Source organism: Glycine soja, chromosome 10 (assembly GCF_004193775.1).
Source record: "Glycine soja cultivar W05 chromosome 10, ASM419377v2, whole genome shotgun sequence".
In the NCBI taxonomy this organism is placed as follows: domain Eukaryota; kingdom Viridiplantae; phylum Streptophyta; class Magnoliopsida; order Fabales; family Fabaceae; genus Glycine; species Glycine soja.
The window spans coordinates 32,579,562-32,651,650 of record NC_041011.1 but is presented as its reverse complement, the minus strand read 5'-3'; the positions used below and the strand labels follow the sequence as shown (position 1 = coordinate 32,651,650).

Here is a 72,089-nt window from a genome sequence, read left to right as displayed (position 1 = left end):
TCCGCTGAAGTCTTCTCCTTTCTCAGCGAATCTCCCGGTCAGAACATCCTCCTCGAAAGTGGGGCCCGCTTCGTTGGTCTCTTCCACGACCACCTTCACCTTCCCCTTGGCACCCGTGGGTCATACTGACGAGTTAGGCGCTGCGAAGATGCGACTGCTATGAGTCATACCACTTAGGCTGGTGATGTTGGTAACTTTGGCAGAAAGTAAGTCAATGTTGGTGGCCTCCTCTTTCTTTTCGCTTGGCTTCTGAGGGGCGTATCTCCATGGGACTGCCTTGTCTCTTCAGTAGGGGAAGGGGCAGGTTTGCTACCTTGGATAGGTCGAGAATCTCGGGGTCTCTAGGAGGCCACACCCCTGGTGAAGTGTATCACCAAAGGCTTGGGTTTAGCGGGGCTTTCTTTGTCCGCTGACTGCATGCATACGTGTTGTTCTCCCTTGTTCCCTTCACCAATCTCAAACCAGCCTTGGTCCATCAGTTGTTGCACCAGCTCCTCTGCCGTTGAACATGTTTCCATGTGATGCATCAAATAGTAGACCCCTTTGTGCCCATCAAAGGAAACCATGCCCGCCTCCTGCAAAGCGTCAAAGATAAACCTTCTTAAGGTTACCACGTCCTTCATTTGCTTGGGCCTTTACTGCCCGCACGCCTCTATTGCATTTACCGTCGGTCCCCCATGATTTGCGAGCAGATTTGTTTTCACATTTGGGCCATCTTCTTGGAATGTTAGCCATCCTGCGTCAATCAAGCTTTGGACTTTATGCTTAAGGGCCACTCACTGCTTGATCGAATACCCCGGAGTACCTCTGTGAGACGCGTAAGTCGTGTCGGGGTTGTACCACCTCGGGAAAGAAGACTGGTAGATTATTCTGGGGGTTACCACCGCCAACTGGTTAGTGATTAGGGATGGCAACAAGTCCCCGTATGACATCGAAATTGGGGCAAACTCTGGAAGCTTCTTTACTGGAGGGTTTCTCCCCGTATTGGAATTTATGCCAAGATTTGCATTGCCGATGGGACAAGGTTGCATTGGAGCCAGGGCTTGAGCGGGAGCTCTTAGTCACTTTTGGAGAACATTGTGGGGTAAGGTTGGAACAAAGCTACTCTTTTCCACCATATGTCATCCTCAAACTGCTGGCCAAACTGAGGTAGTAAACCAAACTTTGTCTTCTCTTCTTAGAGCTGTGATTAAAAAGAATATAAAGAGTTGGGAAGAATTTCTGACTCATGTTGAATTTGCATACAATAGGGTTGTACATAGCACTACACAACACTCTCCATTCGAAGTAGTGTATGGTTTTAATCCCTTGACTCCTCTTAATTTGTTACCATTGCCTAACATTTCTGATTTTTAGCATAAGGATGCACAGGCTAAAGTTGAGTATGTGAAAAGATTGCATGAGCAGGTGAAGGGTCAAATTTCATAGAAGAATGAAAGTTGTGCCAAGCAAGTCAACAAGAACAGGAAGGAAGTGGTACTTGAACCAGGTGATTGGGTTTGGATACACATGAGGAAGGAGAGGTTCCCTAAACAAAGGAAGTCCAAACTTCAACCTAGAGGAGATGGATCTTTCCAAGTACTAGAGAGGATCAATGACAATTCTTACAAGATTGATATTCCAGGTGAATATGGAGTAAGTTCTTCATTTAATGTTGCTTACTTGACTCCATTTGTTGCAGGTGATGATTTAGAACATTTGAAGGCAAATTCTTTCCAAGAAGGAGGGAATGATAAGAATCTTGAAACTGCCCAAATACAGGGACCTATGACCAGGAGTAGGACCAAACAGCCAGTGGATACCCTCCAACAAATGGTAGCAGACATACTTAACAAGGCCCAAGTGGAGAAGGATGAAGGCCCAGAAGTAGAGGCATTACTAAGCATATTAATCGTTGCTAAAGGCCCATACTAATATGAAGACCCATGCCAAATATGTTCTATTTTTTATTTATAATTTTTTCGTTGTAATTTTGGCCCAAATTGATTTAAAGGCCCATGTCTATTTCTATTTTTTTTTCGTTGAGATACGTTATATGTAGGGATTTCGTTTTCAATAGAAGCACTTTTGCATTTGATAAAAATTTTGTGAGAACTTCTCTTTGGGTTCCTCGCTGAACCAATCTCGGACTTATCAAGGTAATCCTTGTGGCGTCTACCCTGACTTATCTTCCCTCTCTGGAAGTGGTCTCATCCAAAACTCTTTAGCTTGTATCAAGCGATATGCTTCTAGTAAGCGATCCGCTATGATACCAGATGACGTGATCCTTACTAGGAGTAGATCGCTTGATACAAGCTACAGAGTTTTGGATGACGCACTTTCGGAGAGGGAAGATAAGTCAGGGTAGACACCACAAGGATTATCTTGATAAGTCTGAGATTGGTTCAACGAAGAACCCAAAGAGAAGTTCTCGCAAAATTTTTATCAAATGCAAAAGTGCCTTATGTATTTGGGGTAATATGTTGTAAACCTATTGTAAATATTATTTGGTCCTTCCTCGGAATGAAAGTAGCCAAGACACCATAGTTTGAAAGGAGACACATGATGGGTTGCTTCGACAACAACAGTTAAAGTTGCTCTCAAAATCCTCCCTGTGTTCCTCGTTCCAAGCAATATGGAAATGGTTGGGCTAGTAGCACATTAGGAGATTGTTATGATATATGGAAGAATGTTTTGATAACTAATATGAAAAGGTGGAAGAGAGGCCTGAGTGAAAGACATATTAGCCGAAAAAATCATTTATATGTATAATAAATGAATGTATAATAAACAATAAAAAATATACATATTCAAATGTTCAAAAATGAAATGATTAAATGTATGTTGGGTAAAATATTTTAGTCAATTTCTAATTTTTTTTACTAGCTAAAAAATTTGTTTCACTGTTCGGTAAACAAAATTTGTTTAGTAGATTTTGAATAGCTTTTGACATTTTATGAAACATGAATTTTTAAAACGTTAACTTCTACCTCTTTATATATATTTTTATCCTTAATATATTTATCAAATTTATTGATTGTCCTTTTTAGATAAATTACAATTTTATTAATTTTCTATCATTTTATACTTTTTAGCTACTTTAACAACTAATTTGACTAAACATTTATAATTTAATAAGTAAATTTTTTTTTAATTTTCAGCTAACTTTTCAGCTAATTTAGCCAAATACAACTTATAATTCATTATCATTTTTTGAATACCTAGTAATAATAATAAGAAAAATATTTTATAACATGTGCATTAAAAATCCACTCAATCAAATGTTGTAGCAATTAATATAATTTATTCTAATAAAAAAGTAATTTATATAACTTATTGAATAAATAAAAACTAAAACAGTAAATGCAATAAATGAATTCATGCTAACAAATAAATGTACAAATTGAAAATTTAAAAAATGAAACCATTAAAATTCATTCTTCTAATAATGATAAATGCATAATAATATTTTTTAAAAAGATAATAAAAATAAAATAAATATTTTATAATATGTATATTAAAAACCTATTCTCTATTAATTTTCTAGTAATTAATATATTTATTAAATAAATAAAAATAATGTAGTTTAAAAAATGGTCTACTGTCTAACCTATCCTTAATGATGTAGACAGTAAAAAGAAACACCCTAAGGTAAACTTAGAATACATTATATCTATATAATATATAAATTTTTTCACTAATGATAATATAGCAAAGTAGGAGGAAAATCTCTATAAAGAAGATAAAATATATTTTTAAACTATATTTTTTTATCATCCTAAGATTAGAAATGTATGTTTTTCATTATTATAAAATTATTATAGAATTTTTAATACGTTTTTCATCCTAAAATAATTAAAATGTGTTACTTTTTTTATTCAAAGAAATGTTTGTATTTAAACTTATAATTATAATTTTTTACATCAATTATGTATATAATTGATATAAATAAAATATTTTTTATATTAATTATGCATGAAATTAATATAAAAAAGTTATACATGTAAAGTTAGATAATCAAATTTTATTTTAGACTAAAAATAATATATTTTAATTTTATAACAACGAAAAATATATTTTAATTTTAACATAGACAAAAAAACACATTTTTTATTTTATGAGAAAAACATATTTAAAGTGAAAAAAATAGTGGAAAAATGAAAGTGATGGGTTGTTTTGTTTGGGTTATCTTTGTGGGTGAATATATTTTTTGTTTGGACCGTGAATTCTGAAATTAAATAGTGGTAATTAAAACGGTGGTATATATAACACCGAACAGGGTTCGGACGTGGATGGTTCAAGAAGCAGGCGACAACCTAGGCTAAGTGTCTCTCTGCAATGCAAACCCAATAACCCTTTCCTTCCTGACACTTCATTATTTTATTCCATTTATTTATACTTTTCATGAAGGTTTAAGGTAATTTTCACAGAGAGAAAGAGAGAGTAGAGATGGAAGGAGAAGGAGGAAGCGCAACCAGAAAGAGAGGGAAAGATGGTGAGACTGAGACGACGACACGTTACAAAGGAATCAGAATGAGAAAGTGGGGCAAGTGGGTCGCTGAGATTCGAGAACCCAACAAGCGTTCCAGGATTTGGCTCGGTTCTTACTCCACGCCCGTCGCGGCGGCGCGTGCTTATGACACCGCCGTTTTCTATCTCCGGGGGCCCTCCGCGCGCCTCAACTTCCCGGAGCTTCTCGCCGCGGAGGGCCCCGCCGCCTCCGACGCCGTCATGTCCGCGGCCTCCATCCGGAAGAAGGCCACCGAGGTTGGCGCCCGAGTCGACGCACTTCACCGCCAGGACCCCCACGCGCCGCCTGCCGGAGAATTCGCCGACCGAGTCGACCTTAATAAGATACCCGAACCCGAGAATTCCGATTGTGACTACTGGGGCGGGGATTAGAAGTGTTGTTGGGTTGGGGCGGTTGCTAACGTGCGCCGTGTGTGGAGGTTACAAAGTGGAGCATGGTGATGATGATCGTGACATGAGGCCCGTTTCTGTTGTGTAACTTTTTTTTGGTTTACTCTTTTAATTTGGATTTCACAGAGGAATTTTGGTGCTGTCTAATTTTTAAATGTAAATTACTTGATCATCGCCCACCTCTTCCTTGTCGCTTTTAATTTTAAATTTAAATGTCTACTCTTTCTGAGATAGAGTTCGGTGGTAAACTGGTAATTGGGAATTTTTCGAAAAGTACAAATTATAATCTTTTAGAAATTGATGACAGATAATAGAGTTTATAACAATTCGTACCGTAGAATCGAAGTTAGTGATACAAAATTTACAATAATTTATAATTTTGTTCAACCAATTGATGACAGACATTACACTCACACTATATGATAAACTTTGATATTATGACCTTGTTTTTAAACGATAAGAAAACCTTGTTTTTAAAAATTATTTTTTTAATTGGAAGAAAAAGGGTTAGAGGGGGCAGCAATGGCCTAAGGTGCTAAGGAGTTGGGTGGAAAGAGAGAGTGAGCCATGTTAACCACTCAAGTAATTGTAATATTATAATATTATAGCTACTAAAGAGTAAAAAATTGGAAGTTAGGTGATTTTATGAGTTGTATTTGTGAAGAGAAGGGACCATTGGGGAGGGATGATGCTGTGGTCACTACTCTGTTTCGATGATAACGATGGGTGATGGATGGGGTCGGTTAATCGGTTCTGTCGTCTCAGATTTTTGTCTATTTGGAGTCAAATCTCAGACGACAATTGTATCCAACAAATGGAAAATAGAAAAAACAGAAAATATGAAAAGCAACCGAAAATGTAAGAAAGAAAGAGATATGTCTCCAATGTGAAACCAAAATTGTAGCTCCTCACGCCTCCAAAGAAGATTACTGTTCCTCAATTAAACTATTAACAAATATCTCCCCCAAATGTTGTGTTTTATTTGTTTTGTGATCCGCTGTAGATTATATTTATATATATATATATATATATATATATATATATATATATATAAATAAGATTGTAGGTTAAAGTATAAGTAACTTAATAAGAGTTTAGTTCTGAAATAATAATTTGTAAATATTTTGGTTTTGATTTTTGTTTTATCATGAGTGAGATTATGATTATGGATGTTTTTCAATTTATTGGATAAGATATTAATGGCAACATGTAATTGTTATCGACTTAAATTTTTTTTACATATAATAAAGATCAATCATAAATTATCTTATTAAATAAATTATTTTCACATGTAAAAATAATATAATCTTAGTGTTAAGTGCACCAATCCTTTTAGATTTTTTTGGTTTTGATTTGATACGTTAATTGTGAGTTTGAATATGAGCTCTGTTCCATATTTCGTTTGCATCTATAAAAAATTTTAAGGTATTGACGTGAATTAGTCCATGATTAGAAGGAGATGCATCATGCTAGACAGGGAGAGTGATCAATACATTCATACATGTTTTGTTTTGCGTCTCGAAACAAATCCCACATCTGGTCACGAGTTACAAATAAAAGATTCTGCGTGACGTGAAAATGTACAAAAACTAAAAGTTAAAAACGTGTCCAAACTCCAAACCCACTAGAAAAAAGCTAAAGCCAGAGGCACCTCCTTAACTTAGATATATAGATTTGTCAAGTGAGTGTATAAGCCAACATAGAGAATAAAAAAATGAAGACGTATGAAAAGAGCATGACCTCTGTATAGAAGACAAACTTATTATTGTTGGGGGACTATTTGAAATGGTGTTGGAGAGGCATTTATTGCTTGATTTTCACGTCCAATTTTTATTTTGATGCAAAAGTTAATACTAGTTATTTCACAAAATTCATCAAATTTTATCCAAACATGCTAGAGACATTCTTGATTAGCTCGCTCTTTTCAAGAGGTTTGTTTTTTCATACGAAAAGAAGGCGCACTAAAATAACGTGGAGACTGAAAAACAAAACCTATATTGCTGATCGCTAGGCATGGTGAGTCTTTGGTATTTTCTAAAAGCAATTCTATTAACAAGTAAAAATAAAGATAATCTCGTAAAAATGTCCTTATAACATAATTTGAACATAATTGCATTTTATAATGACCAAACCTGTTTTAGAATCAGTTCTTTTAACTATTTCTTTTGCACCGTTGACAAATCATTTTACAACGAAAAGCATGGTGACAAGGTCCTTTATCCTTGTCTCAACTTGGAAAAAAAAGGAAAAATATAAACAGGTCGAAAAGTTATGAATCTTATTACGCGCAAGGTTTTTAATTGTGATTACAAGGAGTTGTGTTATCCTTAAAAGCTTTAATATTACAAGAAATTACCGATAAATAAAGCCAACGTGATTCCGTTGCAATACAGTTGTAGAAACCTCAAATGTTGCGATCGCAATTGCAGTTAATGTAAAATGATGTGAAAATAGAGTTTTTATGGTTCTCCCTATAATTTAGGAGATTTTGATATTATTAATTTTTTAATTAATCAAATCACATACCATCTTTTCATTAATTATTATTTTTTAATTTATAAAATTATTCCTCGATTCTTATTTTTTAAAATTTTAAATTATAACTTTTTAAAATTAAAAATATGATTAAAGATAATTTTAGAAGTATAAAACTTAAAATCTTTTTAATTAATTTCAACACTTTTTTATAAAAAAATCTTTTAGGTTTAGGATTTTAATTTTTTATTTATTTTTTCTTAAGCATAAATTTTATAAAAAAATGTTCAAAGTAACTAAAAAGATTTTAGGATTCAGATTTGTAAAGTCATCTTTAATCATATTTTTCAATTTAAAATATTAAATTTTAAAACATAATAATTAACGACTAATTTGAAGAAAAATAATTAATAAAAAATAGCATGTAATTTAATTGATTAAAAAATTACTAGTATCAAAACTTCCAAATTATTGGTGGCTCTGATTTGCTTCGACATCAACAATGCTATTTGTCACGATTAATTCGTGAAAAATAACAGGAAATGAGTACATTGAGGTGCACCTGATTCATAATGTGCCGCTTTCACACTTTAAATTAAAAATAAGGTAAGATAAGAACAGAACAAACCATATTCATGCTGTTAAAATTGTGAGTTACTTTCAGCTTCTACAATTGCTGCAACATGCAAATTCAATGTAGGTTTGGATTAAGGTTTATAAACTTAAATTTGAGTTACATTTATGTTTGCAAAAACAACCCGGATCTTGCTTCATGAAACTGAATTATTATACAAAATTTTAACGTGTAAACGTATTTTTTTTAGAATAACCAAACATGTCCCGTAACTAAGTTTAGTTACCAAGCATCTAAACTGAAAACCAACAATAGCATCACACATTATTTTATACATTATTAGTGCAAAAGGGCCCTCACTCTGTCAGTCTGTCCGCAGCTTGCAAATTTCAAACATTCACATCATTACTTCTCACGGAGAGGAATTATCATATACAAATATAGCAAAATTTAAGATCTACCGCATTCTTTTCCAGTCATGGCATCGGATTCTATACTTAGTAATGGCCCTTGATTTTTTCTAATAATAACAAATATTTGTGTTACAGTAAAGTAATTATTTATGGATTTAGAATTACCATGAGGCGGTTGGGACCCCGTTGCACTTTTCTTATATATTAGTAGTACATGCATAAGAGGAAAAAAAATTATCTCTTTATTAAGCCAAATAATCCCTTCGTGAAATCTAATTACAAAGCTTTGATGAAAAATTCTTTTATGAACACAGTCGGTCGATCTAACTAGGGTGAAAATGAGTCAAGTCAAACCAAACTTTACTAGGCTTGAGTTCGGCTTGAGTTGAATACGTAAGGCTTGAGCATGACTCATTACCTGTCATAGACTTTTTTTTAAGGCTCGGCTCGACTTATATAAAAGCCTGACTTGGACCATGAGCCTATTTAAAAGTTTGCTTAAATACGTCTTTGATTAATTAATTATTTTAAAATCTAGTGAAATACTAACTAAAAAAAACTTATAAAATTTCATATAAGTAATGTACAAATCCAAAAATAATTGATAAACAAAATCATATTGAATTCAAGTCGTTAAAGCACAAAGTATATCAAAAGAAAATAAAAAGAGCATAATATTAAAAAATGTATGGATTAGAGATGATTTACACTAATATAGCCAAACAAAAATTATTATTAGTTAAATTAACAATTTTTAATCCAATTTTTGAATATATAAGTATATTAAATATTTTTTAAAAAATATATTACAATAATTTCATCTTAGTCTACTCAAGCCATATGTTATATACTATTGATCGAGGCCATACCCGAATCAAATAAACATTAAAAATGCAGTATCTAAGAAGTGATCATAGGTCGTCTCCCAACGAGCAATGATCAACCAAACGTTCATAATAGATAGTAATAATAGATAGTAATAAAACAGTAACGAATTGGGGGTTGTTTGTTTTTGTAAATTAAACAACAAACAAATTTGAATTAGAAAATAACAGAATTAAAACATGTTTCCCCTTAATTCACAAGCAAGTCTCTTATCTTAGGTTACGAGAATTTATCCTTAATCAGTTCAACCACTTAATCCAATCCTAAATTAAATTACTAAGCGAAAATTAAGATAAGGTTGTTATTATGTGATTAAACAACACATACACCAATTAATCATGAACGAAACTGATCATTAAGCATGAACGTAAATTAAGCGCAGAAACAATTAATCAAGCACTAAGCATGTATGGATTAATAGCAACAAATACAAAGTAATTGGTGAAGAGAAAAAACTGATCAGTATTCAATAGTAATAACAAAACCTCAAAGAGAACTGTGTTTGATCCTCAAGAGAAAACAATGTTGGAGACTTAACCTTCCATTAATCAGTAGAAACGAAACTGTAGATTGAAGCCGAAACAAAATTACAGAAAATGAATTTTATTTTATGTGAAAAGTGTGCATGAACAGTAATAAAAACTGGAATTCTAAAATCCTAGAATTATTCTCCTCTCCGAAAAAAAACTCCCTAAACTAAAACCTTGGTGTTGTTATATAGGTCATCAGTCCCAAAGCTCACTAATCTATTTTAAGTCCAAGATCATAAACGAAATAAAATAAAATCTGGACAAGATAAGATAAGATTGGATGAAATAAAATCGAGACGAAATAAAATCTAGATGGAATAAAATTGGGATAAAATAAAATCTAGATAGAATAAAATCTGAATAAGATAAGATTTGATAAAATAAAGTTATTATTATTATTATTATTATTATTATTATTATTGTTGTTGTTGTTGTTGTTGTTGTTGTTGTTGTTGTTGTTATTAATATTGTTAGTTAAACAAGCCGGCTTGTCAAGCTTAACAAGCTTTTTTTATAGTTTGAGCTTGACCTTTTTATCTAAAGAGGCTTCTTAAAAAGCTTGAGTTTGACCTTTATGGTAAACAAACCAAGTCGAGCCGAGCCTTACATAGACCGAGCCAAAGACCCTCGATAAGCTGCTCGACTCATTTCCACCCCTAGACGTAACCAATCAAAAGTTCAAGATGTATTGGAATAATAATAAAGTCATCACTGAAGTTTGTGCTATTATTTGAGTAATACACACCAAATTAATCAATTCAATTATAAGCATTAGTCAATTTAATCAAATTCAATAAAATTATTAAAAAATTATCTAAATTTTAAATATTCAAAATATATTAAATAAAATAATATTAAAAAATATATAAAATATTTTAGATAAATAAAAAAAAACTTCGTACCCCATTGCCCAGAGGCTCTTCGCTATGCGAAGGTATGGGGGAGGGATGTTGTACGCAGCCTTACCCTTGCATATGCAAATAGGCTGTTTCCGGATTCGAACCCATGACCAACAATAAATAATATTAAAAAAATATATAACATATTAAATAAAAGTGTATACAAATATATAGAAGATATTAAATAAAATTAATAACAAGTAAATATAAAAATATTTATTTAATAATTAATTAAATAAAATTATTTACAATTTTTTTAAAAATATTGAAATTAAAACAAAAAAGTACAAGTAAATAAAAAAAATCCTAAGACCAAAAACGTAAAAAAAAAAAAGAAAAAGAAGGTTACGACTTCAAAAAGTCATAAAATATATATAAAAAAATAAACTTATAACTTTAAAATCGTAAAGTAAAAAAAACATATACAACTTTAAAGTCATAAATAAAAAAAATTAAACTAAAGTTCATTTAAAAATAAAAGAAAAAGAATAATAATATATTTTCTAACTCAGAAATCGTAACATCGATTAACCTTATTTTATTTTTGATAATAATTTAAAATCGACCCTCATATAAAAAAACGTACAAAATTTGCTTCCATTTAATAAAAAAAAAACCCATTTTGGTCTTTGTTTTCGTAGATACTAAAATGATAATTTTTGTAATATCGTAGACTAAATTAACATGTGTTCATAATTTTAGAGAATAACTCTCTATTACTCATTGTTTCAATATTATTGTGGTTGTATCTGTAGAGCACTGTACCCATGCAAGAATTACTTACCCTTGAATAGTCTTCTATGTACTTTCATGTTTTCAGTTTTCGCTAGCTCGTTTAAGTGCGGCCGGCCCTCACAACATTTCCTCATTTGATGATCCCAACTAGCAAATCACTAACAAATCAGGTCTAGAAAACCTGAAGACGGAAAAATGACCAAATTTAAAAGAATGGAGAAGTCTCTTACCAGCTAGGACATGTTTAAGTAAACTTGTTTAGAAGCAGAAGAAAAAATAAAATGAAACATATCCAAACAAGATACCCGAACATATCCAAACAAATCCTTATAATTACCCTTGACATCTACAATTGGTAGTCGTCGAAATTTTGTTTCCAGTAATAACCTATAAGTAATATATTTTTTTGGTAGACAAAAAATATTATATATAATAATAAGAGTGTAACAGGTAATGTTAGGTACAAGAAATACCCTATATAACAGTTACAATGCCCACCAAAGTAAACTATAATGCAAAGTAAAATCTTCAATGGTTAGGCTTTATTTATGACATGAAGCCATAAATAGAATATAACCGCTGCAGTTCCTTCACGCACCTCAAAATCACCATTCCTCACTCACGGTCTATTCATATAAGCAATAATAGTGCCAACAATTCACCAATTATGTGTTGGAATTGTAGGGGATTTTTATAAAATACCAATAACTACCAGAAACACATTGTCATACCCTAATTTCGTCCGGGGATTATTATTTGATGATATGCAACCTTTGATTGGCCGCTTCGAGATACTTGGCACCCTTTGTTGCACAATATGTGAAGTCCCGAGACGTGCCGGAAATCAAAAAGAAGCAGGCTTACGCGATCCGTGAAATTCCGTAATGTGACGGAAATCAAAAGGAGGTGTTTTTGCGCAATCCGTGAGTTTCCGTAACTTCTTCGAAAGCTAAAAAAGAGTAAGTACATAATCCGTAAGGATTCGTAACCTTGCGGAAGGAAAATAAGTATCGTTACGAAATTCGTAAAGTTTCGTAACGTTACGGAAAAAAGAATTACCAAAAAAGTAAAGGGGGTGCATTTAGTAAAAGGGGCGGTACAAATAGCAATCAGGCCCACTTGGGCTTTCCAGTTTCTTCCTCCAGAAGGCAGTTGCTTCTGGAGGAAGCAACCTTGCTCGCCTGGGCGAGCTGGGTGGCAAGCTCCTCCCCTATTTTGCTATAAATAGGGGGAGGAGTGAAGAATAGAGTTCAGCCTTCTTGGCACTTCTTATTCTCTCGAAATTGCTGAGGAAAATTGTTTCCGTGAAGAAAATCCAAGCCGAGGCGCTTCCGTAACGTTTCCGTGAGTAATTACGCGAAGATTTTCAACCGTTTTTCGACATTCATCGTTCGTTCTTCGTTTTCTTCAGTCTTCAACTGGTAAGTATCTCAAACCGAGCTTTTCAATTCATTCTATGTACCCGTGGTGGTCCATATTTTGTTTCATGTACTTTTATTCTCGTTTTCATTCGCTTTCTATACCCCCTTTTGACGTGCTTCAGTCATTCATTTAAGTCGTTTCTCGCCTAATCTAAAAATAAAATAAATTTCCACCGATCATTTGAATTGTATCATCCGTTAATTTCTGTTAAAATGAATTCTGACCGTTCGGTCGTGCCGTAACCACGTTGGAAATAAAAAAAGAGGTAAAATAATAAATATAATAATCAAAGAGTGAATAGGCAATTTAGTCCCTGAGATTGTAACCACTTTGCATATTAGTCCCTGACTTAAATTTTAATTCATAATAGTCCCTAACTTTACATAAGTTTTGCAAAATAGTCCTTGTCGTTAAATTCTCAAGTGACGGCGTTAGTGAGGTGTATAGGTGGCAATTCAGTGCCACGTAGATTGTCCAACGTGGCACTGAGGTCTGCATCTATAAATTCTCTCTCACACGCAAGGTTGCTTCTTCTTCCCCAAAAAAATTAGGGTTTACGAAGCTGCTGGTTGCTTCTTCTTCTTCTTCTTCCCACGCTGAGTTGCTTCTTCTTCTTCTACTCTGAGGCTCAGTCGCTGCTGCTTGTTCACTTGATTTGTCCATGTCTGCAAGTGGCAGTTGTTGTGCATTTTCTGGTAGTTTCATTCGGCAATGCCACCATGGAAGACGTGCAGCTATTCGAATTGCAAGACCAAGGAGGAACCCAGGAAGGTTATTCTATACTTGTGCATTACCCCAAACAGACCCAAATAACTGTCAATTTTTTCAATGGGTTGAAGAAGAAAACCAACTTTCTAATTCGTCTTCTGTCTCAAGAGAAACAATGGTAGTGGCTGATTTGAGGCTACAAATTGAAGCTTTGCAGAAGAAAATGAGAAATTTAACAAACATTGTGTTGTTAGGTTTTTCATTTTTAATTGTAATGTTAGTTTTAGGGGGAATGTATTTTAGGTAAAATGTGTAATAGCAGCTTTTGATATTGTAATTGTTGTTTTGCTGAAGAATTTGTAGTAGGAAGTAGCTTTTGTAGTGTAATAGCAGCTTTTGTTGCTACTGTCAATTGTTGTTTTGCTGAAGAATTTGTAGTAGGAAATAGCTTTTGTAGTGTAATAGCAGCTTTTGTTGCTACTGTCAATTACCCATTTCAATTAAATATAATTTGTTGGTGAAATTTGTTGATGAAATTTGCAGTTTATTAAATATAATTTAATAAAAGAAAGAGAATTAGGTAATAAGAAGCAGCTCATAATGTATATTGGAATGGATTGTACTACTCCAACTCCAAATCCAACACAGTGTATATAATTTATAAAAGAAAGAGAAGAAATATGATATCATTTCGAAGGGACAACTTGAAATAAAAGAAAGAGAATTAGGTGATGGCACAAGAAAGAGAAGTTTATTAAATATAATTTGTTGTTATATAACTTTTTGAAGTTATTGAAGTAGCACTAAACTAGGTGGTCCTACTCCAACTCCAAATCCAACACAGTGTATAATTTATAAAAGAAAGAGAAGAAACATGACATTAAATCAATTTCACATAATATTTGACATCCCAAAGAATGGTAGTTAGAAGCAATTGTTCAGTAGGCCATAATGTTTACATCATTTCACATGTCAGTGAAGCTTTCAAAATATACAACTATACATCCTAATATCAAAATGCAACAAAAAATGCTTTTTCAGTTTTCTTCATCAGCAACCTTCAAACTCAGCAACCTTCAAAATGCAACAAAAAATGGGTCTTCAGAAACCTTCAGCTACGTTCAAAATGCAACAAAAAATGCTTCTTCAGTTTTCTGCATCATCTTTATCAGCAACCTTCCTTTGTTTGGCTCTTGTTATGGTTAGCTTATTCCTTGCTATTGGTGGAACAATAGTTGCAGGGACCTACATGCAAATGCCAAACATGAATAATTGTAATATATAAAAATGGAGTGCTGCAACAAATTAGGTTGAGATAAAACTACTTTGTTGTGACAAATATTTACCATCAACTCCATGTCACTATCTTGTGACAAATGAGGCTGAGATAAATTAATCTCCACCGGATCTTGTTGAACATGAGCAGCAGCTTCTTCAGCCTCATTCAAAGCTTGTTCATCTTGAGATAATAGGTGGTCATCCTCATTTGAAGTTGATGGTGCAACATATTTCTTTGGCCTAACAGGAACTCCAATATTTTTACAGCTTCTAATGTTATGATTGGTTTGGCCACACCTTCCACATGTAAACTCAGCCAATTTCCTCTTTAGCTTATGTCCTGTGACATTGTCCTCATCTACAGATCTCCTTCTATTTTTCTTTGGCCTTCCTCTTTGGACCCTTTTATGTGGTGGAACAGGGTGTGTATACTGTGTCTGGGCCCAATATTGTGGTCCTTGGACTGGTTCAATAAAATGCTGGTATGTCTTATTATAAGCTTCTATTGACAGCCACTCATGACACATGTCCTCAGGCTTCCCTCCTTTGTGAGTTATTGTTGCAATGGCATGTCGGCATGGCATCCCTACATCAAAGTTGTAAAATCAGCACACATGTAGGTTAAGAATGAAAAAAAAACTATAAAGAACACAACCTGTTAGTTGCCATACTCCACAAGTGCATGTCCATTCACCTAAATTGACCTCAACCTTATTCCCCCACATGTGGACCTCATATCTCAGGCCCATGTTATCACCACACCAAATGGGAGTCCATTGATTAGCAAAATGGAATTCTTTTTCTAGTCTTTTATACTGCACTAGACATAATGGTCCAGGTTTTCCAGAAAGTTTAACCTTGTGGGCAGCCATGGTTCTCATGATATAACTTCTAATTTCTTCAAGCATTGTGATAATAGGCTTGCATCTATACTGCAGAATTCTGGAATTGAATACCTCACAAGTGTTGTTGCATATATTGTACACCTTGGGTATTGTACTGAAGTGAGCTTTTGTCCGTGCTTGTTTGGGCCATTTATTCAAATACTCCCAAGCCTGGCAGTTGATTGTCTTCAAATGGGCCATATGGCCTTCAAACTCAGCAACAGTAGTGGATTTTGCACATTGCCACACAATTCCTTTAAGTTCCTTGCTTTTCCATTGCTTTGTAAAATTTTTCCAAAGATGCAAGACACAAAATCTATGAGGTGCACCAGGCATGACTTCCTGTAAAGCTGGAATAAGTCCCTGAAAAATTGCAGCAAAGTAGTAAATACTTCTGGACTAGTCCCTAACTTATGTCATTAACTTCAATTAAATACCTAACTTATGATAACAATTGCAAATCACACCATGCCATACCTTTTGCATGTCTGACATGAAATTCCACCCATTCTGTATGTAATCCCCAAGATCTTCATGCAACAAAGTTAAAAACCATTTCCAATTGTCTTTTGTTCTCAATGTCCACAACAACATAAGCAATAACATATATGTGGTTATTGCCATCAAGCCCAACAGCAGAGAGCAAGTTTCCTCCAAATGCACTCTTTAGGAAACATCCATCTAGACCTATGAATGGTCTACATCCAGCAACAAACCCCTTCTTACAGCCAGCAAGACAAATATATAGCCTCTGAAATTGTGGTGGACCTTCTGGACTTGGCACTGTGCTGATCTTAGCTGTTGATCCAGGATTGCTCCTCAACAATTCATGTGCATAATCAAATACTTTGGCATATTGTTTCCTCTCATTCCTTCCACTAATTGCTTTGCTTCTTTCATGGCTCTCCACATCTTTGTAACTTCAATGTGCACTCCAAACTCTTGCTTGAAATATTCCAAAGCTTCAACACATTTAAGGGTTGGCTGCAATCTGAGTTTGCCCTCAAGTTTACTGACCACCCACTGTCTATTTGCTTGTTTGTTGTTCACTTCTCTGCAGCAATTATGGTTATGCTTAAATGTCTTTATCTGAAAAGAGTTTCTAACTTCATTCTTTGCACAGTAGATTTCCCAATCACAAAATGCTTCTTGCATTTTGCTCTAGCCCTCTATTTATCATTCTTCTTCCACTTGAACTCCCTGCCCATCAATATGCTATACTCCCTCAAGGCAGATTTAAATTCATCTAGAGTACCAAACTCCATCCCTAATTCCAACTTCTGTTCACCAGCTCCACTACTTTGACTATATTGAGGATAAACTTCAACATCCTCATCTTCATCATCACTACTAATGGGGATATTAAGCTCCTCTGAATGATAACCATCTGTCTCAACTTCAGCTTCAACTTCATTCAACATACAAGAGAAATTTATAAACCACTCAGCATCTGTCTCATCACTGTCAACTTCCTTTTCCTCCTCACTATCAGCAACATCTCTCTCTTCACCATCAGCATCTCTCTCCTCACCAGCTTCAAGCATCCCTCTGCTCACTACCATCTCTTTGCTCACCAGCATCAGTATCCCTTTGCTCACTACCATCTCTTTGCTCACCAGCATCAATATCCCTCTGCTCACCACCATCCCTCTGCTTACCAGCATCCATCTGCTCACCAGCATCTCTCTGCTCTCCAGCACCAACATCTGCATCAATGGTGATAAAGTAAAAATTAATCATATTAATTAATTATGGTAACCATGTCGGACCAAGTACAGATGAATTAAAACTTACCTTCCTCATGGCAGCAACAGGTACATCATCTAAATCATCCTCATTCTCAACAGCTTTTCGAATTGGATCACATTCCAAGTACAACATTTGTGGGACTTCTTCTAAAATTGGATCTACTTCATGATGAAAATAAACATTTATCTCATTCTCATTTTCAAAAGCATCCCTAACTAAGTGTAATATATCTCCATCAGTTGTACAACTCCTTAACCCATGATTAAAATCTAAGTCCTTATCAATCAACCAAAAACATTCTCCTATATTACTATACTTCTTACAAGCTTCACCAGATCATATAAGATAAATGCATTCAGGCAATCTGCAGATATATCCTCCCAAACGTCAAATTCTCCGCCTATATATTCAACCTTTCCATCACTGGCACGTGGAGTGAATCTTCCTCCATGGTGCAATACTAAAGTTATATTGTCATTCATTCTACACAATCAGAAACCGCAAACATGGTCAGATATTAGGAAATAAAAAAACCTACCTCAAAAAGCGCGAAGACATTGACATTGTCAAAAACCGCGAAGATACAATCAAAAACCAAAAACATTGTCATCTATAAAAACAGAGCATCATAAACGAAAATAATAAACGATCATAAACCTCCCTACGAAGCGCGAAGACAATGCCACAGATGAAACCCCTCGAACATGTAAAACCCCAAATCAAACCACCAAAACAATGCAAACGAATTGAATGAAACCACCAACCTGACAAAAAGCGCGAACCCTCAATCACGAGAATGGGAGGGAAGAGCAACAGTGAAAGGGAAAATGGGTTTACTTCATTTTTGATTTCTTTTAAACCTAATTTTTCAATTCAGTCCTTGCCTTGCCACATAATATTGCTGACTTGGACTCAAACCTGCCACATTGGATGCTTACATTTGCCAAATAGACATTTGACTAACGGAGGAAATTAGATTTTAACAGCAGGGACTTAGTTGCATAACGGAGGTAAAGTTAGGGACTATTATGAATTAAAATTTAAGTCAGGGACTAATATGCAAAGTGGTTACAATCTCAAGGACTAAATTGCCTATTCACTCATATAAGTGAAGTAAAAAAATATTGTATTTATTATAAATATATAATATACTTAAATATATTTTATACTAGAAAATATTGAAATTAGTATATTAGCAATATTTTTCAATTAAGAAATTAATATTTACATTATTTGATTAAGATAAATAAGGCATGCTTATCATTAGTCTTTTAATTTGTGCTTTTTACAAAATAAATATTTAAAAATGATAATAAATACCCTTTATAGACTGAAAATATATGATAATGAAAATTTATAAAATTAGGTAATTCAAAATATAAGATATAAGTGTAACACGAGAATTATTCAATAAGTTTAAATATGACATAAGTAAAATTTATGCATTGATGAAGATCTAATTTGACTTTAGTACAACATGTGTATTGAGCAAGACCCAATAAGATGCAATGCGTAACATATGTATTCACTAAAATCCCAAATTTACTTTGATTTAAGGCTTAATTGCAAAATATGTCCCCCTATTTTACCTATAATTTCACCAAATTAGTCCTCCTATTTTTAATTCCCATTTGAGTTACTGATTTTAATTAGGGGTGGATAAACAGACTCGGGTTCATGAATCAGATAGCAAGGTCTGTGGTTTGCGCAAGCCACAAACCATTTTTTTTGTTTTATAAAATCCATGGCTATGCAAGATTTTGGGTTCGTCCAACATAATCCGCAAGCTGTGTGGGTTTGGACGACGGGATTCATGGGTTGACCTACAAGCCCACAACTACTAACCAAGGCCAACTCAAACTAAATTAATCCTAAAAGCCTAATCCAAAATTTCTTTTGATTTTGTTGAAAATTGATTTGGTTGTATTAAAATTTTTGTAATTGAGTATTTGTTAGAGATTTATTAAGATTTTTTTAAAATATATATATATAATTGAGTGTAATTGACTTTTTTTAAGAGAAAAAACTATATTTATTTTCAAATTTAAGTATTTCTTTAAAAACTAGGTCGCGAGGCGGGTGCGGACTAATATAAATAACCACTTGATTACATAAAGTAAATATAAATAAAAAATAATGTTCTAATAAATAATAAAAGTAACTTAATCTTAATATATGCAAAAATTACTATTCACATAAATTAGAATAGGTATATTTATATAAGTTTTTATTTTATATATTATATTTATCTTTTAAAATAATGTTTCTAATTTAGTGACAATATTTTTATTTATAATAAGAAATTCATGTTATTTATTTATTATAGATAAAAAAAATACTGTCAATATATTACATAAATAAATATTCTAAAAATATAAAATATTTCATTTTATTGAGTACATATATTATTATATAATTTAATTCTCTTAAAAATAACCACTTGTTACATAAAGTTAAATATAATAAAAATACTATTATAATAAATAACAAAATTAACTTAATCTTAATATATGTAAAAAGTACTATTCACATAAATTAGAATAGGTATACTTATATAAGTTTTTATTTTATATATTATATTTATCTTTTAAAATAATATTTCTAATTTAGTGACAATATTTTTTTATCTATACTAAGAAATTCATGTTATTTAATGTATTATAGATAAAAATATTATAAATAAATTACATAAATAAATGTTTTAAAAATAAAAATATTTCATTTTATTCGAGTACATTTATTTTTATATAATTTAATTATTTTAAAAAATAACCGCTTGGTTACATAAAGTTAAATATAAATAAAAAAATACTATTCTAATAAATAATAAAAATAACTTAATCTTAATATATGTAAAAAATATTATTCACATAAATTAGAATAGGTATATTTATATAAGTTTATTTATTTTATATATTATATTTATCTTTTAAAATAATGTTTCTGATTTAGTGGCAATATTTTTTTACCTATATTAATAAATTTATGTTATTTATTGTAACATAGATAAAAATACTGTCAATAAATTACACAAATCAATATTTTAAAAATAGAAAATTTTCTCATTTTATTTAAGTACATTTATTTGCAATATAATTTAATTCTTTTAAAAAATAACCACTTGATTACATAAAGTTAAATATAAATAAAAAATGTTGTTCTAATAAATAATAAAAGTAACTTAATCTTAATATATGTAAAAAATATTATTCACATAAATTAGAATCGGTATATTTATATAAAAATTTTATTTTATATATTGTATTTATCTTTTAAAACTATGTTTCTAATTAGTGACAGTATTTTTATCTATATTTAGAAATTCATATTTTTTTATTATAACATAAATAGAAATACTGTCAATAAACTACATAAATAAATATTTTAAAAATAGAAAAATTTTCTCATTTTATTTAAGTACATTTATTTACTATATAATTTAATTCTTTAAAAAATTAACCACTTGATTAAATAAAGTTAAATATAAATAAAAAATACTATTTTAATAAATAATAAAAATATCTTAATCTTAATATATGTAAAAAATAATATTCACATATATTAGAATATGTATATTTATATAAGTTTTTTTATTTTATATATTATATTTATCTTTCAAAATAATGTTTCTAATTTAGTGATAATATTTTTTATTTATATTAAGAAATTCATGTTATTTATTATAATATAGATAAAAATACTGTCAACAAATTACATAAATAAATATTTGAAAAATAGAAAATATTTGATGAAGAAAGGGAAAATGAAGCGCCAATGAAAGAGAAATATTTGACAACCATGAATCAGATCCAACGCCTTCTATCAGGGTTCAGCCCCAAAGCCAACCCTATTTCTCTTTCTTCCCTGTTTGGTTCTAGCGAGCACAATGAGGAGAGGAGCTAAGAGAAAGACGAAGCAGGGTCAAGAAGCCATACACGATGCACCGAAGATAACAAGCCCAAAGCTCAGCCTCGAGCTAAAAGAGCCAAGACCTCCAAGCCTCAATCCGAACCTAAGTACTTCAAGACAAGCGCAACTTGGTTAGTTTAATTAACACTTCACCATCGTTGTTCAGTTTTTATTTCAATTCGAACCTAAAAAGAAAAAGGACATAAAAATGATGAAAAGAAAAAAAAATAAAAGAAAGAAAAGAAAGAAAAAGGAAGGAAGAAAGAACACTAGAAGAAAAAGAAATAAAAAAGAAGCTAAATGTGAAAAAAATAATTTAAATATAATAATAATAATAATAATAATAATAATAATAATAAAGAGAAAAGAAAAAAAAGAGATAAAAGAGAAAAGAAAAAAAACAGAGAAAACAAAAGAAAAGAAAAAGAAAATGACGTCAAAAATGATGAAAAGAAAAAATAAAAGAAAGAAAAAGGAAAGAAAACGTGAAAAAGAAAAAGAAAAAACAAAACAAAGAAAATGCAAAAAACGTGAAAAGTAACCTGTAGTGCTTTTGAAAGAAAGAGAGTAAAGGTATAGTGCTTTTTGAAACAAAGACAAGAAAGAGTAAAGGTTATGGTGATACAGTACTTTTAGAAAGAAAGAAAAGAATGAGAATAAAGGTTATCGGTTCTTGCTCTTCCTAGGGTTTCATCTTTTAAATTTCATCTACATTGCAGTGCACGCTATACCTTCGTCTCTTCTGGTTTGGAGCTCTTACACAGTAAGTTATTTCATCTTTTTGTTTTTTTTGCTTATTCTGTTTTGGGTTTTGAGTTCCCTGTTTTTTCCAACACTTTTGCTCCGATTTGGATATAATTAGAACAATTTTTGCTAACTGAAATATTGCTGCTGTATGTTGAAATATATTTTTTTTATGGAATTTCTCTGCTCTGAGTTTTGCATTGCAAGACCTAGGTTGTGGAACTTCAATTTTTTTTTTTGCTGGTTGTGTGTTTTGAGTGCTTTGTAGTAGGGATAAGTGATGAAGAACCCCTCAAATTGCCTCTATGAAACCATCTTTTAGAATTAGTCCTCTTTATCTCAGACAAACTCATGTTTGTGGTAGATGAAGTGCCAAGAACAGTCTTGTCCGTGATGATTGACACATTTCAGGCACTCAAAACACTTCACATGTTTTAGGGCATGTCTAGTTCTGTGTTTGACTGTGCAGTGTGCTAGTTTGGCATGCTGGAAGCACAAAGAAAGAATAAAAAAAATGAAAGGTAGAATTAATGGTATTGTAGGGTTAACACTTCCCGTGTTTTAGAACAGTATGATGTGGCTTTCTCTAAGAAAAAAAATTCATTTATGAACCCCAGTTCAAGTTGCTTGAACACTAGACCAATGCAGGACTACAAATAAAATTAGGATTATATAAATATAAATACATGTTAGAAAAAATTAGGATAATTGGCTAACAAAAAGAATAAATAGAAAGGTTTATCGATGGATAACATCAAGTATTATGATTTTCAATGAAAGTTTTATTGGCAATGGTCTTAAGGGTAATATAATTAACAAAATTACTTGATGTTCAGAAATAATATCCTGACATAAGTGTGCATAAATCAATGTCTAGAGTGGGGAAAAGATTAAAAATGCTAACATTTCCTTAATGTTTAGGAATAATATCCTGGCATTCCTTATATATTAAACTGGCACGGAGTATATGTTTGGTTGTGAAACGATATCAATTCACAATGTTCCTAATTGTTAGATAAAACACCTTGAAAATAATTCTTTTAAATAGTTATAGATTATAATTTGTGGGTTGATCTGTCCAAATACAATTTTTCATACAAAATAAATGCAAAAATTTTAGACAAATTATTGCTGATAAATTTGAGTGCGATAATTAATAAAAGATTATCAAAATTTAATAAATATCCAGGTTAATCACTCTCTAAGTTAAATAAAGTCTCCTAGTAAAAAGAAAAAGGAAGTATAGCACTCTAGCTCTATTAGTTGAGTAACACGTGAATTGTTGTAAATTTTTTCTATTTGTCTTCTATTCTTGTGGTAAAAAAAAAAAAAAGACTCTCAGACAGTAAAATTTAAGTTCTTTATTTATTTACCTTATAATTAAAAGAATGTTTTGAGTGAATTTTTAACTACTAATATATTAAAAATGTTAAGGGTGTTAATTTTTTTTTTGGTTGAAATAAGGACGTTAATTCTAAATTGATGGATTAAAAACATAAAGAATGAAATTAAACTTTTTAAAGTATAAGAAATTAAACTAAATCTTTTTCATTCTACAATCAGTCAAACTGATTCTAATTGAAAAGGAAGGATTAAAGTATAATTTAACCTTTTACGAATTAAAATAACATTTTATAATATTTTTTATGGAAACATTTTATAATATATATGTAATATATATATATATATATATATATATATATATATATATATATAATGCTAAAAGAGTGTAGTTTTCTATATTTTTGTGATTTTGTCTCACCTAGTGCTTTCTTTATTTTCATTTCACCATTCCTTTCAAGGTATAGAACTCCTCAAATATACATTTATTTATTTTTCCATGAACTTTACTTGTATTATTTTTTCTGGGTATTTCTCATCCTCATTGGCTAATTAATATATTCTCTTTTTCACCGACAAAAAAAAAATTGTCTACTTCGATCATGTGAGACAAATGGCATTTCTATTGTAGCTATGTAGCCACCATCTATAAGACCGACGTCACATTGGGAACTAAATGGTGTCAATTTTAAATACTATGGAAAACTGAAGGGAAAACACCATTTTAATCCTTAGAAATATATATATTATCACATTAATATTTCAAAATAAGAAAATTTCTATAAAAAAAATCTCTCAAAATACAACTATTAATTACTTTTGAGGAGAGATCAAAATAGTATAACACTAAAAAAATCATTTATTTATTTTCTTAAAATATAATAATTGTAATCAATAATCAATCTTAATTACTAGATTTAAAAAAATAATGATTAAGATGAAGAATAAATCTTGAAAATAATGATCAAAATAGTCCCTTCTGCTTACTTTTTAGTCCAAAAAAAAAAAATAATCATATAACATAAATGATAATATTAACATTTGTTTAATAATCTCTTTGACATGTTACATACTTAATTTAAATTTTATAGTTAATTTTTCAGAAAGTTAATTGAGTTTGGGTCATGTTCAAATTGATTACACCAAAATGGGCCTCGTAGTAATAATAGGTGTAAGGAAAAAAAAATGAAAGTTATATATAGAGAATCTACTTTTACTTTTATTTATTACAGTGGAGAAATTGAAATAAGTAGAATAATTAATAATCATATCTGAGACGTAGAATTTCTCAATATATAGTTGGGGCTGTGACACAGTAGTGCTAATTAATTAAGTGTTGTGTTTTTGAACTTTGAACAATTTTAGTGCAGGAAGGTTTGATGTGTACATGGGATTGCAAACAATCGAGGAAATAGCACAGGAGAGGACCTAGCTACAGTGGTCGACACATCTCATTGGACTCTTCTCTTGGTTTGTCTTTTTTGTTCATGTTTAAATTGTTGTAGTGTATGTTATAATATTGATAAAATAAATTACTTAATTAAATATATTTAAATTTAAGTTAAAGATAGTTCAATAGATAATTTAAAATTAATCATTCTTTTCTATTTTATATTTTTTTATGCTCACAATTAAATGTAAGCAAATTTATAATTACTTTATTTGAACTAAGCTCTGAACAATAGTTTTATTTTTCTCCACTAGTATAGTACTACTATAATTCATTAATTTCACATAATAGACACAATTTTATTTTTTTTAAATAAAAAAGACTTATCCAAGATAGCCCTTAGATCACGGGACACAAATTGATTAAGGAACATGAATGATATTAGAAAAAAGAGCATTGCATGTGTAAGTTTGCACTATTTTTCCCTATTAATTATTAAAAATAAATATAATGTATTTTATTAATTTCGGGCAGGAGTTTTTTCTTCATTGTCTAATTATACCTACATTGAGGTACTTGTAATACACAATATTCATGTTCCATCATCAACCTTACTTTATCTAAAGTTTCAAATTAATCATAGTAAATAAACATTAAGTCGACTGTTTCAACTTCCATGCAAACGCTATAGTAGTATGTCTTTTGTGTGTTTGCATGAACACACTCCATTGAATAATATCAAATCATTTCATTTGATGATAATATTTTCTTACTTCTTGACGTTTCTTGATGGAGATTTGTTGTTTGTAGTTTGTATCAATGGAGATTCCTGAGAATTGAAGGTGGATGTATCAGAGGTTGGATGATAATAAACGTTGGACAAATGAGTTTAGAGAAGGAGTGTTTGAATTTGTACAATTTGTTACTAGTCAGGACATGTTTCAAATGCAAGGAGAACAAACAAGGTGTCCCTGCAAGAAATGCAAATGTAAAGTTTTCAAGTTTGTGGATGATGTGATGAAGGATCTTTATGAGGAAGGGTTCATGCCAAATTATTATTGGTGGACAAACCACAGTGATAGGCATGGCAACGGGTTGAAACGGGGACATGTATTGCATTTCCCACCCCTGCCCCCGACTTTTTGACTAATCCCCGGCCATGCCCCCGACCCTCGCCGGGATTAAAAAATCCATACCCACCCCGTCCCCGTTGGAGGTCGGGTTTCCCAGCCACGCCCCGCCCCGCCCCCGCTAGAATTGATTAAAATTTTTTAAAAAAGAGAAAAAATATTGAAACTTATTGAAAAAAAAAATGAAAAAAAAGGCTAAAAAATAGTTTTATAATAGAAAAACAATAAGAAAGCCAAATTCAAAATATAGGATCATTATCATAATTTAAAAAATTACTAAAGCAAATCAATCTATTCAATTAAAATCATAAAATTTGGGTATTGCATGAGGAATTAAGACATGCATATTTATTTCCCCCCAAAAAAAACATTACCATCTAAATATATGTTGTCCCAACAATAAGTAGCATATGATTCTATTTAGCAAAAAAGGATATATTAATATACTATGTTGATTGTCCTTCAACATGTTTCATTTTGTTTAGCAACTTAAACATGTTTCATTCTTTCAAATTACATAATAAAGAAAAAGAAACAACTTAAATTGTTCAACAAATAAATGTTAGTCATTCCTCCAAATTAGTGACACCAGCAGCACCCATCATTTCACTTGCATAAAAGAAATAAAAAAAAATTAGAACAAAAGCTTATATTATATAATAACAAAAAATGAAATTTAGAACATTATTTACCTTCATCATCTGAAATCATTTCATTCATTACATTAGCACATTCAGCAACAACTTTATAGCTCGTAGAACCTATAAAAATACATTACTAGTATTAGTTCTTGAATAAACACAAATATCAATTTAACAACATATATGAATAAAACTTTACCTGTATTTTCAGCACTCCACAACCAACTTCTAGCACACATTAAAGCCTCTAAAGTAGTCCATTGAAGTCTACTACGATGTGGGCTTAATACTTGACCACCAGTGCTAAATGCAGATTCTGAAGCTACGGTAGATACTAGAATAGCTAATATATCCTTAGCAATTGCTTGAAGTGTTGGATACTTGACACCATTAAACTTCCACCACATCAAAATATCAAAGTTAACAGCTCTTGGTAAAACATCTTCTTATAAATAGTTATCTAACTCTGATTTAACATAAGAACTTCTAGCCCTTTTTTTCATATTATAAATCTATCATACTCAGATAATGCATCACCAACAACTTCACTACCAGTAACATCACCAACATTACTACCAAAAGAGTCTTTGTTCATTTTCATTTGGTAATCAGAAACTAAGTCATAACACAATTGTTGAATGCCCCTCACTTGAGTAAAAGAGTCATGCTCATACAATTTTTCATAATAATACTCAAGCAACTCCATCTTGTACCTAAGATCTAAAACAGTGGCAACTCCCATCACATTATGAATCACACCCCAATATTTATCAAATTTGATCATCATATTTTTTGTCATTTGTTGAATCATTGGATTAGGAGAGGTAATCCATTGTTTGATTGCCAACTTAATCTCACATATATTTGGAAAATACAAATTAGCAGTTGGATGTTTAGTAGAAGAAAATAATTCAGTGATAGTATTGAACAACTTCAATCTCCCACAAATATCCTTTGCAAATTGCCACTGCAAAGTACTTGGCAAACAAGTATATTGAGACTCTAGTTGCTTTAATCAACAAAATACATCCTCATATCCTATGGCAATTTCAAGCATTTTATAAGTTGAGTTCCATCTAGTTGGACAGTCTAATGCCAAATTCCTATTGTAAGGGATTCTCAATTGTTTAGCCGTTTCCTCAAATTTTTCCTTCCTCTTGGGTGTTGCTGTCCAATATGCCACACTATCCCGAATATTTTCTACACCTTCTTTCACCACTTCCAACCCATCTTTTACTATCAAATTAAGGATGTGAGCACAACAACGCATGTGAAGTAAAGATCCATCCCTAAGAAAACTACCTAAGTGCAATTTATCCTTAATTTTGTCAATCATAGCATCATTTGTGGTACAATTATCTAGGGTGATAGTGGACAGTTTTGTGTCAATATTCCAATCCATCAAACAGTCAGTCAATACATTGCAAAGTCTATCACTTGTATGAGGAGCAGGAAAATAGATGAACCTAACATAAAAATAGAGATACAATATAAAAACAACCAAAAAAAAGAGATATAATATAATCATATTCAATAATTTTATAAAATAAAAGGACTAATAATATAAAAAGTTCAAATCGTTTTATAACCTCAAAATTTGACTTTGTAAGTTCCAACAACCATCAACGTAATGAGTTGTAATAGCCATATACCCCCTCTTCTAACTTGTTGAAGTCCACATGTCTGATGTAAGGGCCACTCTTCCATAAGACTATCCAACAACTTCAAAGTTGTTGCTCGTTCATTCTCATAGATTTTCATTATCTCCTTCTTAATTGTGTTTCTAGTAGGAACCTGAAAAATATCACTATATTTTATTTTATAATATACCAGTTGTATATATCAAAGGATAATTTAAAAATAAAAAATGCATTCATCAATAAATCAAAGGAAATAATTACATTTATTAATAGTTATAAATCAATAAATGTATCTATAATATATTATTTGCATACTTGAAAAAAAGGGATTTTGCTAGCGAACCTGAAACACAGGTTGGAGGGCAGCAGAGTATCTCCTAAAGCCAAGGCGATCACCAATTGATAGTGGATACTCATGCATAATAATTGCTTTTGCCAACTATTCCCTTGCATCATAAGTTCCCGCACCCAACTCTTGTTTTCCTTGCACGACCTTAGGGGTAAGAAATGCTTGGCCTTTCATCCCTCTCATAAAAATCTTGTATTGAACACAAATCTCATTATGCTGCCACAAATGCTTGGTTCCATTTTTTGATTTTCCACCAAGAAGTTTCTTACAATACTTGCATTCAGTCTTATCCAAACCATTGACTTTAATTTTTTTGAAATGCTGCCAAATCTTACTTTTCAACCTACATATTCCTCCTTGTGCCTCCACATTATTAACTTCATCTTCATGAGGTGAAGGAGTATGATCAACATTAATAGGTGAAGGAGAAGGTGCAAGATCAACTTGAATAGGTGAACGAGTTTGATCCATTGGTGAAGGTGAAGGAGAAGGAGACTCATTAATTGGTGAAGAAATAGGATAAATTCCTTCTGGTGAAAAACTAATATCTTCCATTACTTTCCTGGAAAGAAAAAAAATACAGCAGGTAAAACTGGGGCAAAAATTAGAATTTATTAAAGAAATTTTTTACAACAATAATAAATCAAATTGGGTTAATAGAAAATGTAAGATTTTGTTGATTCTTAGTTATACTTTCCATCCTCAAGACTTAAAGTACCTCATAAAAGGAGGGAAATAAATTTCTATTTTGAAAGAAGGTAAATATTCCCTATTTCTGTTCCCAACTGAATCAACAATAGTCTATAGAATGGCTTAGGAGGTAGCACAACCCAGCATATGCAAAAAACAATCAGAGAGGTTATAAAAATATTAATAAACCTCCTCTATTATTCTATTTCTGTTTCCTTCCTATTAAGTTCATTCAAAGTACTTGTAAAACAAATGCTAGAAAAATATGCTTTAGGCTCTTCAAGTTTTGATTAAAATTGCAGTAAAAAATTGATTTAAAATTGTTTTTAGTTCTTATTTTAAAAGTAATGATCTTGGTTTTTATATTTTTTGAATGTGGTAGATTTTATTTTTTGTTAGGTCCTATAAACAGAGTCAAGGATAAAATCTACCATATATTAGCAATATAAGGCCTAATTTTTTAAAAAAATTATATAGAAACAAAAATCAATTTTGACTAAATTTTAAGGGGCCTAAAACCCATTACTCTAAATTTAAGTGTTGTACATTAAAAAAAAATGTTGCGTGGATAAGCACCACTCACGTGGACCTACATGTGACAATCAAAATTGTTAAAAAAAACTAAAGAAAAATGTTGCATCTGACATCTAAAATTTGCTAATAAGATACATTTAAATTAAGAAAATTATATTATTTTGACTTGGGCCACAAGTATCATCTACCAGTCCACGATAGACAATATTTCTGAATAGAATCACTACATATTACAAAATTCTCGTATACCAGTGTAATCAGAAAATTAGAGAAAAATAAGAGAGTACAGGTCTCTGGAATACCAGTGCTTTCAGAGTAAAATTTTCATTCACACAATAAACAACTTTATGTTTTCTCTAGTTGTTTCTCTCTGATCCACTCTCTACCATGGTAAATATTAATTAGCAAAAAACACTACCCAAAAGCTTGCATTCTCCATATCAGCAGCAAAGAAAAATTCTATTGAAACAACACATACAACTGCGCTGAGACAGTTGTATTCACCAAAAGAATTTTATCCAACATTTGCACACATTATCTACAAAAAAATCGTCTTTTTTTGAAAAATAAAGGTAGATTGTTTGCACCTTTCAACTTAGATTCCTAAGCAAATCACACACCTTAAAGTTCAAGAGTATATAATCAGCTTACGAAACTTTTGAAAAATTCGTTAAAATTTCATAGAATTATTACGTGACTTGCATTCATACCAAAAGTCAAGTGGTAAAAACTTATTCTTGAATATAGATGTTTCTTCTGCATGCTTACCAATTAAGTTAACAATTTACTTAGATAATGGGAAGCTACCAATAAACTACTTGTCAATTAAGTATCTGACATCGTTGGGGGTAAAAAAAAAGAAGCCTCTGTTCCTCTTTTCAGAGTCAAACAAAAGAAATCCACTTTCACGAGTCAGAAATTGGATAAACTTTACACAAGTTATTCAGATATATCTTGGAATAAAACTGAAAGAATGCCACTGCTTCTGATATACCAAGGACACCGTAGTAGTGTGTCTTCTAGCTCTACAGATGTTCAAACCTGTTCAGGTTATCTCAAACTAAATTTCCCACTAATTTTGGGGGACCATGATGATGTTGATATGTCTAATTACTTCCCCCCACTTTACGATAACTAGTGCATACACTATTAGCTACTAATAAGAATTCCTCTACCAAAAAGAGAAATATACCCCACATTTACAAACAGTTTTAGTTTTGAATATTTATTATATCAAGGACCGTGTAAGCAGAATAAATCTATCATATCAAAGGAGAAAGCAAAGGAAACAAGAAAATCAAAGCTACAAATTTAATCAAATCGTAATAGTGAAAACTTTACTCATTTTATTAGAGAAGCACAAAGACTATGCTTAATGGACTGTGCACAGTTAAATTTATCACACTAGAAGGGCCAAGGATTTCCCTCCAAATAATCAACTATAGCCTATCCCACTTTCTACTTGTCCTATAGATATACATAAAGATTGCAATTTGCAAACAACTCAAAGCAATCTTCAATGAAGGAATTGAAGAAGATTTAGCTTGTAAAGACTATTTCAAAACGTGTGAAATCAGCTAGTGAGATCTTCTAAGTATGTATCAAGTCCCTCTCTAATCTACCAAGTACCAACTAATATACACATAACAAATAAATACTATCTGGTCACAGAACTACCCAAAACAAGAGAAATTGTCCGCATGGGATATATTAATCTTAAGCTACAACAGGAAAATGTTACTTCAATTCAAACAATATAAAATAGCTCGAACCAGAATAAGCACAAGCATCGCAATGGAATGCATCACATAAAACACTTGCAACCGTGGCATGCAATTCAATTCAACCAAGGCTCAAAAACCATACCGATACAGTAAATTCATTATTGTAATAAATCCAAGATTATTTATTTCAGTTCTCAAATATAAAAAATTTCAGCTTGATTATTAATCAATGAAAGGAAGCAGGTCAAGTAAAAATCCAACAAGGAAAAAGCACATCAGAAGCTTTTTAACTAAAACTATTTCTCTTAGATGTAGATTCTATGCATTGGGATCTACCGCATAAATCACACTTTCTACATAGAGACGATAAACTTAAATCTAGAAGCATTTCAGATATAATAAGCAGAGATTAAAATAAATTTATGAATGAATGAATAAGAAGGAACCTTCGTTGCGTCCTCTCTTGAGCGGCCTCACATTCTCCACTTCTCCTTGACTGAGAGGTTGAGAGCTGCAGTAGCTGTAGCGGCGCAAAATAAGATTTAGGTTTAACAATGTGAGGAGTGAGGACTGAGAGCTGCAGTAGCGGCGCAAAATAAGATTTAGCCTTTAGGAATTAGGTTTTTCAAATTATAACATTGAGGCGGGTTGGGGTCGGGGCGGATATCTGTAATCCTATACCCGCCCCCGCCCCCGTTTTGGGTTATCGGGGAAAACCCAAACCCGACCCCGAACCCGGTCAACGCGGTTTTTATCCGTCAAAGTCAGGACGGGTTCGATTCGGTTCTCACGGGGTCGGGTTCCGCTGCCATGCCTACACGGTGAAGAGTTACCACGATTTCCTCCCATAGTGTTGCAAGGTTCCTACTATGAAAGTGGTAGGCAAAGGAAATAATTGAATCCTTATGAGCAAATGATCATGGATCATGCTGGACCATCAATGGACCAATACATAGAACAACAGGGTGTAATTGAGACAGAATGCATGAAGGAGAATCCTAATCCTGAAGCTCAAAAGTTCTTTGATATGCTTGCAACTGCTCAAGCACCATTGTGAGAAAGATGCGAGCATCATTCAGAATTGTCAGCTTCTTTGGCCTGTCTTAGCTTGAAATCTGATTATAATATGTCAGAAGGGTGTTTTAATCGTATGGTTCAACTTATGGGCGACACCATGCCAAAAAACATTACTATGGTTAGTAATTTTTATCAAGCTAAGAGGTCAGTGCAGAAATTGGGTCTCGGTTGTTTGAAAATTGATTGTTGCCCGAACGGATGCATGTTGTATTACAAAGAAAATTCAGATAAGAGTATAACCAATTGCTTTTTTTGTAAAAGTGATCGGTACTTGACGGTTAATAGGAGAGGAATTGAAAAGAAGTTTCCTGTTAAAAAAATGTGGTACTTTCCACTCATTCCAAGACTAAAAAGATTGTACTCTTCAATGGCCACTGCATCTCACATGAGATGACATAGTGAAAATCAGAGGGACCCGAATGTCATGTGTCATCCATCTGATGGTGAAGCGTGGAAACATTTTGATAGAATGCATCCAGAATTTAGTCAGGACCCTAGGAATGTTAGATTGGGATTATGTTCAGATGAATTTAGTCATTTTGGTCAATTTGGGAAGACTAACTCTTGTTGGCCGATTATCTTAACTCCATACAATCTTCCTCCTAGCACGTGCATGAAGAGAGAATTTATGTTTTTAACTGTCTTAATTTCAGGTCCACCAGATCCAAGGCACAAGATTGATGTGTACTTGCAACCACTCATAGATGACTTATGCACCTTATGGAATGATGGCATACCAACTTTTGATTTGTCATTGAAGCAAATTTTTTTGATGAAGGCTGCTTTGATGTGGACAATCAATGACTTCCCAGCATATGGGATGTTGTCAAGTTGGACAACTGCTGGTAGACTTGGTTGTCCCATATGTATGGAACGATCAAAGGCATTCACAAATTTAAATTTTCACAAGATCTGTTATTTTGATTGTCATCGCCAATTTCTTCCGCTTAATCATGCATATAGGAGGAATAAAAAGTCATTCAAGAAGGGTCGCATTGAGACCTCACCCCCTCCTCCACGTTTGTCTAGTCTTGATGTTTGGAATAAAGTTGCACATTTATCGCTCTGCCTTGAGTCGCAAGAAGAAAAAGATTTTCTTGGTTATGGTGTTGAACATAATTGGAAGAAACAAATTATATTTTGGTTGTTACCATATTGGAAAACCCAGCTTCTGGGTCATAACATTGATGTCATGCACACAGAAATAAATGTGTTTATGAATGTCTTTAACATTGTGATGGACATCAATGGAAAAAGCAAGGATACACACAATGCTCGAATGGACTTAGCAGAAATATGTAATTGGAAAGAGCTTGAGCTGGTAGATGTTGGTCGTGACAAGTTCTTTAAACCAAAGGCAGCTTATGCAATGACCAAATCCCAGAGACTCGCTGTTCTTAAATGGGTCAAAGAACTAAAGTTACCAGATGGCTATGCCTCCAATTTAGGTCGGTGTGTGGATCTTAACAAGAGAAAAATTCATGGAATGAAAAGTCATGATTGTCATGTTTTCATGCAACGGTTGCTTCCAATTGCATTTGACTCATTACCAAAACCTATTTGGAAGCCATTTGTTGAACTTAGCCAGTTTTTCAGAGAACTAACTTCGACAACTTTAAATGTTGAGCAACTAAGAATTATGGAAAATAACATAATTGTGTTGCTGTGTAAGTTAGAACAAAAAGTCCCACCAAGCTTCTTTGATTCAATGGAGCATCTTCCAGTTCATTTACCTTATGAGGCAAGACTTGATGGTCCAGTCCAATATCATTGGATGTATCCTTTTGAGATGTATAAAATGAGTAGTAATTTATACACCATTGTATTATATATGTATAGCCATTTTAAAAAAAATACTTATTCATATTAATTTTAGGTTTTTGCACTCCCTCAAAAATAAAGTCAAGAATAAAGCTAGAGTTGAGGGATCAATTTGTGAAGCGTACTTAGTGGAGGAGACATCTACCTTTGCCTCGTTTTACTATCCTGATCTAATTGCAACAAGAAGGACTAGGATGCCTCAAAATGTTGATGCGGATGAAGGTTCTTCATCTTCTCCTCCTATATCAATTTTCAATTATCCAGGAAGAGCAAGCGGTAAATCCAAAACATATTTTTTGGACCAAGTTGATGTTCATGTTGCTCACTTGTACGTTCTTCAAAATTGTCCAGAGGTTGAGCCATATTTAGAGTAAGATGATTTTAATACTTTTATAACTCTAATTAATATTTTAATGATGTTATGTTTTTTACGTTGACTAATTTGTTTTCTCTTTTCCAGTATTTATGAGAATTTTTTAAGGGAGTTGAATCCCACTACTTCGGATGCTCAACTTAACCAAGACATTTCATCCAACTTTCTTGCATGGTTCAAGCAATATGTACGTTAATACCTTATATATTATTGAAATAACATTTCTTCCATAATGATACGATGTTATATATGGTGTTAATTGTTAAATTTTTTAGGTTTTAAATCCAGAAAATAATATTCAAGATTCAATATTGGTTAATTTGGCATGGGGACCTAAGAGAAAAGTTGAATCATGGCCTATCTACATTATAAATGGATACAAATTTGAAACAATTAGTTGGAATGAAGGCACGAATTCTTCTAATTATAGTGTTTACGTATGGGGAACTGATGGCCAACTAGAATCTGATTTTTATGGAATGTTGTCTGATATTATTCAATTGGAGTATACTGGCATCCCATTGATGAAGTTAGTTCTATTCAAGTGTGATAGGTTTGATAATACTCCTTATATAGGGACACGAGTAGATAAAATGTATGACATTGTTGAAGTAAGACAATAAAAAAGATATACTAAAGCATATGACCCATTCATATTTGCACAACAAGCAGAACAAGTTTATTACACAACATATCCTGAGGGACATCGAGGATGGTTAGCCATAATAAAGACAAAAGCTCGCAGCAGAATCACTGACAATATAGTATGTGAAATTGAACAAGAGGCTCCATACCAAGATGATGAGCTTGTAGGGCTTCAAGAAATGTTGGAACTTGACCCTGATGTCATTAATGAATCTCTTGCGGATGTTGATGGAGGTGGAGAAGAGATAGATGTAGATTTACTCAAACAACTAGGCTTGATCGAACCAGACAAGGATGAATGCATGTTAAGTGAGAATGACATCGAGAGTGATTTTGATGATACAAATACGTCTTAGGTAATTCATAGATTAAAGTTGATTGCATGTTTTTTACTCTTGTAGTGAATATGAAAGAGAAGATAAGTGACATATTTTGGTGTATAAAACATTTTTATGTGAGCTTTCATTAACAAGTTGGATTTATTTGTTTACTAAAGTGTATTGCTTGTGGCACTTCACTTTTTATTTATTGTTCTTAAATATATTGCATGCCTTATGTTCAGTGTGTGTGTGTGTGTGTGTAGTTTTACATATGTATGATTGTGGTTTGTGATAATTATTACTTTTACTCTTGTAGTGAATATGAAAGAGAAGATAAGTGACATATTTTGGTGTAGAAAACATGTTTTTGTGAGTTTTCATTAACAAGTTGGATTTATTTGTTTACTAAAGTGTATTGCTTGTGATACTTCATTTTTTATTTATTTGTTCTTAAACATTATATATATATATATATATATATATATATATATATATATATATATATATATATATATATATATATACATGTGTAAGAAAATAAAAAATGCAGATGGCAGACAGAGGTAGAGGTAGTGGTCGTAGAACATTTAATCGTGGTACAAGACATGGTACCCACAGTTTGAGAGCTCCAATTACCGCCAATCCTTCCCCCTCATCCATTCACATATCATCCTCAGAGTCGATGATTCATGTTGTTGCACAGACTCCAAACACACTTCCTACAGCTCAAGACCAACCAAATCCTACCTTTGTAAGGGAGTCAATTCCTACTACCCCTGTTAGAGATGCTTCACCTTCAGCACCAGATGATTCTGTTACACCTGAGTACCCAACAAATCCAAATTATGAACATATTGTTAATGAAAGGCCTTTCATTCGTGCATATAAAGGACAGTAAGTGCATTTTATTTAACTAATAATTTTCTTAAAATGTTTTTTAAATATGGTATTTACAATGTCTTTGTACATAGGTTTCAACCAACATATGGGTGTTGTAATATCATATCAAATGTTATTAGGGCAAAATTTGATGAACTAGCTCCAAGTTGGTTGAATGTGTCAGTTGACCTTCGCGATAGGTGGTTTGGAGAGTTTAAGGTAACTTGAATTATGGTGTAATTTAAAATTTATTGTTTCTTGTATGATTTCTAATTTAGTTCTTGTTTCATATTTTTTGCAGAAAGAGTATAGGTGGCACCCACAAGAAGAGCGAGCCATTAGAGCTGTTTTTGAGACAAAAGGTTCATGTATTTTAAAAAGTGCAATGAACAAGATTAGAAATGGTCAAGATAAAGGAAAGTGGATAACAGCTAATGTTCGAGCAACTTTGGACGAACATTGGGGTTCTACAGATTTCCTAAACAATAGCTCCACTGCCAAGGCGAATCGATCTGTTGATAGAGGAGCCTCAGCATACTGTGGTGGTTCCATATCTACTGCAACTCACTTTGAAAAGCTGGTAATTTTACTTCATATATATGTATGTATGTATGTATGCATATATGTATGTATACTTCATTGATTTTCAATTCAGTGTAATTAATTAAATGTTTTACAATTTTAATTTCCTAAATTTATGTAGTCAAAGGAGTTTTAAAGACCACCAACTGCTTGGGAGGTGATGGAGAAAACTAAGAAATTGAAGTCGGGAGAATGGGTCAATGACAAGTCCCGTGAATTTGTTGTAAGTTGTTTCTTCTAATCCTATCACTTTATTTGATATATAGTGCCTGGTATTATAAATGAACTTTTACCTTTGATGAATATCTCTTGAACCTATTTACATATCTTGATTTGCTTTTCTTTAGTTAGTGTTAAATGTTTGTGATTGGCTAGTATAAACTTTGAAGCCTACTATAGTAGATTAAAGTTATTTTTTTCCTGTATTAGTGATGGTTTTCTTGAATATTAATCCTTATATGTCTACACATTTAACAATTTATTTTCATACCTCACTTTATATTGAAGGAGAAATATCAACATCATCGAGATGAAATCTTACAACGTTCAACAGAGGAAGGCACATCTACACAGGGTTCCCCTAACACTACTACTTCTGTTAATGATAATGAAATATATTTGAATGTTGTTGGAGGTCCAAATTACAAGGGGAACGTGTACGGCCTAGGTACTTTGAGCAAAAGGTTTAGTTGCTCAAAATCAGCTCCATCTACTTCTATTGCTCCTGTGGAAGACCAAATAGAGGAAATGCGTGAGACAATTAATAAATTGAATGCTGAGTTTTTGGCAAAGGCAAATAAGGAGAAGACACTTAAGGAAAAAGATGTTGCAGATGATGGAGAATCATGACCACCAAAGTCAGGAGATGCGACAACAGATGCAACAACAAAATGAGCAAATTCGTCAACAAAGTGAGCAAATGCAACATATACTACAACACTTGCATATTCAGCCTATCATACCAGCTCCTAGTCTATCACCTACCATAGCAGATGGAACAGACCACCATGTTAATGATACTCAGGTTGATCGTCCTTATGACATGGAAAATGATCATTGACTCTAGTTATTGTTTACTTTACTTTGATTAGGCCACGTTAGTTATGAATTTGAACTTTATTAACTTTTACGTTGCATTTGATTAAACTTTGAAAACTTTGAATTTGCACTTTATGAATCTTTAAAATAGAACTTTGTTATAAGATATATATTTACTCATTATGAATGTCTAATTTTATTTATAATTTTGATTATACAATTTAATTAAAATTTATGTTTATAGTTGATAATTATTAAGCAGGTCAAAATGTAACTGGAAAAACAAAACATACAACATAATTTTGCATTAAAAAAATTAATATTAAATAGCGACCGAATTAGCAACCGATGTCCATTAAATTCTGAAAGAAATTATATACTAGCAACCTCATTAGCGACCGAAATATATTTTATTGCAAATTCAGCCACCGAATTCACGACCGAATGGCCTTTTTTTAAATTATATATTAAAATTGATTATTCAATAGCGACCAAACTCCTTTTGAATTTAGTTTATATTTAAGTTTAATTATATGATAGTGAATGAAATAGAGACCAAATATTTTTTGATTTTATTTTAAATTTAAAATATAACTGCATATTAGCGTCCGAATTAGCGACAAACAATGTCGGTTACAGAACTGGTCCCAAGCAAAATAGCAACCAACTCCATAGTGACCGAAATTATTATTTTAGTGCATCGCTAGTTTGGTCGCTAAATAGCAGCGGAAAATAAATTTGGTTACAACGGACTTAGCGACTTGGGTTTTTGCAACGTAATGGGTTCGGTCGCTATTTCGGTTACTAATACTAATAGTGACCGAATTTAATGATTTAGCGACGAAATTTGTCGGTCGCTAAAGCGCTATTTTTCGGTTACTAATAACCATGGTGGATGGTTGTGATCCCTTTGTGGGGTTGTTTGGTTGATGTGGTCCACGATGTGTTTTCCACGTGAGTGTTAATTTTTTATTCAAGTTTTGGACTCCACGGGGTGTGTGGATGTTTTTGTTTTGTTGTGGTCCCTTATGCATTCCTCGCGATTTTGGCTTTTGGTTTCTTGTGGGGTTGTTTGGTTCATGTGGTTTTTATTCATGTTTTGGGTTGTCTTTTCGTTCATGTTTTTTATTTATTGAATGGACATATAAAGTGGGTTTTACTGTGTAAAAGAATTTTATTTTCTTATTACTATCATTTTTTTTCAGGCCAACCGAAGAACAAACAGTGAGGTTAAAAATTCACCATGGTGGGATGTTCATTTATCAACCCTTTACTCTGCATATCAATGGTCATATCGAAGAAGAAGAATGGGGTTGGGATGTGGATACTATGTCTTATATTGACTTCAAGAAGAAGATTAACTCCCTCGGGTACAAATCATTCATGTGCTTATGGTATAAGGACCCCAGAAAAGCACTGAGCAGAGGGTGATTGACACATCCTCAAAAAAGTTGAATGATGTTGAGGATGACGACGTTGTTGTAATTGATGGAGTGGAGGCTCGGGTTGAAGCTGTGGCGGAGGGTGAAGTTAAAGCAGTGGTGGAGGGTGAAATTATGGCTGAGGGGCAAGTTGATCAACAGGCTTTGGTTGAGGTTCAGGTGGAGGTTGAGGTTCAAGTTGGTGAACAAGGTTTGGTGAAGGTTCAGGTGGAGCCTGTAGAGGAGACTAATGTTCAAGCTCAAATGGAGGCTGAAGTTCATGTTCATGAATAGACTTTGGTGGAGGTTCAGGTGTAGGCTGAAGGGGAGGTTGGTGTTCAAGGTGAGATGGAGGCTGAGGCTGAAGGGGAGGCTAGTGTTCAAGGTGATGATGTTGAAGCTGAGGAAGATGATGATGATGATAGTAGTGAGTATAGTGAAGTTTCAGATAGTGACTTTGAAGAAAATTGGGATTGGACATAATACCATGACCCTGAGACATTTACACAGACAGGTTGACCTACATATCAGACTAATGAAGCAGACTTGTATGGTCATAATACTTCAGCTGCAACAAATTTTGATTTTGGTGATGAAGATGGACATTCTGAAGAGTTAGATACTCCATATTGAAGTGATGTTGAAGCTAATCCAAAAGTCAAATTTTCTCAGTTTAAGGTGCTTGAAAATGATGAAGATGCAAAGTTTGAGGTAGGGCTGCAATTCAGTAATAAGAAAGAAATTCAAGAGGCTATCAAAACCTTTGCTATAATCTCTAATAACAATATTGCTTATTTTCAATTTCAAGTTGGATCTCTGTCTATGATGGATGATGCCTTAACCTCTGTCCATATGCCCCTTCCTTCTTTTAATCTATTAAATCCACAAATCATCAACTTTCAACTCACAAATAAAACAAACATTAGCAAAAAAGACAAGTTTATTTTCCTCACTGATAACCACAACAAGCTCTATCAATTGATGACACACCCCCAAACAGAGGCCATTGACATATAGAAAATGTTGTACATACCCAGATATAAAGAGACGTTTCCTGGATCGAGCTTGAGTTGGGCCCTAAGCCTGCCTCCTCCACAATGCAGTGTTGAGACCTAAATTTATTAGCAGCATGTACTCATAGACTGGTAAGATGGCAGGCACTATGAGAATTTACAAACAACATATGTGAGTAAATAGGGATTAGTCACTTTGGGTTTCATTTTGAAGAATGCTACAAACAGATGGACAACAAAAGATAGCATAAGTTCAGTCATGGAGGGATAAAAATTTAAACAACATAAAAAAATGGTAGAGCATTGATTAGCGAGAAGTGACTAGCGAGCAAGAAGAAAAAAAATGACAACGTGTATTTATTGTAAATATATTATACATACGGATGTGTGTAGATTCATTCAAATTATGAAAACACACTAAAAGTTAATGTTTACCTCTCCAACATAGAGTTTTTTACCTGGTCTGAACATCACACAGACACTTCAAGAACCTACAACCGACGAAGGTCACAGTGATAGCACTCTCAACTTCCTCACATAAAACTTCTATTTGATTAGCTCCTGATAAGAAACTTTTTGAAGGAAGATGTGCTCCATTCAAATCATTGACATCCATATAAGTAGAAGACTTTTTTTCGTTTGGGAATTTTTTTGCAGAAAGCAATTCCTTTTCCTTAGCATAAATTGACTGATAAAGATATTCAGCTCTTTTGATAATAAGCTCAGGAATTCCTTCTTTATCCTTTACTATGTTTATAATTTTAAGTTTAATTACCAATTTGTTTTATTTACGTGCATATTTTTTACATTTTAGTTTATACATCTTCAAATTACTTGTTTAATCTTTACACATTTTTTTAATCTATTTTAATCCTTTGAGACACTAAAATGAATTAAACAGTATATATGTAAGAACTTTAAGAAGTTAAAAAATTAAAAATATATGTATAAGAACAAAAACTAATAGTAGTAACTTTTAGGTATAAAAATTAAAATAAATAATTTCTGTAAGTACAAGACCTAAATGAATAATTAAATTTATTAGAAAAAAAGTATTTTTATCAGAGAAAAACCAGAGAAGATTCGGGATAAAAGAATAATCAGTTTACTCCATTTTCTTAAAGTATTTTTATCACCATTTGTTTAAATTCACGTATTTCTTCTCTCTCCCTCCCTTTCTCTTCTCCCCTTCTATTTTACGCCCCTCCTCTGTTCTTCGCTCTCTCCACTCTGTTTCCACAGAGAGAAAAAAACAGCATGAAGAAAATCCGCAACTCGATCCTACTCTTATCAATCTTTCTGGCAGTTTCAGCAGCGGAACCGATTCCTTCCGCCGCCTACGACCGGGTGCTGTTCCCGGACCGCCGATGCCAGAAGTCGGTGTCGGAGAACAAGACGCGAGGAGGATCCTCGGCGGCGGCGGCGGCGGCGGATCTGATGGAAGTTAGTTATCGGTATCCTCTCGCCAAGACCGGTATTCGATCTGGATCGACACGGGGAGTCCGCCTTTGCGATCAGAGCAGCCTTGAACGCACTTTCCCATCCAGGTTAATACTACTAGCTTCTTTACCCGTTATCTGCATCTAATATTTGAAGAGAGTTTTGTGGATAGGAAATTTGAAGATAGTTATACGACTACTATTACGATCATATATGATGAGTATTTAATATTTTTTAGTTATTTTTTATTATGTTTTATTATTTATTTTGTATTTTCTTCAAAGACAAAAAAAGTAAGATTCAAATAAATAAAAGAATTGGTCTCGTTAAATCTTCTTTAAAAAATATAAGATAGATTTTATTTGAATTTTAAACCAAATGTACTCACAAATAAGTTTGAATGACTTTAAATAATTATTTTAAAAACTAACAAACTTATATAAAAGGAACTCAATCATTCATCTAAATCAAGGAGAGAGAAATCAAATATTAAACAATGGGATCAAGAAAGCCACGCGGTCCAAGGGATTTATTGTTGAACATGAAGATAGTGAAAAAGTCCAGGAGCAAGCAACCTATACGAATTGTTAGACGAGTCATTGAATCTGAAGAAGAATATAGAGGAAGTAACAAAAAAAGTAATGAGTCGCATAAATCAACTGAGAGCATGGAGGAATTTGTGATTCCCGGAGATATTCGAGAGCTTGTGGTTTATGAGAAAGAACTATGTTCAGATTTTTTCAGTAATGTTACTGGCTGTTTGGAACCATCCCGTGAAAGGAAAAAGAAAAACCGTCACAAAAATCATAACAAAGACGAATCACGTGATCTAATTAAGAGTATAACTGATTTTGTGATTCCTGGAGATGTTCCTGCCATTGATTCATTGATGGTCTTTGACAATAATTTTTTTTTCAGATTTTTTTACCAATATACCGGTATTCTAGACCTTTATTCCAACCAACTTTCTCAGTGTATTTTATGTGGAAAAGAAAATATGTTGTTTGATTGACTTTTCTTTTGTCTATGCAATGTGATACATAATGTATATATACATAACATAATTGAATGAGTTAGGGCCATTGTCCAAATATTAAAGTGGTTGTCTAATCAGTATAAAATTATGGCTAAGGACATACATGTCATGAAAGACTAATTGGTTAGATATCATCAATGATATTATAGTTGGATGAGGGGCCTAATTATAATTATCAAATTTGGGGTAACTAACAACAGTTACCAATGTAGGGGTTATCATTGAATGTTCTTGAGATGTGTGTCGCTTTGTGTTTCTTTTCTAATTCATTCCAAAAGTTGATTTTCTTCATCATTAACCTTGTGTTTGGATTGAGAATTTAAAATTTTCAAGGAATTTGAAATGCCTAAAATTTGAATTGCTTTGATTTTAATTTCCTTTATTTTTTTAATGTTTTGTTTGAATAAACAATTCAAATTTCTTCAATTTTAAATTCTTTTTTCGGATAGGGTAATTCAATTTCCTCCATATGCAAAATTTTAATTTATATTTCAAATAGATGAAATTTTAATACTAAACTTTATAAAAAAACAAACAATCTAATTTTATTAATTAAAAAATATTTTTTAATTTTTAATAATTTAAAAATATAAAATATTGATAACTTTAATTAGGGTTGTCTCTCCATATAAATAAATGATAGTCTTATAATATGGTGACAAAAGAGAAGAATGATGGACTAGTATATAATATAACACAATAAAATTAGTTGATATTACCTTCGTTTGATCTCTGATAAACTTATATGAAAATTAAGAAAATTGGTTAATGTTATTTAATTTTTTAATAACATTTAAAAAATAATCTTTTATTTCTAAAGTATTTTTCGTTACTTGATATTTTTTGTTTGATATTCTCATTGAAATTAATTGAAAAAATATTTTTTGGATGGTTGATGGAAAAACTTGAAGTACACATTGTCGTCAACTAAAAAAATATCGAATACATAGTAACTGGGTTTTATGATTACCAATTTATCATGATTCACAACAAGAAGGCACCATGGTTTTCTATATGGCTGTTGAGCATTTTCTGATCCACAAAAGGAAGGCTCATAGTTTGTCCGACGCAGGAGACTAACTCAAGGTGATGAAGTATGTCTGACTATGTGTGAAGTGACAGGGGTGGTGCATTTCACAAATCATGAAGAGACATCAAGGTTTTCTATATGGCTTCTGAGCATTTTCTGATCCACGTACAAAAGGAAGGCTCAAAGGTTTATAATTACAAAACTTAATCTCAAATAGGATCAGATTAAGAATGGTGTTCCACTTCAAGTTTATAATGTGAATTATGCAACCATGATTGTGTAGTCACCCAGTGACATACGTTAGAGAGGAAATGAAGCGAGCGGCAGAAAATTAAACAAGTTGTACATCTTGCCAAGGTTGTTCTAGAGAGGGACGCTTGTCAACATTATAAAATGTTTAAAGCAGAATGTATTTACCAAACTGAAAAGCTTACCTCTAAATTCTACCGTCGATGGCCTTCATCAACCAAGAGAAATTCTCAAGGAACTCCGGCAAAGTAGAAGAATCAGCAAGAACCATTTTATATGTAGTTAAAAGCATTGTTACAATAAGGGGTGTAAAAGTAATATATAAGGGAGGAGTAGAGGGGACAATTCACATAAAATACAAGGGGTGCAAATCAGAGATAGATCCAAAGGGTTCAAATAAGGGTCTTAACCCTCCTCTCCCATCTTCTCTTTTTAAGGATTCTTTGTGTATATATAAGGATTCTTTGATAATTTCAATTGTTCAGCAAATACAAAGGAATCATCCTGATCCTTACTCAATGAATCTACATGATTTCCTTTCTTACTTTGTTTTTTGGTATTGATCTTCTGTGTACATGAATCCTTTTAGTGTTTTTCAATATTCCTTCTTCGTCATAACTCTTGACAGAATTTTGATGATCATGGATTAGATTTTCAATTGATTCAACATCCAAATCATTAGCACCGGTAGAACTATCTTCTCTGTCTTCATCCACCAAAATTTCATCCACGAGATTTCAGCAATTTGTGCTTTTATGAAGTTCATTTGATGTGTCTTTCATGCATCAAAGTTTCATACACAGTATTCATGTTTGGACTGCCACTGTCACTGCCTCGTGCACTTCAAATATATGGTTGCCAACAAATAGAATGTTAGATATTAATTAGAAAAATAATAATAACAAGTTTTATGAGCCTTAAATTGTGGAAGATGAAAGTTGTAAAGTTGTAAGTTACAAAGTCTTGAATAAGCAATTATGTGAGCATTCAGTATTCTTGAATAAGCAAATTATGTGAGTAGTCACTCTATTCTAGTATAAATAGGGGATCATACTCTTGTATTTTGTGTGTCAAATGAAATAAAATCTTCTTCTTCTTCCAACAAAGTGGCATCAGAGCTTGAGTTCTAGAGTGTTGAGAGAGAAACACTTTGTGAGTTGAGAGATGGCAAGCAATGGCTTGAGTATGTTTCAATTCCCTCGTCTTACCAAAGAGAATTATGATAATTGGTGTCGTCGCATGAAAGCCTTGTTAGGTTCTCAAGATACATGGGAGATTGTAGAGAAAGGTTATACCCAACCTCAAAATGAGGCTATTTTGTCACCAAATGAGAAGGAGACTTTGTTGAAGTCGAAGAAGAAGGATCAACAAACACTTACTTTCATTCATCAAGGTTTGGATGAAGCTATGTTCGAGTTGGTGTCAAATGCAACCACATCTAAAGAAGCATGGGAGATTTTGAAAACCTCCCTTGAAGGTGTTGATAAGGTAAAAAAGGTGCGCCTACAAACTCTACATAGAGAGTTTGAATCATTGCATATGAAGGAATCCGAATCTATCTCAGATTTTGGCAACAAGGTGTTGGCTATTGTGAACCAAATGAAGCGTTATGGAGAAAATATGGAAGATGTTCATGTGGTGGAAAAGATCCTTCGCTCCTTAATCGCTAAATTTGATTATGTGGTTTGTGCTATTGAAGAGTCTAAGGATTTAGACTCAATGACCGTAGACCAATTGATGGGTTCTCTTCAAGCCTATGAAGAAAGGTTCAATAGAAGACATGATGAGCCATTGGAGCAAGTCCTCAAAGCCAAAGCTTCTTTGAAACAAAATGGAGGAGAAAGTAGTCAAAAAGCACGTGGACGTGGAAGAGGACGTGGTCGTGGACGTGGTCATGGCCAAGGAAGAGGAGGAAGAGGAGATCGTGATAATTTTGATAATAATGAATGGAGGAGTCATCAATCCACTAGAAGTCATGGAAGTACTTGTCAATGCGAGTATTCCATGCCCTCGGTGCTTGCTTTAGACCATACAACGCCTTGTTCAATTTCAAGACTTTTCCTTCTTGACCTTCGATGACAAAACCCATTGGTTGTTCAACATAGACATCTTCTTCAAGATAGCCATTTAGAAATGTCGATTTTACATCAAGCTGAAAAATTCTCCACTTCATTTGAGCTGCCAAGGAAATATGAAGACGAATGGTCTCCATGCGGGCAACCGGTGCAAACACTTCATCATAATCAACTCCATATTATTGCTTATAACCTTTAGGGACAAGTCTTGCTTTGTGTCTCTCAACCTCTCCTTTTGCATTCTTCTTGATTTTGAACACCCATTTGACTCCAATTGCTTCATGACCTTTGGGAAGGCTTGATAACTCCCAAGTGTTGTTCTTCTCAATGGCTTTGATTTCTTCTTCCATGGCTTGTCTCCACCTTTTGTCTTTCATTGCTTCATCAAAGTTTAAGGGTTCACTGTCAACAAAAAGACAAAACAAATCATTTATAACTTCAGTTTCATCATATAATTCTTGAATATTTCTCATTCTTCTTGGCCTTTCACTTGAACTCCCTTCGGAAGATGATGAGGCTTCATTGGTTGAAGGAGTTGGTGAAAGTGCTGGAGTTGAATCATTTGGAGTCATGGCTTCTTCATCTATTTCTTCAAAATACGGGGAAAAATCATAAGTGTCTTCTTTCTCCTCCCAATTCCATGTGCCTTCTTCATAGAACTCGACATCTCGGCTCACAATTGTCATTCCATTGTTTGGATTGTACAATTTGTAGCCTTTTGAGCTTGCATCATAGCCAATGAACACATGTTTCTCACTTCGATCATCAAGCTTGAATCTTCCTTGGTCGGGTACACGAGCATATGCAATGCTCCCAAATACTCTCAAATGATCAACTCTTGACTTCACTCCACTCCATGCTTCTTGTGGTGTTTGATCTTTGACATTCTTTGTTGGGGAGCGATTGGACAAATAAATAGCACATGCAACAGCTTCGGCCCAAAATTCCTTTGGCATATTTTTAGCCTTCAACATACATCTAGTCATATTAAGAATAGTTCTATTTTTTCTCTCCGCTACCCCATTTTGTTGTGGAGATCTAGGAACCGTTAGAGGGCGACGAATCCCATATTTTTCTCAAAATTCATTAAATTCTTTTGATGTGAATTCGCCACCTCTATCGGATCTTAGAGCTTTGATTACATAACCACTCTCCTTTTCCACAAGAGCTTTAAAAATTTTAAAAACTACAAATGCCTCAGATTTTTGCTTTAGAAAATAAACCCAAGTCTTTCTACTATAATCATCAATAAAAAGCAAGAAATATTTATTGTTACCACATGAAGGAGAATTGATTGGGCCACACACATCGGTGTAAACAAGTTGGAGAGGCTCCTTTGCTCTTGAATTAGCTTCTTTTGGAAAACTCCTTCTTGCATGCTTTCCAAGGAGACATGCTTCACACAATTGATTAGGATGAAAATTACATGGAAGTGACTTTGCAAAAGGAAAGCACAAAGATCTATGTTGATAATAGATCTGCACAAGAGCTTGCCAAGAATTCGGTGTTCCATGAACGAAGTAAGCATATAGATACAAGGTATCATTTCATTAGAGAGTGCATTACCAAGAAAGAAGTAGAATTGACTCATGTGAAAACTCAAGATCAAGTTGTGGATATTTTCACCAAGCCTCTCAAATTTAAAGATTTTTGAAGATTGCAAGCAAGACTTGGTGTGCATAAGAATTTTCCAATTAAGGGAGGATGTTAGATATTAATTAGAAAAATAATAATAACAAGTTTTATGAGCCTTAAATTGTGGAAGATGAAAGTTGTAAAGTTGTAAGTTACAAAGTCTTGAATAAGCAATTATGTGAGCATTCAGTATTCTTGAATAAGCAAATTATGTGAGTAGTCATTCTATTCTAGTATAAATAGGAGATCATACTCTTGTATTTTGTGTGCCAAATGAAATAAAATCTTCTTCTTCTTCCAACATAGAAGACAATGAGTAGTCTGAACTGAGAAAAATATGACTAAAGGAGTAGCTGGAACAATGATTTTGGTCTAATCTATGGAGGAACCAGCTGAAGAAGATACCTCACAGTCCCTCATGAACCGGTGAGGCATGATTGATAGGATTTTAGTATTAGAGGTCCATCGACAGCAATCTGATGAAAAGTAATTAAATTATAATATAAACAATGCGTAACTTTTTTTTTTTTTTTGTATAGAGCACAAGTATATTTTCTACCAGTGGCAATCTTGCTCGAACCGGGTAGAACCATCACTCGCTCGGTGGAAATAATGTTGGTTAATTTGATAATCGAGATAATACTGGATAAATCTGAAGTCGTGTATAACACTTTCAGATTGAATCAAATTTCGGGGTTCAACCAAAATTGTTCAATCAGATAAAATCAGAAGATTATAATTCAAGAGTTTTGTTTTGGTCTTGTATGTTTTGTCACCCGTTATGCCTTTTCAATTGAGGAGTCGCTAAGGGCTCAGGAAATTGACAAAGTCAATGATAAAAATGTAGCAGGTTCCTCTTTCGTTAATATGGTAGATGAAAGTGGAACAGTTAAGCAAAATTACAATGCTAAAGGTAACAAAACATGTCCTAATCTAGCATGCCAAATTTCTGATTTTGACATATCTTTTAATCTTTTGTAATGAACATGTCCTAATCTAGCATGCCAAATTTCTGATTTTGTCATATTAGTTATAGAACTACACGAGGCCATACAAACAGATTCATGAACAAAAGGAACATCAATATTTAATTTAAACATTCCATTACAACGATAACCAAATCCAACAAACGAACCATGTCTTGACAAAATGTACTTGTCACTTTCAAGTACTTGCTTGAAACCACAGTTATTTAAAACCATACCAGACAATAAGTTCTTACGAATACCAGGTACAAATAAGACATTATCCAAATACAAACTTTTTCCGAAAGTAAAAACTAAATTCACACAACCTAATCCTAGGATTGGTTCAGTTGCAACATTGCCCATCTTCACAATAAAGCCATCATCGATTGGTCTAAATTCCTTGAACCAACGACGATCTTTGCACACATGGCTTGTTGCTCCCGAATCAAACCACCAAGCAACGTCATCATCCTGCACATAGTATGCATCAGATATTAGTGATACATAATTTGAATTCGTATTCGAATTAAAATTATTCACTACAATCTGACCTTGTTGCTTTTCAAGATCATTAGACCCACTTGGACCAGCCTTGTTCTTTCCTTTGAACACCCGGCAATCCCTCTTTAAATGACCAGGTTTCCCACACTTCCAACATGACAATTTTGTCTGTTTGTTTGGACCTTTGTTCTTATTTCCTTGAAATTTTCGTTTGTTACCTTTAGCATTGTAATTTTGCTTAACTGTTCCACTTTCCTCTACCATATTAACGAAAGAGGAACCTGCTACATTTTTATCATTGACTTTGTCAATTTCCTGAGCCCTTAGCGACTCCTCTATCATGAAATGACTACCGAGTTGAACTAGAGTCAACTCTTCCTTCTTATGTTTCAAGGTATGCTTGAAGTCTTTCCAAGAAGAAGACAGATTATCAATTATAGATGAAACTGCAATGGATTCATCCATTTTCAAATCATGTTGAGTAAACTGACCCAAAATTCGCAGCAGTTCATTATATTATTCCATAACAGGCCTCGAATCAATCATTTTGTAATTAAATAAATTACTAACTAAGAATTTGTTACTTGAGGCATCTTCTGCCATATACTTGGATTCAAGAGAGTCCCATAATTCCTTAGCAGACTCAACATTTTGATAAATATCAAAGAGAGAGTCAGACATACCGTTTAGAATGTGTCCACGACAAATGTAATCGTCGTTCTCCCATTTCGAACGCTTCCTTGTTTGATCCAGAGTTTCGTCTTCCATAAACACCGGCATCGGTGTACTCAGCACATACACCACCTTCAATGTTGTCAAGAGAAAGTGCATATTCTTCTGCCATCTTCTGAAATCCTGCCCTTCAAACTTGTCCAACTTCGCAAACTTGCTTGTCATCTTCGAACTATCGTTTGTCATCTCGAAAAAATTTGATTCAATCTTTTGTTGGTTAATTTGATAATCGAGATAATACTGGATAAATCTGAAGTCGTGTATAACACTTTCAGATTGAATCAAATTTCGGAGTTCAACCAAAATTGTTCAATCGAATAAAATCAGAAGATTATAATTCAAGAGTTTTGTTTTGGTCTTGTATGTTTTGTCACCCGTTATGCTTTCTGAACCAGAATGATTATTTATGATCAAAGGCATAATTAAATATTCATAATTTTCAAATCCATATACCAGGCATTCTTCCTATAAAGATTAATTCGGCTAACTGAAAGTTTCTTGTTTCATGATCATATACAGATTATGCAGATAAATAAAAATCTGGACATGGGAACAGAAAATACGAAAGGAAATATCAGAAATGTTCTGCTGGAGATATAACTTATTCATTCATTGCACATGCATGTACCTGTAGAGATATCATCGAATTATGTGACAGAAGGCTTATATAATATAACCTTCAATTAATTTGAGAAACAAATTAAACTTAAACCAAATACGATCTAAAAAAAACTCAATCACAACTTCACTAGGTTCAATCCCTTTCAAACCATTCCTTATGTTAGCTACCAGACAATCAAGATCAATATCTCTAAAGTCAAAATCAGTAACAAAACAAAAATCTATAACTAGGGCTTGAACTTGAAAACTACATAAAAAGTCTGGGAGACCAGGGAACTATCAACACATTGAAGTTCATATTGAACAGTAACAAAATAGTAAAAAGGATTAGAAAACACTAACATTACATAAATTAATTCTTGTTGTCTACTGCTACTGTTGTCCTTGTTCATTTTCTTCGGTTGCTTCCTCAAATTTCCCTGGGCAGTGATAACAAACTCTCTCTATACATTGCACAATGTAGTAAAGAATAAAAGGTGTCAATAATGCGTTCATGTGTTCGATGCTCAAGCAGTTTGCCTTTGTCATTTAAGTCTTGCTAATGTGTTATATTGGCATCTGATGCCAAAATTTCGCCATTTTGAGTGAAGCATACCGGCAAGAAAGGATTGAAGAGATTATAATAAGTTTTGCACGGAACAAATGACATGGTCCAAGATGACTGCACTTTGTATTAACACAGGCAGAGCTTTGATTTTAAGGATTGAAGAATGAGGGATTTCGCTGGGGACCCGAAGCACGCAGAGCTTTTGAGAAGCTCAAAGGAGTATTAACACAGGCCCTAGTGTTAACATTACTTGATTTCAAGCGACCATTTGAAATTGAGTGCAACGTGACAGGAAGGGGAGTATGAGCCATGTTGATGCAAGACAAAAAACCGATAGCCTATTTTAGCAAGGCCTTGTCTACAAATTTAAATAAATCAGCATATGAGAAGGAATGGATTACATTGGTATTGGCGGTTCAACATTGGCGACCATATTTGCTAGGTAGAAGGTTTGTGGTGTATTCAGATCAACAAAGTTTGAGGCACTTGCCGCAGCAATGTATAACAACAGCTGATCAACAAAATTGGATAGCCAAACCATTGGGCTACCAATTCAATGTCGTTTATAAACCAGAACCTGCAAACAAGGTTGTTGATTCCTTGTTGCGATTATTCAAGGAAGGGGAATTGAAGAGTGTCACGTCATTCCCAATGTGGATGCAAGAGCAGCAGGTTCAGCAGGAGGTGCATCATGATCCATTTCTTAAAAAGATGATAGTTAGACTTCAAGAAAATCTAGCCTCCCATCCAGGATTCAGCATGATACAGGGTTCATTATTCTTTAAAGATCGATTGGTCATATCTCCCAAATCTTCCTGTATTCCAATTTTGTTGAAGGAATTTCATGCTTCTCATATGGGGGGACATTCGAGGTGCTTGAGAACTTACAGAAGAATGGTCGAGAGTTTATATTGGGTGGGAATGAAGACAATGATTCAGGAATTTGTGAAGGGATGTGATGTTTGTCAAAGACAAAAGTACTTGACATCTTCACCGTGGGGCTGCTGCAACCACTACTAATTCCAGCTCGAATTTGGGAGGACATATCTCTCAATTTTATCACGGGACTCCCAAAATCGAAAGGGTTCGAAGCAGTGTTTGTGGTGGTGGACAGGTTATCTAAATATGTTCATTTTATACCATTGAAACACCCTTACAACTAGTAAGGTGGTCGAGGTATTTACAAAGGAGATAGTGAGGTTGCAAGGGATACCTCAATCGATAGTGAGTGACCAAGATCCATTATTTGTTAGCTTATTTTGGAAGGAGATTTTTCGATTGCAGTGGACTGTTCTAAAAATGAGCTCTTCATACCATCCCAAGACAGATGGTCAAACGGAGATTTTCAATCGATGTTTGGAATCATATTTGTGGTGTTTTGCATCGGAACAACCCAAGCATTGGTCATATGGGGTTCCTTAGGGCGAGCTATGGTACAACACCACATTCCACATATCTTCTAGAATGACTCCTTTTGAAGCAGTGTATGGAAGGAAACCTCCTACTTTTGGTAGGGTGGTTCAAGGAGAAACAAGAGTAGAAGCAGCGGAGACTGAGTTGCTGGACAGGGATGAAGCTCTGAGATAGCTGAAACATCATTTGGTGAATGCCCAAGAGTTAATGAGACAGTATGTGAATCAGAAGAGATGAGACATATCATTTGAAGTAGGGGAATGGGTGTTCCTGAAGCTTAGACCTCATAGACAGGTTTCAGTTGTTCGTAGGATTAATCCGAAACTAGCTCCAAGATTTTTTGGGCCTTATCCAATAGTGGAAAGAGTGGGGGCCTTGTCATACAAGCTAAAGTTTCCGGAGGGAGCAAAAATGCATCCTGTCTTTCATGTTTCACAACTCAAGAAAGCTATTGGTAGTTACTCAGCTAAAACAATATTACATGAATGGTTAGAAGTGGAGTTGGAAGAAAATGAAGAACCCGAGGAATTGTTGGCTTCAAGGGAGATATGGAAAGGAGGGCAGCTTAGCAGACAATGGCTAGTCAAATGGAAGAAGAGAGCAGTTGAGGATACTACTTGGGATGATGAAAGTTTATTGAAGAGTCAATTTCCAACACTTAGCCTTGAGGACAAGGCTATATCTGCAGGGGAAGTAGTGATAGGGCACCAGTACCCTATGTCGATATTTGAAATGTTAAGAACAACATAAGGCTCCTACATGGAAGGTTTATACCAAAAGAAAGAAAATAGGAGCAGGGTGAGAGTTAGTTAGGTGACATGGCAGAGGCCTAACAAATTCTGTTAGAAAGAAAGTCAATATAAGGGGGTGGGTAAGAGAGAGAGAGAGAGGTAGGAAGGAGAGATATTCTCTGAGTAGGAGTCATGGACTCCGTGGGTGGACCTTATGGGTTGCATTTGTCCTAGGAATATATTCGGAGCATAATAATATCACAAATTACCTTGTTTTCTTGAGTATTTCATTGATTGGTTCTGCGTTTCTTATCATTGTTTCACCTCATTAATTACATGAGGTTCATTACCCGGTGCTCAATTATATATCGTAATATAATTGACAACATAAACCAAGTATACCAAAACATTATAGGCTTAATTGAAAATTTAGTTCCCTTATTTGTATCATATTTCAAATTTGGTTTCCCCTTAATTTAATTACTTTTCATCAGATTGTTGCCGATGGACCTCTGATACTGAAATCTAATCAATCATGCCTCACCGGTTCATGAGGGACTGTGAGGTATCTTCTTCAGCTGGTTCCTCCATATCTTAGACCAAAATCATTGTTCCAACTACTCCTCTAGTCAGATTTTTCTCAGTTCAGCCTACTCATTGTCTTCTATTTGTTGGCAACCATATCTTGGAAGTGCAGCAGGCAGTGACAGTGGCAGTCCAAACATGAATACTGTGTATGAAACTTTGATGCATGAAAGACACATCAAATGAACTTCATAAAAGCACGAATTGCCAAAATCTTGTGGACGAAACTTTGGTGCATGAAGACAGAGAGGATAGTTCTACCGGTGCTAATGATTTGGATGTTGAATCAACTGAAAATCTAATCCATGATCATCAAAATTCTGTAAAGAGTTATGATGAAGAAGGAATATTGAAAAACACTAAAAGTGTTCATGTACACAGAAGATCAATACCAAAAAACAAAGTAAGAAAGGAAATCCTGTAGATTCATTGAGTAAGGATCAGGATGATTCCGTTGTATTTGCTGAACAATTGGAATTATCAAATGACAAGGTGGAGCAGAGGAGAGCATTAATGTGGCATTAAGAAGTGAGGGTGACAGTGAGTGGCAGTATTGTTGATAAAGCTCAAGGTGCTGATGCAGGTCCAAATGAAGAAAAAGTTTTGAGATTTTTTAGTTCAAAGGGTAGGAAAGTCTCATATTCATAATAGTTGGATTTCTGAATTCCAGTTAAAAAATCTTCCTAAGAGAACTAGAAAATTACATGGTAAACTATTGGATCATGATAATTAATATTTGTAAGAAAAGCCTAGATGAACCAGTGATTCAAAATTCTTCATTTCATTACTCTTTTTAATAATCAGCTTGAAACCCTCATGGTGGAAAGGGATTCATCAAAGGAAAATTCAACTAGAAAAAGAAATGACCATCAAAATGTTAGAAAGGTGTTTCTTTGTTTCCCAATCAGCTTTAGGCTCTGAACTGGTCGCGTAAATTCTGGTATAAGTCCAAAAATGTGATACTTGATGATGAAATGGGCTTGGGAAAACAATGTCTGCTTGTGCTTTTATCTTATCATTTCATTTGAATTCAAAGTTTCACTTCCTTGCTTGGTCTTGGTACGACTTTCTACAAGCCTAATTAGCTTGCTAAATTTGCACTTTGGGCTCCAAATGTGAATGCTGTAGAATATCATGGTCGTGCTAAAGTAGGAGCCATAGTTTTATGATGCAAGTGGATTATATTCATCAATAAGTAAACATAAGGCTTTAAATTTAAGAGTAAATTACATTTGCACAAGGGGGAAAATTTTGTTTTTACAAAATTAAAATTAATATTTAAGTTTTAATAAATAATTATTAATAAAATAATAATTTTTAAAAAGTATTTATTATTAATTTTATGAATAAAATTGAAAATATGATTTCCTACTTGAAAAATTTTAAACAAATATCACCTCAAAAACATATTTTTCATATATATTTTTCTTTATTAATACTTTTTAATTTTAATTTTCCTTTTATTTCTTATATATACACAAAGAATACTCAAAAAGAGAAGTGGGAGGGTTAAGACCCTTATTTGAACCCTTTGGATCTGTCTCTGATATGCATCCCTTGTATTTTATGCGAATTGTCTCCTCTACTCCTCGTATATTACTTTTACGCCCCTTATTGTAACAATTCTTTTAACTACATATAAAATGGTTCTTGCTGATTCTTCTCCTTTGCATGGAGTTTCTTGGGAATTTCTCTTGGTTGATGAAGGCCATCGACGGTAGAATTTAGAGGTAAGCTTTTCAGTTTGGTAAATACATTCTCCTTTAAACATTTTATACTGTGGACAAGCGTCCCTCTCTAGAACAACCTTGGCAAGATGTACAACTTGCTTAATTTCCTGCCGCCAGCTTCATTTCCTCTCTAACGTATGTCACTGGGTGACTACACAATCGTGGTTGCATAATTCACATCATAAACTTGAAGTGGAACTATTCTGTTTGAATTTTGTAGTCTTAGTTTCTTTGTCTCATATCGCTTGGTTTGTAAAAATATAGAGACACCTTGTAAGCTTTAAAATGTGTAAGTAATAAAAAAAAAAATTTAGTGTAGCCGTCTGTTCATATTTCACAAATTTGGTGTCCGTTCATATTTCACAAATTTCGCGTCCATTACGTTCCTGTTCTTCTCGCTCGCTCAACTCTTCCTGAGTCCCATTTCCTCCCTTTTCTTCCTCGGGGTGCATCAGTAACCCTCTCATCTCAATTCCATTTCACTCCTATACCAGGCATTTTGATTTTTCATTTCCTTTTTCTTCTTATTAATTTAATTTCCTCCTTTTTTGGGGGGTAAAAGAAAGCATTTCCATTTTTCCTCAGATCTGCAAAACCTCATAGCCCCTGAACATGGGAAACTGCTGCGGGAGCTGGCGTGCAAGTCAATCTCGAAGAAGAAGCTTCGTACGGTGATAGATATCGACGACGTCAGGAGGGAGGTGGAGATCATGCGCCACTTGCGTCAGGAGGGAGCTAACCTTGAAGGATACCTACGAGGACGATAATGTCGTGCATCTCGTCATGGAGCTCTGCGTGGGTGGGGAGCTCTTTGATCGCATCGTGGCCCGAGGCCACTAAACCAAATGCGCCGCCGCCGCCATCACCAAGACCATCATCGAAGTCGTTCAGGTTCAATCTTCTGCCTTGATCTGTAGTTTTTTCAGTTTGTTGGATTTGAATTTGTGTGAAAAAACTGAAAATCAAAATCAGTTTATGATAAGAAGAATGGAAAAAATGAAGTTAAAATGTTCTGCGATTTTGTTGCTTTTCCCTTTAACTGAATATGTTCTCACTGGCACTTGTTTTAGTGATCCCAGGTTGAAGAAATTTCCAATGATGATTTCGTATGAATGAGTGCTTTTTGTTACTTGTGTAACATCTTCTAACTAGCCATCACTAGTTGTACCATTTTTAAAAAAGCAGGGTTATGCCCACCACATCAAGCATAAGGAATTTGATCTTGTTAAACTTGTTGGTAGGCCACTCATGCTTTGATATTCAAAGCATTATTTATCTCTTACCTTAGTTCTGGATTTTCCCCCCTGTATTTGTTGTGAATTGATGTACAACAGAATTCTAGTAGAGGTAAGATCTTTGTTGCATATGGTTTGTATTGCTATCGATATAAATGACAGTTTTTTACAGGCTACAACGACTTGCTCATGAAGTGCTGCAATGGTATTTATGCAGAATGGAACTTAATTCTGATTATTGTAAATGCAATGCTAAATATTTTCAGTGATAATAACTAAATAAATAGGATTAAAAGAGAGTGAAAATTTTGAAGATTAATATTGTAACGATATATATCATAAATGTTAAATGCAGATTGTTCTCAGGGTATGCTCATCATTGTTTGCACTGATGGATAATAACTCCTTGTATATCATGGATATACTGGAATCCATAGTTCACGAGTGCAAGGTGTTAATTATTCTATCATTTGTATTTGCTAGCTTTTTTTTGGTAGGACCATATTTTTTAGTTACTAGTTTGTTTTCCATCTAAATAATAAGTTTGGTATTTTTTTGTTGGAGCACTAGATTCCTATATCCGTGTGTTTTAACACAACTTCTCACTTTGCTATTTATTATTTATTTAGAGTGAATTTTATGTTTTAGTGGGTCTTGACCAATTCAAATAATGATAAGATGGCAGCGAACATTGGGGAAATTCCTTCCATTAATTTTAACCTTCGTGTTTGTGGAATTCTTACTTGGCTAAAGAACCATATGTATAAATGGATAAATTATTCTGGAATTGGCTTGATTGACTAAGTGATTTCTGAATGGAGGTGGGGAAAAGATTGCTTACATTTGCTTCTTTAGGATAATCTGACTTATGTAAATCCTGGTAGCTTGCATTAGGAAGTGGCTTGTTTACATTAATTGGAGGTTGCTAGCTTGTCACAATGGCAGCATGGTGGAAATTGGTTGTGAGACCTGACGGAGGTAGATTTGGTCTCGTAAAAATAAGTATATATGCTTTGTGTTAGAAGCATTGGTTTAAATTCTAACCATCATTAAAATTGTGAGATAAGCAAGCCACTCCCACCTAGTCTGATTATATCAACGGAAATTTTGTGTTTGTAGTTTTGGCTTCTTCAACATAAGCAGCTGATTGACAGTTAATGTTCTAAAATTGTTGGTAGCATGAAAGTTCCAAACATGAACTTATACTGGCATTTCACTTTTTCTTTTCAGAAGTGTATGTTTTTCCCTGTAAAATGTTCTAATGATTGTTTCTTTAAGATGCTTATATGTTATATCTTTGGTAAGAAGTATGCTCTATTTTAACTCTTAACTTTATGGTGCAGCTGAAGACTGGATGTGTAGCTCTAGTATTATGTTTAAACATTAGTGTCGATCCTCCAGATGTAATAAAGATATTCCCTTGTGCCAGAATGGAGTGCTGGATAGGTCTCTTGTTACCTTTAATCTCATTTATTTTAATCTTTTTTATTTCTGTAGTTTGTACTCTCAAGAACTTTGTGTTTCTTAATAGTATTAAATGCTTATTTTTGTTATTAGCTTTTTAGACATTCATGCTTCATATTTTTTATTAAGAAAGTTATTTAATTTAAAGAAGTTACTATCTTTTTGGTTCTTATTTTTTATTTATTCATGCTTTTAATTTTGTAATCTAAATTTTGACAAACTAATTAGAAATGTCATTACTTTTAGTTCACGTATTTAAATATTTAAATAACATTTAATTGGTGACTAATAACGAAATTACCAAAAAGTCTAACAAATAATCACATGATTTTTTTAAAATTGTATTTTTAATCTTTTATTAATTATTAATTGTTAATGCAGTACATTTTTTATGGACCAATATGACTACAGTTTAATACTTATTGTTATTGATAATCAATGTTTCTGAAACTATTACATTTGGGGACATATATATGGCTGTAGATATGGTGCATATCTTCATATTGGTCAACTGTTAGTGTTAGAAACTTCCTGCTTTGTTAAACTGAACCAATGATGAGTATTGAGTAGAAAACACACTAAGTTTGTTGTTTTCTGATTAATATATACTCCCTCCTTTGTTAAACGGCACCGTTGTGCACATCTTTCCTAATTGTGGGACTGAATTATATATATATATATATATATATATATATATATATATATATGCATTGGGTGTATATGGCAACTATTAATAATTAGCAGGGGTCTTTTTTTTTTCTGCTTTGTATATGGGTTATGGTACCCTGCCTTCACCATTATTTTTAATCGCATACTAAAAGTTTAGAACAATCTACTATTTAATTAATTAAATTAGATCTTTTAGTATCTAATTACAAATTACTTTATGCGTTGACATGTCATAAGTTTTTTTCCTGCATGTATTTTTTTTATCATAATTAATAATTAGAGTTGGTGGCATATAATTTAATGGGAGAGCATTTAATGCAGGAAATAGTAGTAGACAAATTCTGATACCATTTAATTCTATAATTTCTTAATTTAAATCTATTTAATTTTAATTTATTCATCCTCTTTCAATTTTTGAATAATATAATTATCACAGGAATTAAAGAATAGTCGTAATTCTTTTTTATTCTCTGATTTCTTTTTAATTTTTATCTAACTTTTAATGGTTTCAACTTTATAGTTCACAAATGAACTTTGGACCCTGTAGATGCAAGATAAACAATATTGTCTTATGTTCTTCATAGTTTGTATTCAATGTTTTATTTTTATTTTTATTTTTCTATTAACAACCTTGTCCCATATTGTAGGAAGATAATGAGTTGCGGCTTGTACCTATTGATAAATTATGATTGTGTTATTTTGGTGATGTTGCTCATCTTGCATGACAATCAGTGGGTCACAAGGTATGTATGAATTTCTGTATATGTATAGTTTTAAATTCTATATATGTATAATTTTAATTTAAATGAAACTGGATCGTTTTATTGTATTGATATAAATTTTGTGTCAAGAATTAGTCATCCTTAATATAATTTTGTTTAATTGATCAAGAGTATAGGATAATGCAAATTAAGGAAGTTTGGAGGATCAATTATTTAGGAGTGGAAATTAAAAGTGTTTCTTTTGTCCCAACTTAAAATTTGTTGTTCTATTCATATCTGGATACCTAGTGGTAGACTTTGAGTTTGTTTTTTTTTTTTTTTACAATTAGTGCCAATCTATAAGAACAAGGGGGATATACAAAATTGTGCAAATTATAGGGGAATCAAGCTCATGAGTCATACCATGAAATTATGGGAAAGAGTGATCGAACAGAGATTAAGAAAGGAGACTCAAGTTACTGAGAATCAATTTGGTTTCATGCCGGGAAGGTCGACCATGGAAGCGATTTATTTATTATGGCGGGTGATGGAGCAATATCGCATGGCCCAACAAGACTTGCACTTGATTTTTATTGACTTGGAGAAAGCGTATGATAGAGTGCCTAGAGAGATTTTGTGGAAAGCTCTAGAGAAGAAAGGGGTTAGGGTTGCATATATTCGAGCTATCCAAGATATGTATGATAGGGTATCGACTAGTGTTAGGACACAGGGTGGAGAGTCAGACGATTTTCCCATCACAATTGGTTTGCATCAAGGGTCAACCCTTAGCCCCTACCTTTTTACCTTAATTCTGGATGTCCTCACGGAACAAATCCAAGAGATAGCGCCGAGATGCATGCTTTTTGCAGATGACATAGTCCTCCTTGGAGAGTCGAGGGAGGAGTTGAATGAGAGGTTGGAAACTTGGAGACGAGCTCTAGAAACACATGGCTTTCGCCTAAGCCGAAGCAAATCGGAGTATATGGAATGTAAGTTCAACAAAAGAAGGAGGGTTTCAAACTCAGAGGTGAAAATAGGAGACCATATTATCCCTCAAGTCACACGGTTTAAATATCTTGGGTCTGTAATACAGGATGATGGGGAAATTGAAGGGGATGTGAATCATCGCATTCAAGCAGGATGGATGAAATGGAGAAAAGCATCGGGGGTGTTATGTGATGCAAAGGTACCGATCAAGCTAAAGGGAAAGTTTTATCGGACTGCGGTAAGACCGGCGATTTTGTACGGAACAGAATGTTGGGCGGTCAAGAGCCAACATGAGAATAAAGTAGGTGTAGCGGAGATGAGGATGTTGCGGTGGATGTGTGGTAAGACTCGACAGGATAAAATTAGAAACGAAACTATTAGAGAAAGGGTTGGAGTAGCGCCTATTGTAGAGAAGATGGTGGAAAATAGACTTAGGTGGTTTGGGCATGTAGAGAGAAGACCGGTAGACTCTGTAGTGAGGAGAGTAGACCAGATGGAGAGAAGACAAACAATTCGAGGCAGAGGAAGACCCAAAAAGACTATAAGAGAGGTTATCAAAAAGGATCTCGAACTTAATGATTTGGATAGAAGTATGGTACTTGATAGAACATTATGGCGGAAGTTGATCCATGTAGCCGACCCCACCTAGTGGGATAAGGCGTTGTTGTTGTTGTTGTTGTTGTTGTTCTGATTGTTTGGAATTTCCTCAATTATGTTGCAAGACAACATAAGTTAGGTATAATTGATAGGTTGATGTACAAAGTGGTAGTGTAATTTAGGTCATGTGAGGTTCACTTTGGTTACACTTAGGAGAATAGCATAGTAATCAAGGTGTTTAGGATATAATTTACTAGTTTTGATAAAAAGAACAAGAATACCCATTTTTTGGCAAAGTTGTACTTTAACCATTTATAGTAGAAAATTCAGAAGGAAACAATACTAATTGTGGGCTTGATTTGTTTTCAAGCCTCAACTCTTATCACTTGTACCTTGTCTTGGTTTTAGCAGAGAAAATAGCTTATCCCCTTGGAAAATGGTTTCCAGGCTTCACTAGGATTTGGAGACTCACTTTTGAAATGTATGGTTGAAAACGTTTTGGGTTTTGTTCAATTAGGTGGCTTGTGCAACTTCTGAAGGCATCATGGTGCCCATTGAAGTAAAACAACTTATGGTGGGCTCTTGTGGGCAAGGCCGGTTCCATGTGTACCATATATTGGTGTTCAGAATCACACCATGATACATCTTTAATATAGAATTAAAATTATAAGAGATTGACAAAACTTTCTCTAACAACCTAGGAAATATGAATTTTTTAGTGGCTAAGCATGCAAAGTGACATTTTTTGCATAGTTGCATCATATTGTATATTGATGTTTTCTAAGTGTCATATGTTGTAATTAGCAAATTTTTGTTATGGTTACTATATCAGATTTGAACCACTTCCAATATCAGCTACTCAGGGACTGGAACTGGAGAGCTTCTTCACCTTGTTTGTTCTGACCTATAGAAAATTGAGGTTTGTTTTCTATGAAGGTTGCATTCTCTTTTGTATATCATTGACAGTGGGTAAATTTAGCTTTTTTCTACTTTTATGTTGCAAGCAAGTTGATTTGATTATACGCTTGCACCATCCAATAATAAGTCATTAGATTTAGTTGGAATATTCTTGTTCATTATAATTTGCACACGCAGCTTCTTGTATTTATTCACTATATTTGTATTGTATAGACTGTAATTAGTATAACATGGTAGGAATATAGAAAAATTTATAGATTGTAATTAGTATAGCAATGTAGCTTCTTGCACTTATTCATTAACTAATTTGATAGCTGAAATTTTACTTGGGTTTATAAATTTTGCAAAAATAATAAAAAAAAAAAGCCACATTCTACATCGGTTGACTGATAGCCGATGTAGAAACCCTCTCAATTCTACATCGGTTGACTGATAACCGATATAGAAACACTCCCCATTCTACATCGATTTTACCCTCAGAATCGATGTAGAACACTCACATTCTAAATCGGTTGTACCATCACAATCGATGTAGAACAATCCTCATTCTAAGACGGGTCTGACACTATGTCCGTCTTCGTACCAATGCCCTTCAAAGACGGTTATTCAACCGATGTTGTTATTCAATGACAGGGGTCTACCACCACGCGTCATAACCGATGTAGAAAGGCCATTAGAACCAATGTAGAAGGCCTTTTTTTTAGTAGTGATACATTGTGTGTTGAACCATGTTAAAACTTTATGTCTTCTTTCCTTTCTCTTTATTCCTTTCCCTTTTTCTTATTGCTCTATACTAACAACTGGTATCAAGAGCTTTTGGTTGCTCCACGGGATTTCCTTAGTTTAGAGGAATTAGTGAGAGTCTTCTCAGTTTAAAGGAGGAGGCAGTGGGAGCAATGGCATTAGAAGAGGAGAAGGTGAAGATCAAGAAGTTCGATGACAGACATTTCAACTTTTGGAAGATGCAGATAGAGGATTATCTGAAGATGAAAATAGAGGATTATCTATATCAGAAGAAGTTGTATCAACCCTCATCAGGGATTAAGCCAGACGACATGAAGCAAGAAGAATGGAACTTGCTAGATCGATAGACTCTTGGCGTGATCAGATTGACATTAGCCAAGAATGTCGCGTTCAACATTGTAAACGAGAAGACTGCAGGCTTAATGAAGGCGTTATCAAATATGTACGAGAAGTCATCGATAGCCAACAAAGTATATTTGATGCGTCGGTTGTTCAACCTCAAGATGGGAGAAGGTATCTCTGTAACTGATCATATTAATGAATTTAATACTATTGTTGCCCAGTTGGAGTCAGTGCAGATTAATTAAATTTGAGGATGAGTGAAGGCATTGATTATATTGTCATCACTACCGGATAGTTGGGCTGCAACTGTTACTGCAGTTAGTAGTTCTACAAGGGAGAACACATTAAAGCTTAGTAACATCAGTGACTTGATCTTAAGCGAAGATGTTCGTAAGAGAGATTCAAGAGAATCTTCTAGTCACGTTTCCAATTCAGCATTGAATACTGAAGGCAGAGGAAGGAGTACCCAGAAGGATCAGAATGGTCGAGGCAAATCAAAGTCAAGAGGGAAAGGTCAGACAAAATTTCGAAGTGACATTATCTGCTGGAATTGTGACAAGAGAGGTCACTTTAGCACATTCTTGATCTGATCCTATTTGAGATTAAGTTTTGTAATTATAAACCTTTGAGCCTTCCTTTTGTACGTGGATCAGAAAATGCTTAAAAGCCATATAGAAAACCTTGATGATGTCTCTTCATGATTTGTGAAATACACCACCCGTGTCACTTCATACATAGTCATACACACTTCATCACCTTGAATTAGTCTCCTGCATCAGACAAACTATGAGCCTTCCTTCTGTGGATCAGAAAATACTCAAAAGCCATATAGAAAACCATGGTGTCTCTCCTTGTCAGGCCCAGTGGCCCTGAGCGTCCTCCAGAGGTGCAACTAGACCCACAACTAAAAGGGGTCCAATTTTTTTAAAAAAATTATAGTTTTGTAATGTTTTTCTTAATATTTTAAATTATTTTTATAAATAAATTAAAGTTGTTATTATATTTTATGTCTCCTTTTTTTATGTTAAAATGTGACATGATTAAAACATGTCACACTTTTAGTTAATTTTTTTAACGTGTTGTAATCATCATTCATATTGAAGAAACACAAAAAAAAAATTAAAATTATAAAGAAAATAAAATTAAAATTAATATTAATATAAAGAACAAAATATATATAAGTTTTAATATGAAGTGATATTCTATCAATGATAGATGATAATAATTGAGCTAGAAAATTTCCTTTGTGGAATCAAATATAAAAAATAAATTAAATCATAAATATAATCAACATTTAAAAATATATAAATGAATTAAAATTTTTAAAAAGAGAAGAGTTCCATGCGAGTTTACTCAAACTCGATATAACTCAACAACGGGATCAAGATAAAGTTAATCATGCATTTCGCTTGTCTCTTTGTCATGCCTATTATATATATAAATATTTATGTGTATGTAATTTTTTTAGAGATATAAATTTAATAATAGATGATGACATAAGAGTAAATTAAATAAATGAGTTATCCAAAAAAATATGACATATGTTTTTCAAATTTGTGAAAATTATGTTACTAGTATTTGTTTAGTTAAATAAAATGTAAGTTTAATTAAGATTTTCATACCTTAAATATAGTCCGTTTTCAAAAAACTTACCTAACATTCATTTTGCCGAGATACTTGGAAAATTTTTGCATTTCATTTTAGTACCTACCATCAGCATCCGTTAAATGATGATGTGACAAACAGAGTGTCACGTCATCACGCCTAGTCACTAACCACATAAGCACAGGCATCTCCACGTCATCAATTTTTGTTTTTTTAATTTTAAAAGAATGATATTGGCATTTGCAAAGGAGATTCTCCAAAACCTTAAGGCAAATTGAGTTGTCATCCACAGCAAGAACATGCATACCCATAGGAAAATGATCACAATCCCATCTTCCCTTTGGTTTTCCACAACCATATTGAGCCAACAAAGGCAAAAGCAACATACCCAGATGAGAAAACAAGGTTCTTGTGCAGAGATCAAACCTCGGAGACCCAAAAGCTTCAATTTTGAAAATGCGAACTTTGTTCTCTAGGCCTCTCTTTCACCAACAACAAAAAAAGGGCAAGAAAGAAAAGGGAGAAGAAAAAAATGTGGAACTGGAACAATGCTGTAAGAGTAATCCAACTGAACCCCATTCCTTCTCTCTGCATAGATCTACTCCTCCAACTCTCGCTTCACACAGTCGTGGCGCAAATCTACCTTTGTAGTGAACGCGCGCAACATCTTTGCGAGCGCTAGGGAGGCCGCGAATCGCCTCAAGCGCACCAGCGGAGGGCGGATCATTTTGTTCACGACATTGTAGGTGGTGGTGCTGAGGCCAAGCTTCAGTGCGTACATGACGTTGAAGATTGTGGTGAGAGAGGGGGAGGCTCTTCCGAAAGTTCATTTGGGTTTGAATCTAAAAGCATTTCCCTTAAGACATATTTATTCATGTAGGTTTACTTTCATTTTGTGTTAATTATAACTATTTGAATGTTTATTTTTCTTTTAAAAAAAAATTCATCACCTAGGACTTTTTGAGGTTTGTTGTGTTTTTTGTCCTTAGAAAGGTAAAGTATAAGGATATTGCTATGGATTCTTGAGATTCTATGTTTGGAGTGACTTTTGATCTAGAGGAAGAATATTTAGAACAATTTTGGGAGATAAATGAAGAAAAGTGATAAATTTTACAACTAAAGGACATGATGTACGTGTAGTGTTTTGGGAATATCTTGAGTTGTAGACATGAAAATTACATGAGACCTATGTCTATAAGGACGACATTATCTACAATTTTTGTGAAGACACCAAATCAAGAATCTCACTTCTTGAATGTGATTTGGGCTATGCAAGTGACTCATGTTGCAGCATGTTGTTGCGCCTTTGTTTATTTTATTTTAACTGTAATGTGCTTGGGCTTCTTTTAGGTTTTTCAGTTTAAATAGACCTTTCTAAGTTTTGTTTTGGTAAGTCTCTAATCGGGGGAATCCTAGGGAGGAGCGACAGCACTAGGCTTGGGATGAGGATGATGCTTTTCTTCTTTTTCTTTTGTGATTTAAATGTTCTTATCTTATATCTTGGTTTTGTTCTCTATGTTTAAGTGTTTTCTTTCTTTTTTTTTTTTTTTTGGATTTGGGCATAGCCCTTGACTATTGTTTATGATAATCTAGTTATTTTGAGGTGTTCTTCAATTCTTTTCTTTAAATTATTCTCTTATCAATTTTATACATGTGTAACGCTTGATCACCGTTTGCATGATGTTAGACGCCTATGGATGCACTAAGAGGTGAAGTTAGTGCATTGGAACCATAAGAGGAGAGCTTAATTAGTAAAGAGGGTAAAAAGTTTAACTAAACTTAGTACCACAAGAATAAAGATTAATTCAATTAGGCACATCTTTATTTCTTGGAAGCGACAAAAAATTACCTTAAATCAATTTGTCATTAAAGGAGAATTAGAGAGAACCTTGAATTGTTAAATTAGTTAAACAAGAGTTTTAGTGTGAAACTCCGGATTATTATTTTATCTAATTAATTCTTGATATTTTTCTTTATTTATTTTAAATTACTTTCCCTTTTATTTTATTCTCAATATTTTCTCTTTTCAATCAAATAAAATATCTTATTTTATCTTTTTGAATCATGATAAATTGGTAATCATAAAACACAATTCTTATGGATTCAATATTTTTTTACTTGACGACAACCTTGTACTTGCAGTTTTTCCATCAACCATCCAAAAAATATTTTTCAATTAATTGTTATTTTAAATTTCAATGAGAATATCAAACAAAAAATACCAAGTTCTAATGAAAAATACTTTAGAAAAAAAGATTATTTTTTAAATGTTATTAAAAAATTAAATAATATTAACCATTTTTTTTAATTTTCATATAAGTTAATCAGATTTAGAAGGTAGTATAAACCAATTTTCATGTATTATATTATATAGTGCTCCATCATTCTTCAATTTTGTCATCATATTATAAGGCTATCATCTATTTATAGAGACAGAGCAGAAAACCATGATTTGGACATATTAAATGTTGAAGAAAGCCAACTTTTGGAATGAATTAGAAGAAAAACACAAATAGACACGTTTCAAGAACATTTATGGGGCCATATAAACTATTATTTTATTTGATTTATGAGGCATTATTTCATCAATCATTCAATTATTATTATCATTATTATTATTATTATTATTATTCCTCTCCTTGATCTCTTCGAGATTACACAAAAGAAAAGCCAATCAAACAACCACCACTGTTCACTGTGCATTCAAACAGACAGGCCGTCCTCTCCTCTTTTTCCTCACTACCTCGTTGTTGGCAGAAACACCCTCCTTTTATACACCTCTCTCTTTTTTTTCCCACCCTTTTTCTCTTTGTCTTTCCATCATCAAGTTTTGAGCTTATTCATGACAAAAGTAATTATTCCATTCACTGTGATTAAAGCTAGCTCGTTGCTTTGCAACATTTTTTATAGTACCACAAGATTGAATAGAAGCAGCTTTTGATAATCCACATAACTTTACATACAAATCACAGAGAGAGAGAGAGAGAGAGAGAGAAAGTTGCATCACATGCAATCCACTTTCACATGCAAAGCCAAAATTTGCCTCAGTGACAAGAAAGGCACAAAACCCTCATCATATCAATGGCGCAGACACTAGTCTTGGTGTGTCCTCAAATGCACTGCTATAAGCTAGCACACACATATATATACCTGCATCTTCCTCATTCTACCAATATCTGAGCAATAGAATTTTATTATTGCTTTCAAACCAAATTGTTGAACCTCATTGAACCAAATCTCCATTGAAATTATTTTTTTCTAAACCTAGTATATCGCTGATTAAGAGTCAAAAACTAATCTTTGAAATAGTGATATCCAAAGGTTTTTTTGTTTAACCAAAACTCCAAATTCTCTTTTGTGAGGTATTATTGTTGTTGTGGAAGCTGCAACAAGTTGGAAAAAGATGAGAGCAGGAGTTTGCAGCATACAGCTACAGGCTCTGACATCAGAGGCTGCAACCCTAGTTAAACAAGCTGTTACTCTTGCCACAAGAAGAGGGCATGCTCAAGTGACCCCTCTTCACATTGCCACTGTCATGCTTGCTACTTCCACAGGCCTTCTCCGCAAAGCTTGCCTTCAATGCCACTCTCACCCTCTCCAATACAAGGCATTGGAACTTTGCTTCAACGTTTCCCTCAACCGTTTGCCAGCATCCACACCAAACCCTCTTCTGATAAGTCCTCCATATAATTCCACCACTACTACTCCCTCACTTTCCAATGCCTTGGTTGCAGCCTTCAAACGTGCTCAGGCTCACCAACGCCGTGGATCCATTGATCAGAACCAGCAGCAACCCATTTTGACTTTAAAGATTAAGGTGGAGCAGCTCATAGTCTCTATCCTTGATGACCCTAGTATTAGTAGGGTCATGCGAGAAGCTGGTTTCTCTAGCTCCCTTGTTAAAACAAGGGTTGAACAAGCTGTTTCAATGGAATTAGTTTGTTCACAGCAACAAGCTTATTCCAAGGAAAACACCACCGAGCTTCAAGTTCTTGGTGGTGGTACTAGCAGCATGCCCCCTTCTAGATCCTTTGGTCATTTTGGAGGCTCATTCAAGTCTATGGAGGACCTTGTTCATGATGATGCTGGTGATCATGTAGTAGATGATGTAACTAGTCTTTTGAGCGAACTTGTGAGCAAGAGAAGAAACACAGTCATTGTTGGGGAGAGTCTTGCTAGTCCTGAGGGAATAGTTAGGGGACTGATAGAGAATTTAGAGAGAGGGAGTGTTCAAGGAGAGTTGAGGTTTGTACAATTTGTGAGTCTCCCTCTTGTCTCCTTCAGGAACATTGGCAAGAAGGAGGTTGAAAGGAAGCTTGTGGAGCTTAGAAACCTTGTAAAAAGTCATGTGGGAAGAGGGTTTATTCTATACTTGGGTGATCTGAAGTGGTTGTTTGAGTTCTGGTCAAGTTACTGTGAGCAAAGAACAAACTACTACTGTTCTGTGGTGCATATAGTGATGGAGCTTAAAAAATTGATTAGTGGAAATGGGGAGAATGGTAGATTGTGGCTTATGGGGATTGCAACTTTTGGAACATACATGAAGGGCCAAGCATGTCACCCCTCCCTTGAAACTATTTGGGATCTTCACCTCTTTACAGTTCCAGTGTTACTATCATCCTTGAGACTTGGTTTAACTTTTGATAGGTAGTTAATTCATCCTTCTATATACTTCTCTATTTTCTGCTTTGAGTGTTACTATTATTGTATTTTTTTAGTGATATTGAATTTGCTGTTGTTTTTCTGTTTCAGTGATTTTCAAGTTCAGGAGAGAAGCAAGGTAACATTCAAGGACGAATCTTTTGAAGAACGAGCCAAAGTGCGCAAGTATCTAACTTGCTGCAGAGATTGCTCATTAAATTTTGAAAAAGAAGCTAAAAGCACCACTAATAGTATTACTATAAGCAAGAGAGATTGCACCACTAACTTGCCAACATGGCTCCAAAATTGCAAGGAAGAGAGAAGTCGCATCATGGAGAATCAGGTTCTTATCTTAATTAACCACTCTTAATTCAAAATAATTAATAATAAGGCATTAATTTATGGACAAAAGTCTTGATAACTGATGTTTCTGTGTTTTTTGTTTTGAACCAGGAAAATGCTAAGCTTAGGGATATTTGTAAGAAATGGAACTCATTTTGCAGTTCAGCGCATGGATTTCCTTCCAATCCTGAGAAACAATTTTTTTTCATTTCATCCTCTCCTTCATCCCCTACTTCAGTCTCTTCACATGAAAGAAAGCTTAGTTTGAATCTGAAACACCTAAATTGGCCACTCATTTCTGAACCAAAACAAGTACCTAAAGAATGTGAGTTATACACTGAGACTACTGTTAGTGATGATTCCTATGAAGGAAACTTGATAATGTTCATGCCAGAGAAGAACATTCCTAAGCCAGACCTTTTGTCAAATCCCAATTCTAGCCCCAATTCTGCTTCTTCAAGTGAGGCAGTGGAAGGTTTGGACAGCACTCAAATATTCAAGGAGCATAATGATGAAAATCTGAAGATTCTCTGTGATGCATTGTTGAAAAAGGTTTCACAACAGAAAGAAATAGTTAAGGAGATTGCAAGCACTGTGCTTCTTTGCAGGTCAGGAATGAGAGGAGTGAATCACTTAGTGAAGAGAGATGATAGGCAAGAAATTTGGTTTTTCTTTTTAGGTTTGGATTCTCAAGCAAAAGAAATGGTCTCAAAAGAGCTAGCTAAAGTTGTTTTTGGCTCTTACAGTAACTTTGTTTCCATTGGTATAAGTAGTTTCTCTTCCACTCATGAGGAGTCCAAAAATAAAAGACCAAGAGATGAGTTTGGTGGCAGTTATCTTCAGAGGTTTGGGGAAGCACTGAATGAGAACCCTCATAGGGTGTTCTTCTTGGAAGATTTGGAGCAAGTTGATCATTTTTCTAAAAAGGGTGTTAAGAAAGGAATTGAAAGTGGAACTATAACCCTTCCTGGTGGTGAATCTGTGCCTCTCAAGGATGCAATTGTCATTTTCAGTAGTGAAAGCTTCAGTTCAGTGCCAAGAGCTTGTTCTCCTGCAAGAACCACTTCTCCATTTTCCGATGAAGACATGGAAAAGAATAATATTAACAAATCAGAGGAGAAAACTCCATGCCTCTCTTTGGATTTGAACATGGCCATTGAAGTTGATGTGCAAAAAAATGTGCATTTAGATGGAGACACTGCTGAGATACTAGAGTTAGTTGATAAGCAAATTAATTTTAAAACATGAGAGGGAAAATATAGTTTTCAATATGTTTTATTCTTTTTCGGGTGATAATTTTGTTATATATGTTTTCCACTTATTTAGTGTTGCTTAGTTAGACACTTGGTGAGGGAAAGTACGTAATACAAAACTGTTAGATAGAGGTACAGTTTTATGTGTAATTTACAAGCTTTGATGGGGTTGGTACACCTAGGAGATCATGCATCTGTATATATGTTAAGTAATCTGATATTTTTTCTTCATGTGATAGTGTGGCTGTTGTTTTATGTTAAAAACTAATATAAATCATGGATTTTCATGAAATCTTATCATTTAATTGCAAATATTATATATATATATATATATATATATATATATATATATATATTATTGTCATTAACACATTTTTAATTAAATTAACGTATATATTATTAATATGTTTTGCATGAAAAATGCAGCAAAATCCTTATTGATTTGCATGTAATCACTAACCAACGAATACTACTTCTCATCTTTAAACAAAACCAAAGTTCTGAAACTCCCACGTATATGTCACACAAAGTTAAACAATTAGTTCCAATGTTTTTCAAGTCAATTAATTTGACGATCATATTTAAC

General features: G+C 33.5%; 5 protein-coding genes across 8 annotated transcripts; 4 read left to right on the top strand and 1 right to left on the bottom strand.

The window, feature by feature from the left end:
- Positions 1-4,238: 4,238 nt before the first annotated feature.
- Positions 4,239-5,078, top strand: LOC114369286 (ethylene-responsive transcription factor ERF010-like). Its single transcript, XM_028326486.1, has one exon. The coding sequence runs from the start codon at positions 4,429-4,431 to the stop codon at positions 4,879-4,881; it is 453 nt and encodes a 150-aa protein (XP_028182287.1). The 5' UTR covers positions 4,239-4,428; the 3' UTR covers positions 4,882-5,078.
- Positions 5,079-14,686: 9,608 nt separating this feature from the next.
- LOC114371641 lies at positions 14,687-15,809 on the bottom strand. The gene is made up of 3 exons (XM_028329013.1): positions 15,474-15,809; positions 14,887-15,404; positions 14,687-14,785 (listed from the first exon to the last, which is right to left on the bottom strand). The coding sequence occupies exons 1-3, from the start codon at positions 15,724-15,726 to the stop codon at positions 14,687-14,689; spliced, it is 870 nt and encodes a 289-aa protein (XP_028184814.1). The 5' UTR covers positions 15,727-15,809.
- Positions 15,810-36,329: 20,520 nt separating this feature from the next.
- LOC114371639 lies at positions 36,330-38,089 on the top strand. Its single transcript, XM_028329012.1, has 4 exons — positions 36,330-36,673; positions 36,751-36,877; positions 36,960-37,238; positions 37,748-38,089. Exons 1-4 carry the CDS (start codon positions 36,330-36,332, stop codon positions 38,087-38,089), a joined length of 1,092 nt encoding a protein of 363 aa, XP_028184813.1.
- A 3,739-nt stretch (positions 38,090-41,828) lies between these two features.
- LOC114369890 lies at positions 41,829-58,793 on the top strand. Of its 3 annotated transcripts, XR_003657736.1 has the most exons (4): positions 41,844-42,259; positions 44,261-44,404; positions 56,591-56,896; positions 58,584-58,793. XR_003657736.1 is itself a non-coding variant. In XM_028327161.1 (2 exons), exon 2 carries the CDS (start codon positions 45,632-45,634, stop codon positions 46,544-46,546), a length of 915 nt encoding a protein of 304 aa, XP_028182962.1. In that variant the 5' UTR covers positions 41,829-42,259; positions 44,261-45,631; the 3' UTR covers positions 46,547-49,084. The 3 variants fall into 3 exon arrangements, 2 of the variants coding, with proteins under 2 accessions (XP_028182962.1, XP_028182963.1); XM_028327161.1 differs by lacking the exons at positions 56,591-56,896; positions 58,584-58,793 and having other exon boundaries at positions 41,829-42,259; positions 44,261-49,084; XM_028327162.1 differs by lacking the exons at positions 44,261-44,404; positions 56,591-56,896 and having other exon boundaries at positions 41,850-42,259.
- A 1,307-nt stretch (positions 58,794-60,100) lies between these two features.
- On the top strand, positions 60,101-71,796 carry LOC114369889 (protein SMAX1-LIKE 3-like). Of its 2 annotated transcripts, XM_028327160.1 has the most exons (5): positions 60,101-60,116; positions 62,491-62,577; positions 68,630-69,914; positions 70,020-70,251; positions 70,362-71,796. In XM_028327160.1, exons 3-5 carry the CDS (start codon positions 68,671-68,673, stop codon positions 71,496-71,498), a joined length of 2,613 nt encoding a protein of 870 aa, XP_028182961.1. In that variant the 5' UTR covers positions 60,101-60,116; positions 62,491-62,577; positions 68,630-68,670; the 3' UTR covers positions 71,499-71,796. The 2 variants fall into 2 exon arrangements, with proteins under 2 accessions (XP_028182961.1, XP_028182960.1); XM_028327159.1 differs by lacking the exons at positions 60,101-60,116; positions 62,491-62,577 and having other exon boundaries at positions 67,573-69,914.
- The last annotated feature ends 293 nt before the right edge of the window (positions 71,797-72,089 follow it).

Coding starts and splice junctions, on each gene's coding strand:
- LOC114369286 (XM_028326486.1), top strand. CDS start 4,429: ATGGAAGGAGAAGGAGGAAGCGCAACCAGAAAGAGAGGGAAAGATGGT.
- LOC114371641 (XM_028329013.1), bottom strand. CDS start 15,726: ATGCTTGAAGAAATTAGAAGTTATATCATGAGAACCATGGCTGCCCAC. Junction 15,405..15,473: donor TGGAGTATGGCAACTAACAG/GTTGTGTTCTTT, acceptor ACTTTGATGTAG/GGATGCCATGCCGACATGCC. Junction 14,786..14,886: donor ATAGTGACATGGAGTTGATG/GTAAATATTTGT, acceptor ATTTGCATGTAG/GTCCCTGCAACTATTGTTCC.
- LOC114371639 (XM_028329012.1), top strand. CDS start 36,330: ATGGCAGACAGAGGTAGAGGTAGTGGTCGTAGAACATTTAATCGTGGT. Junction 36,674..36,750: donor ATTCGTGCATATAAAGGACA/GTAAGTGCATTT, acceptor CTTTGTACATAG/GTTTCAACCAACATATGGGT. Junction 36,878..36,959: donor GGTGGTTTGGAGAGTTTAAG/GTAACTTGAATT, acceptor TATTTTTTGCAG/AAAGAGTATAGGTGGCACCC.
- LOC114369890 (XM_028327161.1), top strand. CDS start 45,632: ATGGCAAGCAATGGCTTGAGTATGTTTCAATTCCCTCGTCTTACCAAA.
- LOC114369889 (XM_028327160.1), top strand. CDS start 68,671: ATGAGAGCAGGAGTTTGCAGCATACAGCTACAGGCTCTGACATCAGAG. Junction 69,915..70,019: donor CTTGGTTTAACTTTTGATAG/GTAGTTAATTCA, acceptor TTTCTGTTTCAG/TGATTTTCAAGTTCAGGAGA. Junction 70,252..70,361: donor GTCGCATCATGGAGAATCAG/GTTCTTATCTTA, acceptor GTTTTGAACCAG/GAAAATGCTAAGCTTAGGGA.